Below are 72,089 nucleotides of genomic sequence, written 5' to 3' on the forward strand. Positions count from 1 at the left end.
GCATCACGAAAGCAGTCAAGTGCTTCTTCTAAGCACGGCAGTCCAACAATGGCTTCAGTGTCGAGGCGCATATGAGGGAAAATGCGCCCTTGATCATATAGAACGCAGGAGTAATAGCTTCTCTGCTGATAGCTCCAGAACCGATCAGATGATATTCTTGGCTTTGAGTAGGGGTTCTTGGCGCTGTCAAAGAAGGTATTGTGGCTTTTGAAACCATTGGCATTGAAGGACCCTGTAGAATTAGCAGTGCCTGGGAACCTTGGCAGTCTTGTCTTTGGCTTCTGGACCTGAGGCCTATGCTCAATATGATAATCAAATTGGGGACTAGAGGCAGTAGGCGGAGGTACCAGAATGGGCCATCGGACAGTGGTTAGCTGACCATGACTGTATGCTTGCTCAATTGTATGGGGCCTTGGTGGCGGAACAGGAGCAGTGGCAACAGCTGAGGCTTCAGGCTGCACAACAGGTGCTTTAGGAGCAGTGGCCTCATTAGCTTCAGGCACACTGGTTGGTGCAAGCTCCACATTAGCTTCAGCCACGACTATGTCATTGGCTTCATTGGCGTTGGTGGTGGCAGCTTCAACATTTTCAACCTCCACTTGATGAACAGGAGGGTCGGGCACTGGCACGTTCACATCAGGAACAGCTTCTTCATTAGCGGGGGGAGTAGGGATACGTACGTCTTCTTGTCTTTCATCGGCTGATGCAGCCGAAATGTCTTCAGCAGCTAGGGCTTCAGACACAGAGACATTCACAGTTGGAGTGGACTCAGAAAATACTTGACGTGCAACAGGTTGGTGTTGCACTACTCCTTCTGGAACGCTCGACAAAGGGACTTGAGGCCTTTGTCCTTTGCGAAGCCTGCGAAATGCAGGCATCGCCTTTGGAGATGGAGTTGGCTGGGCCTCAAAGTCTTCATCTTCTTCTTGCACGGGTGGTGTAGCTTGTTGTTTTTGTTGGGGAGTACTTGGGGAGTCTTGTTGCTGTGGGTGATCAGCCCACAATGCATCCTGAGCAGTTGACGTCAGAGGACGACCAATGCTGATGAGTTCACTATTCATAAGAACAGGCGATGATACCACATTATGTTCAATCTGAGGAAGAACTTCATCATCTTCAACATTGTCATCTTGACCAATGTCTTCAGCAGCGGTGGGTTCAGCTGCTGGAATATCTTCAGCTTCATGAGCCTCTGTGGAAGCAGGCTCATGAACTATCATCCTTCTTTCTTGATGTTCTGACGCAGGGCGAACCACTGAAATGGGTTCAACAACTAAGGACTCTGTGGGAGCAGCCCTAGTCTTCTTGGTCTTGCGCTTCTTCTTGGAGGGAGCAACATCAGAGGCTTCAGGATTCTTCCTTTTTCTGGCTTCAGCCTCGGCAGCCCTCGTCTTCTTCTGTTCTGAAGCGGTTGACAGGACCTTTGGCTTCGAGCCAGTCATGCTGCTTGGGAAGATAATGCGAGGGGCTTCTTGACTTGAAGGCGCAGGTGGAACGGTAGATGGCTTCTTCTTCTTTGCAGCCATCCTGGGGTCAATGCCAGGACGGCCAAGAGATTTGCGCTTCTCTGCTTCATTATAGGCAAGCACACACTTATCAGCCAAACTCTTCATGCGCTCACGGAGCCTTGAGCTTCTTCACGCTTCTTAAGAAAAGCTTCTTTAAGCTCATGCAGCATGACCTTGAAGTTTCTGACATCTTGCACACTGAGCTTCGCCACATGCTTCTTGAACTGAGCCTTTTCATAGTCAATCTTGTTCTTCAGCTCAACGATGCGCTGAGCGAGAGCTAGCTCGGAAGCAATGGCGCCATTGAAGGAGACGCTGAGGCCAATGGGAAGCTGCAGATCTTCAAAGCTGAGATTTGGTGTGTCAAACCACTCATCAATGAAGTTATGGATGATTGCCACATCAAAGAGAGGCAGGTTGTTGAAGATCTCTGCTTCTTCCTTGCTCTTTATCAGTTGCTCAAGGGCATCATCTGCAAGATCTTCATCACTGGACAGATCAATGGGTTCTTCACGCAGAATGGCGGCAGGAGTCAAGGTTTGATCAGTATGCCTAACAATTTGCTTTTTCTTCTCCGTCTTCTTGGAGATACGAGATTGATCTTCAGGAGGTGCAGTGGCCAGTGGCTTCGCACGAGAAGCTTTTGGAGGTGCAGCTGATCTTGAAGCCTTTGGCTTCTTTTGCTTCTGCGGCTTCGGAGGAGGAGCTGGGGCTTCATCAGTGTCAGCATCATTATCAGAATGATCTACTCTGGCACCCTGGACCAAGATGTAGGTGATGAGGCCATCAAGGTTGGAGAAGGGGACGATGACATTAGGTTCTGCATCACGGGAGCCATCAGCACGGGGAGCAGAGGGACCAGAGTTGAAGTCTAATCCCAATGACTTCTTGTTTGCCTTGGCCGAAGCCTTGGTATACTGAAAGTTGCGCTTGAAGAGAGCATCGTCACGACACCAGAGTAATGATGTGGGATTGGCGTTCTCAGGCTGAGGTCCATGGACCATGCAAGGATAGAAGCCTTGCGCAATAGCTTCAGCTCTATTCTTGGGTTGAAGGCCTCGATAGAGAATATCACCCCAAGGTCTCTTGATAGCATTCTTCTCTGCATATTCCTTGGTCACAAACTTGTACTTGAACCATTCTTCAGCCCAATAGCGTTGAATCCATTGGATTCGTGTCTTTCACTGATGATTAGTCTCTTCAGTATCTGTCTTGTAGAGCTCTGCTAGGTCATCAGGCAGATCTTTGGATGTTCCTTCTCGGCGCTGTCTGCCACCCTTCCTTGCTGATTTTTCTGCAGCCATGAACTTCAAACTGAATGGCTTCAATATGTTCAATGGCTTCAGAGACTTACGCTTGCTGGTCAGGCAGGAACTGGCTTCAGGAGAGTTAATATGATGCTATAAATATTCTGCAAACGAATGCAGACTATGAGAACCAAGGGATTCTCCCACGACATGTACCTGTGACAGCATTAGAGATGCGAGGGAAGGGGAAGAGGTCATATGCATTCTCAGAAGATTTTGAAGATAAATTAGTTTGAAGACATTGACCTCGTGATGCGAAGACATTCACTTATGTGATGTGAGTTGGTTCCAGATTTGTACGAATCCGTTAATAAGTACAAGTGAGGAATCAAACTAGACATGTAATTCAAGTGAATAGACTAGGCAGTATGAGATGCAGACAGAATAGATCTAACATTGTATAGGAAGAAACCACTTTTGGTAGCTAGGATGAATCTATGAAGATCAAAAAGGTGCTAAAATAGAGTTATAATTACCGCACGAAGAACTGCTAGATGAGATGAATAGGAGACCGAGCAGTTCAATCCACCGTGCCCTAACTTGGCGACGGAGGACACCTACGGCGACGGCGGAGAGGACAATGTCCGTGGCCGGCGTGAGGACGGCGTCGGAGAAGTCGCGGCAGCTAAGCGCTTCGTCGCCGGCGTCGTCGAGAGCTAGCGGTGATGCTAGGGTTTTGACGAGGTGGAGAGGTGGAAGAAGGATTTCTTTACCGCAGGGGACAAGTATTTATAAGTAGGTGTGCGGCACAGCGCAATTACGCTGGTGCCCCTGGCGGTTCACATCTGAGGGGCACGTGGCAAGCATGCAACATACTCAGAGTTGTCCCACGTTCCCACGCCCTCCAGGCATGTCGGATGGTTGTTTCGGCTTCTCCGGATTTCAACAATAAAGATGAGTTATTTAAAAAGACTTAATGTTTGTCTCTGTGCCTTCTGCTGACTAGGACGCAGAGAAGACATTCGACAGTTTCAATAGAATGCATATGATTTGGACAGATAGAGTTTGAGATTGAAAGCATAGAGAGGTTAGGGTCCGATCACATTCACTTAGTTTAAAAGATTCAAATTGAAGACATAGCTATAAGTGAATGTTGTAGAGGACAGAACACTAGTATATGTATATATCAGAAGGCAATCAAATCATCATAGTGCAGAAAATCATGAAGACAGATTGAAACTGAAGACAAACCAAATGCGAAGTCATTGCACAAATAACGCCATGAGTGAAACACTTCAAACAGAGAAATTTGGTGGTGGCGTTACCCACCGTATAGGAAGTATTAGACCCAGACACGGCGCACAATTATCGTGGCACTCCGAAGTCAAATTCCATGTTAATGTATTCACACTCAGAGTGTAAGTCTTCATTGATTGAAGATATCCATTACTTTGTGTGTTGCACATCTAAGTCATCAACATGCATAAGTGTTAGGATGTGTGCTTGATCACAGGACATTAGAGGATTCCAAGATATTTAGCTCACACCGTAACTTGCAAAACCTTTTCTCATCCAAGGGCTTTGTGAAGATATCTGCCAGTTGTTCTTCAGTGTTGACATGAATGATGTCGATATCTTTCTTCATGACATGATCTCTGAGAAAGTGATGACGAATTTCAATGTGCTTTGTCTTCGAGTGCTGGACTGGATTGTTGGCTATCTTGATGGCACTTTCGTTGTCGCAGAAGAGAGGTACTTGTTTCAGGTTGATGCCATAGTCCTTGAGAGTTTGCTTCATCCATACAAGCTGAGCACAACAGGATCCAGCAGCAATGTATTCAGATTCAGCAGTTGAGAGTGATACACAGTTCTGCTTCTTTGAAGACCAACAGACAAGTGATCGACCAAGAAAGTAGCATGTGTCTGATGTAGACTTGCGATCCACCTTGTCACCAGCATAATCAGCATCCGAGAATCCAACCAAATCAAATTTTGAGCCCTTTGGATACCATAATCCGAGTGTTGGGGTGTAAGCCAAATATCTAAGAATTCGCTTCACAGCTAAGTGATGTGATTCCTTTGGTGCCGCTTGGAATCGAGCACACATGCAAACACTAAGCATAATATCTGGCCTAGATGCACATAGATAAAGTAAAGAACCAATCATGGAGCGGTATACCTTTTGATCGAACTCTTTACCATTGTCGTCGGGACCAAGATGGTGTTTGGCTGGCATTGGCGTCGTGTAACCTTTGCAGTCTTCCATTCCAAACTTCTTCAGACAATCTTTGAGGTATTTCTCTTGAGATATGAAGATGCCATTTCTTTGCTGACGAATTTGAAGACCAAGGAAGAACTTCAGCTCTCCCATCATGGACATCTGATATTGCTCTTGCATCATGTATCCAAACTCATCACTATACTTCTGGTTGGTGCAGTCGAAGATAATGTCATCCACATATATTTGGCACACAAACAGTTCACCATCATATGTCTTCGTGAAGAGTGTGGGATCGAGGGATCCAGGTTTGAAGCATTTGCTCTTCAGGAAGTCTTTGATCGTATCATACCATGCACGAGGAGCTTGTTTGAGGCCATACAGTGCTTTGTTTAACTTGTACACCATATCAGGATGTTTTGGATCTTCAAAGCCAGGTGGTTGAGCGACATACACTTCTTCTTCAATCTTGCCATTGAGAAATGCACTCTTCACATCCATTTGATATAGCAAGATGTTGTGATGATTAGCGTAGGCTAGCAGTATGCGAATAGCTTCAAGCCTAGCAACAGGAGCAAATGTTTCATCTAAGTCAATTCCTTCAACTTGAGTATATCCTTGAGACACAAGACGTGCTTTGTTTCTGACAACTTGACCATGCTCATCTTGTTTGTTTCGATATATCCATTTTGTTCCAGTAATGTTATGCTTGCGAGGGTCAGGTCGCTTGACAAGTTCCCAAACATTGTTCAGCTTGAACTATTGAAGTTATTCTTGCATAGTTTGAATCCATTCAGGTTCCATAAAGGCTTCAGCAACTTTCTTGGGTTCTGATATTGACACAAATGAAAAATGCCCACAAAAGTTTGCTAGCTGTGTTGCTCTTGAGCGAGTGAGTGGACCAGGTGCATTGATGTTGTCAATTATCTTCTCTATTTGTACTTCATTTGCAACACGAGGATGAACTGGACGAAGACTTTGCTCTTGCTGATCATTGTCATCATTGGGAGGATTGTCTTCGGTCTGAGCATTATCTTCAGGTTGGTTAGGTGCAGAAATGATAAGTTCCTCTTCAGGCTGTGCTTCAGAGGGCATGATTTCACCAGTTCCCATCAGCTTGATAGATTCGCTGGGCGGAGCTTCGTCTAGTGTACTTGGCAGAATCTCTCTCTGTGAACCATTGGTTTCTTCAAATTTCACATCCACAGTTTCGACGATTTTGTAGAGATAAAGGTTGAAGACTCTGTAGGAGTGCGAGTCCTTTCCATAGCCAAGCATGAAGCCTTCGTGAGCTTTAGGTGCAAATTTTGACTTGTGATGGGGATCCTTGATCCATCACTTAGCTCCAAATACTCTGAAGTAACTGACATTTGGCTTCTTGCCAGTAAGGAGCTCATAGGATGTTTTGTTCAGAAGCTTATGGATGTACACACAGTTGATGATGTGACATGCTGTATCAATAGCTTCAGGCCAGAACTTTCTTGGTGTCTTGTATTCATCTAGCATTGTTCGAGCCATCTCAATGAGAGTTCTGTTCTTGCGCTCAATGATGCCATTTTGCTGAGGTGTGTATGGAGCAGAGAACTCATGAGTGATTCCCATTGTATCCAGATACAGATCAAGTCCGGTGTTCTTGAATTCAGTGCCATTGTCACTTCTGATATGCTTGATCTTCATGCCATAATTGTTCATTGCTCGATTGGCGAAGCGTCTGAAGACATCTTGCACTTCAGTCTTGTAGAGAATTATGTGCACCCATGTGTATCTTGAGTAGTCATCAACAATTACGAAGCCCTACAGACAAGCAATTGTTGTGAGGGTGGAGTAGTGAGTAGGTCTGAATAAGTCCATGTGTAACAGCTCGAAGGGTTGAGATGTTGTCATGATTGTCTTCGAGGGGTGCTTTGCCCTTGTCATCTTTCCAGCTTCGCAGGCACCACACAGATGATCCTTCTTGAACTTGACATCTTCGATGCCTATGACATGCTTCTTCTTGACGAGAGAGTGTAAGTTCCTCATGCCAGCATGTCCTAGCCTTCGATGCCAGAGCCAGCATTCTGAAGCTTTTGTAAGAAGACATACAGCAAGCTGTGGACCTACTGAGAAATCTACCATGTATAGATCATCTTTTCGATACCCTTCAAATACTAGAGACTTGTTAGATTCCATTAGTACAAGGCAGCGATATTTTCCGAATAGCACAATCATGTTTAAGTCACAAAGCATTGAGACAGACATTAAGTTGAAACCAAGGGATTCAACAAGCATAACTTTATCCATGTGTTGATCCTTTGAGATTGCAACTCTACCTAGACCCAATACCTTGCTTTTACCAGTGTCAGCAAATGTGATGTGACTCTTGTCGGATGGATGTAAGGTTGAGTCCATGAGAAGAATCCGATCACCAGTCATATGATTTGTGCATCCACTGTCCATAATCCATTCTGAAGCTTTTGGTGATGTACCCTACATTGAAGTTAGGAGGATAGGCTTCACACGAGTGTTGTGAAGCATAAGCATTTGGCGCATATAGGGATTGTCACAGCTTAGATCAAGATTAGGATACATAGTATGACAGGTAAGCGATTCATATATGAAGTATATAGAATGACATTTTATCATGCGTCCTTAATGTGTTTTAGGTCCCCAGCAATAGCATCGGATGCCTCTGATTGCAGGCTGGAGACCTTTCTCTGCAAAAGAAAGTTAATTCTTCTTCGCCACCCACATTTTCAGGGGTGGCTTAGAAGCAACGAGTCTAAGTGCAGCATCTGAGAATTTCGGCTTTGGAGCCCTAGCAAATAGCCTTGCAGGAGAAGAATGATACTCATATGAATAAGCAGAAAAGTTCTTAGTCCTATGAACATAGCGGTTCGAAGACACACGCTCATATTCATAAGTCTGAGTATGATTTCCCTGCAAAACATTGGCGTTAGGGTGACTCAAGTGAGTCCTGTATCTATATGAAGCCTTTGAGCCATATGAAGCTATAGGTCTGGGGTTTGTCTTCTTCCTTGGTGGTGTCATGGCGACATTCACAGGAAGATTCTCAATGTACTGCTTAGGTACCCAGATCTTCTTCATAGGTGGTCCATTCCTGCAGTTAGTACCAATGTACCTGGCAAACACTTCACCATTCTGATTCTTGAACAGCTCATAGTTTGCATCAAAGGATTCATCAATGATAATAGGGTTAGCACAGGTAAAGCCAGACAAAGTGGATGGGTCCACTGAAGGTTCTTTTGCAGCAACCCATGTGGTTTTGGGGTACTGCTCAGGCTTCCAGTACGAGCCATCAACATTCATTTTCCTCTCGAACCCAACACCCTCTTTCCTAGGGTTTCGGTTCAGAATCTGCTTTTTGAGGACATCGCAAAGTGTCTGATGCCCTTTCAGACTCTTATACATCCCTGTTTCAAGCAATGTCTTCAACATAGCATTTTCATCAGCAATAGCAGTGGTATCCTCCACAGAGGGGTTAGTAACCACATCAGTAGGTGAAGACAATGAAACAGTAGCAGCAGTGGAACATTCAGCAACAGATGTAGCGTTATCACGCTCAATGCATTTTAGACATGGTGGTTCAAATCCATCCTGAGCAGGACTGATCTGTTGAGCGCGAAGTGACTCATTCACTTTTTGAAGATCTTCATGAGCCGCTCTCAATTTCTCAAGCTCTTGCTTCCTTTGAAGATAATCATAGGAGAGCCTTTCATAAGTAGTTGAGAGCGTTTCATGACGACTTTCAAGTTCTTGGTACTTAGCATGAAGATTTTTTATATCTTCAACTAAGGACTGTGAACGGGTCATTTCCGCATCCAATAGGTCATCGCTTTTGTCTAACAGTTTTTGAGTATGTTCCATAGCCTTTTGTTGTTCAGTTGCAATTTTAGCAAGTGTTTTGTAGCTGGGTTTGGATTCACAATCAGAGTCATCTTCACTTGATGTTTGAAAGTAAGCATCACGTGATTTTACCTTGGCACCACGCGCCATGAAGCAGTAGGTGGGAGTAGGATCGTCTTCGTTATCAGCTTCAGCGTTGGTGTGGAAGTCATTGTCTTCAGTGTTGAAGATGGACTTGGCAACATAGGCTGTGGCTAGAGCCAGACTTGCAACGCTAGGGTCAGACTGCTCTCCAGACTCCACCTCCGCCTCCTCAGAAGCAGACTCCTCCTCTGAATCCATTTCCTTGCCAAATGAGCCTTGCCAGATGAGCTCTTCTTGTATGATGAAGACTTGGAAGAAGACTTAGAAGAAGACTTTGAGGATTTCTTCTTCTTCTTGTCATCAGAATCATATTCCTTGCTCTTCTTCTTCTTCTTCTTCTCATTGTCCCACTGTGGACACTCAGATATGTAGTGACCAGGTTTCTTGCACTTGTGGCAGGTTCTCTTCTTGTGGTCATGGGTGGAAGCTTCATCATTCCTTGAGCTAGATCGTGAAGACTTTCTGAAGCCTTTCTTCTTGGTGAATTTCTGGAACTTCTTCACTAGCATAGCAAGTTCCTTTCTAATGTCTTCAGGATCTTCAGAACTGCAGTCAGATTCTTCTTCAGATGAGGAAACAACTTTTGCCTTCAAAGCGCGAGTACGACCATAGTTGGGACCATAGATATCTCTTTTCTCAGAAAGCTGGAACTCGTGTGTATTGAGCCTCTCAAGTATATTAGACGGATCGAGTGTCTTGAAGTCAGGACGTTCTTGTATCATGAGTGCAAGGGTGTCAAAGGAGCTGTCAAGTGATCTCAGCAGTGTCTTGACGATTCCATGCTTGGTAATCTCAGTTGCGCCATGAGCTTGAAGCTCATTTGTGATGTCAGTGAGGCGATCGAATGTGAGCTGGACATTCTCATTGTCGTTTCTCTTGAAGCGGTTGAAGATGTTGCAAAGATCTCTGATCCTTTGATCTCTCTGGGTTGAGACGCCTTCGTTGACCTTGGATAGCCAGTCCCAGACTAGCTTCGACGTTTCCAGAGCACTCACACGGCCATACTGTCCTTTGGTCAGATGACCACAGATGATGTTCTTTGCAGTAGAGTCCAGTTGAATGAACTTCTTGACATCAGTAGGGGTGACACCTTCACCAGTTTTGGGAACGCCGTTCTTGACGACATACCAGAGGTCGACATCAATGGCTTCAAGATGCATACGCATCTTATTCTTCCAGTAGGGATATTCAGTTCCATCGAACACGGGGCAAGCAGCGGAGACTTTGATTATCCCTGCAGTCGACTTAGCTAAAACTCCAGGTGGTTAAACCGAATCACACAGAACAAGGGAGTACCTTGCTCTGATACCAATTGAAAGTGCTAGTATCGACTAGAGGGGGGTGAATAGGCGATTTTTATGAACGTATTCAAAACTTGGAAGTTTCGAAGACAAACAGTAGAAATGACCTAGTTGATATGCAGCGGAAGATAATAAACTACCATAAGCAAACCATAGTCAAGTATGCAATGATGTGAAAGTACAGGACTAATAGCAGCTAAGTAGTAAGGATCAGGATGGAAGATAGTATGAAGCCAATCAACAGTGGTAGTCAAGCAATGAAGTCAAACAGATACACAGATAGGCAATGACTTCATGAAGACAAACTTAAGTAAAGGAAGGAAAAGGATAGAACCAGTCACTTGTTGAAGACACAGGATTTGTTGGACCAGTTCCAGTTGCTGTGACAACTGTACGTCTGGTTAGGGAGGCTGAGATTCAACTCAGAAGACCGTGTCTTCACCTTATTTCCCTTGAGCTAAGGACACCTAGTCATCGCCCAATCACTCTGTTAAGTCTTCAAGGTAGACTTCCAAACCTTCACAGACTTCGTTCACCGGCAATCCACAATGACTCTTGGATGCTCAGAACGCGACGCCTAACCGGCTGGAGGATTCACAGTCCTCAAGTGTAATAAGTCTTCAGGTCACACAGACAGAAAGACTTCAGTGATGCCTAACACTCTTTGGCTCTGGGTGTTTGGGCTTTGTCCTCGCAAGGATTTCTCTCTCTCAAAGACTTCGAGGTGGGTTGCTCTCAAACGACAAAAGCCGTGCACAAACTCTGAGCAGCCACCAATTTATGGTGTAGGGGGTGGGCTATTTATAGCCACAAGGCAACCCGACCTGATTTGTCCGAAATGACCCTGGGTCACTAAGGAACTGACACGTGTTCCAACGGTTAGATTTTAAACACACACGGCAACTTTACTTGGGCTACAAGCAAAGCCGACTCATCCAGCTCTGGATAAGATTTGCTCTCGTTGTCTTCGCTCGAAGACATAGGATTTGGGTTGAGCATCACTTCAGTCACTCTGACTTAGTTCACTTGGACCCCACTTAACAGTACGGTGGTTCCTATGACTCAACAAAGAAGAAAAGGAAACAACGAAACCACACAGTCTTCGCGCTCCATAGTCTTCACGTAATGTCTTCTCCTGTCATAGTCTTCAATATGAATATCTTCTCATACCACCATTGTCTTCAATGCCTTCATTCATTTTTAGGGGTCATCTCCGGTAGGTAAACCGAATCAATGAGGGACACTACCTGCGTTATCCTGCAATTCTCACAAACGCATTAGTCCCTCAACCAACTTTGTCGTCAATACTCCAAAACCAACCAGGGGTGGCACTAGATGCACTTACAACTCTAAAATGTATCTGGATACATCTGTATGTGATCCATAGTGGAAATCTCTATCAAGACTTATATTTTGGGACGGAGGGAGTATGCTAGTAGTATAGTATGTTCCTTGTACTGAAGATGAGCAGGGACATTTGCAGTGTAGAGGTCTATACGGTCGGTTGTGATGGACACTTTGAGCCTCTTTGATTTGTAGGATCTTGTAAACATTGGAATAGGATTTGTAGTGGCCTGCCCACTTGAATCCTATAAGAATAGCAAGGAAGTGCGCGGAGCTGTGTCGCCTTTGAGAGTTACACTGATATTAACAGTACCGCACCTTCACTTGAAGACAGCTGGTATCTGAAGCCTTTCTAGCCGTACCGGCAATACTAGCACATATATTCCAGCAAGTTCCACTTAGCTGATTTTACTCTGATGCTTAAGGTTTTCCCGTGATATCTACACTATGATCTTTGTTGCTGCTTTGTGTCGCACTAGCAGTAGTCCACTCTTGAAGCTAAAGACTGCAATGACTTACAAAATTGGCACCAAGGCATTGAGTGCCATTCTGGATGCCATGAAACTCATACGCTCCCCACCTGTTGACTCATGTTCGGAATATGATCCTAATGACTATTCTAACCTCGAGGAGTCAAAGGCAGATGGCCTGTCCTGTTCACCCATCAAGGTGCATGTTCTAATTTGGCAATGTTTTATTGATTGCGGGTATCTTGCATATGTTGTCTTGCATTTCTTCTACTTTGTTGCACCGCCATCTCCTTAGTTTACTCATCATATATGTCGAGATGCCATGCCCATCCATTATCAATACATATTCCATCTGTCATCATACCATGTTTTTCCACTCAAATGCTGTTCGTGTGCATCAGACGTCAAAAAGGAAGAGGGTGATTGCCGAACCTGAAGGAGCACCAGCAAAGTCCTTGAAAAACGTGGTGGTGCCGGAGAAATCAGACAACACCCCACTTATATTGGATGTACAACCAGTGACACAAAACGTAGGACCGACTCCAGCAGACTGTACCCATACTTCACTGGCCACACCACTAGCCCCACCACACAGGACCTGCACTCCAGCAAAAGGTATACCGATTTCATTTGCCATAGCACCAACTGTACCACAGAAAAATCCCACTCTAGCAAAAAGTACAGCAAGTCCACCGGCCGAAGACCTATCCCAACTGCAGAGACGGCCAATTCCTGCACATTGGAACCCCATTCCATTTATTCCCAGTTAAAAGAAAATGCTTTCAATGTTGTTAGGAACTACGTGCATATATTCCCATCATGGGAAGATTATTGTGAAGACAAACACCATTTTCACATCTTCCTGTCCAACTTACGTGTAGGTGCTATTATTCATGGTTATTATTTTCCTGTTTTCTGCTGATTGAACACATTAATGATTTACATTACATTGTTGTAACTAGGCGAGCGTCAATCTAGATAGTCATGACGAGCAAAGCTTGCTTGTGCTTTTCAAGGAAGCATTGCAGCAGTATCGGTGTTACCTGAGGAAATCACACTTTGGTGGCAAGTCTATAAACGAATTTCCGGTGAAGTCTCCTGTGCTAAATTTAGAAGACATTGAATGGAAAAACCTTGTTATGCACTGGTCTCGTTCCCAGGATGAGGTACTGTCTATGAAATCACATGACAATTTGAACTTATACTTTTCCGCATGTGCCTTACAGACTTTTTTTGCAGGATCGCAAATATGTTGCCTGCTGCTTTGCTCTTGTTAGTACCTGTTGTCATGTATCACTGTACTTGCATACATTCCTGGTTCATTATGTGACAGCAGTATGCATGATAGCTTGCTTATCAATTGTTCGCTCCGAATTATCTGATTTGTATGAATGGTTACATTAGTGTAGAATATATCCAATGCCAATGTTTTTTTAGCTCTCATTGTTCTTGTAAGTACATGTTGTCCTTTATCAGTGTACTTATAATGACAGGTAGTTGTTCATGTACCATCACTCTGCAGCTTATTTTCCTTTGCCCTCCATTTTCTACACATCAGATCTATATTTACTCTTACCATAAGGTTGGTACTGAAGAAGTTTAGTTGTGCATTGCTCTTGGCTGTACCTTTTGCCTGTATCGCTGCACTTACATTTATAGCTACTTGGTTATGTAGCATCACTCTTCATCTTATCTTAAATATTCTCCATTTTTTCATATATTATCACATCTATATTTACTCTTAACAAAATGTAGAATAAAGGCAATGCTTATGAAGAAGATTCTGTGGTAAACTTCTTGAATTGCCCCCCCCCCCATCAGCATGGACAAGGCCTTTATAGAGCCTGTCTCCACCAATAATGTAAGTTTGTCCATCTCAAGCCTTCAAACTTTGTTGTATATATTTGGTTAGGCATGACCGCAACAGCTGTTTATTTTTGGTGTTTACATCAAATTGCATGTTTAAAGTTTACTATGTAGTTCATAAACAAAAGTTTGTCCTTTCTCAATTTAAGTTTTCAGTTGTACAACCAAGTTCCTTATTCATACCATGTAAATTAAACTATACAGAGCAAGTGATCTTCTTTTGCACTGCATGTATGCTTCTGTTCTTCATCCGTAATCCAGTGGTGTGGTGAACCTACCCACTACAGCACAATGTCATATTCTGCAATGTCTTAACTATGAACAATGTCACATCATTCTACTACTCCCTCCGTCCGAAAATTCTTGTCATTGAAATGGATGTATCTAGATGTATTTTAGTTCTAGACACATCCAATTTGATGACAAGTAATTCCGGACGGAGGGAGTATTATTTAAACCGTCTCTTTATTTGCCAATCTGAAATGGGATAAATTGACAACACACTAACCATTGATACTTATGAGTTCTTGATCTGTAATCCAGTTGTGTCGTGAAGCTTCCAACTCCTTCACAATGTCATTTCCTGCCATGTCTTGACCTGAACAATACCATATTGTGTTAATGCAATTTTAAACTGTGTCACTTTATTCGTCAGTAAGAAATGTGATGAATTGTTAGCACTGATACTTTTATGTGCAAAACCTGTCATCTGTCTGCTTGTTTATCTTTCAGAGTGAGGAAGATTTAAGTGTTGAACAAGAGCAGTCTCATCATCTTGCTCGGCTGCTTGCGCTGCAGCTCCCTAGCAGGGCTAACCTTTCTTAAACTCTATTGAAGTGCTGTCGGTTTTGTATATTATTTTGTCGGTGTGTTTATTTGCACTGGAGGCGATCTTTGATGCCCAGTGTATGTAATCTACTATCTGCTTGTGCTTTATTATCATAGTGGCGAACTTTGATGCCTAGTGGATGTAATATGCTATAATTTCTTTATTGTATAGTCTAGATTTTTTCTTATTCACGATGCTGCAGTTATTTTACTGTATATATATCATGTCTTCGCAGTAAACCGGCCAAACCATAAAATTACGGTACATAATCGGGCCATCATGCAATCACGATGTAGGTTGGGCCTGAAACATGCCGAACAGCTAACGGGCCGGCAGCAGCCCGAAATGAACCCCGGCCCATGATTGTGCGAATCAAATCACGGGCTTTCAACAAGCCAAAATTGTCTCGGTCCTTGTTTGGCCCAATCAGATATCGGCTGCGAGCAGGCCGGATGCAAAACGGGTCGTAGTTAGGCCCAACTATATGACGGGCATTTAACAGGCCGAAATTAATATAGGGCCAAAATGTTAAACGGGCCCTTAAGAGGCCAAAACTAATATCAGGCCGAATTACTTAGTGGGCCTTTAGCAAGTGGGCCCAAAAGCATAGTGTCCAGTTGACGGGCCGAATCTGATATGGGCCATAATTGAGCCCATAGCCTCTTAAAGGGCCGGACCTGATCTGGGCCGTAATTTGGCCCAGAACGTGGTAGGCTTTTAACGGGCCGGATCTCATACGGGCCACTATTAGGCCCGGAACGTGACAGGCCATTAATGGACCGGATCAAATATGGGCCGGCATTTGGCCCAAAACATGGCAGCCAGTTAATGGGCCGGCCTACTAGGGTCCTCAAATTCTTGTGGGCTACAGATGGGTCGGCCCATTAATGTCGGCAAAATCTCGTGGGCCTTTAGCCGGGCCGGCCCATTATGATCCGCAAGAATCTTGTGGGCCTTTACCTAGGCCGGCCCATTATGGCACACAAAAATCTTGTGGGCCTTTACCTGGGCCGGCCCATTATGGCCCGCAAAATCTTGTGGGCCTTTAGCTGGGCCAGCCCATTATGGTCCACAAAATCTCATGGGCCTTTAGCTGGGCCGGCCCATTATGGTCCGCAAAATCTTGTGGGCCTTTAGTTGGGCCGGCCCATTTAAACTTGATGGGCCGGTCCACGTGTCAACATATCATAGGCGCGTCTCGCCCATTGGATGAGTGACACATGTGCCAGCGCGGACCTGACATGTGTCTCCTCTAGCCAATGATGATTTTACACGTGGAAAATCCCCATTGGTCGGGGCTGTTAACGGGTTATCGGATCCAAAACCCGACCCAATAGCTTAACGGCGTTCCGTTATGGTGGATGCCACGTGTCGGTTACCCTTGACGAAAGCACTTCTGTGACGCGCGATTTATCGTCATGGAAGTGGACACTTCCGTGATGATAATTTTGGTAATGTCATGGAACACTTCTACGACAGCACGGGTATGACTATCTTGATTCTGTCATAATTTGTCATGGATGTACATGCATGACAAAAAACGCGACCTACTGTGACAAACACGTATCATCACGGAAGTGTATTTTTTTGTAGTGGTTCCCTATATTTGCACGGGTGGCGAGCTTTGATGCCGAGTGGATGTAATATGTGTAATAGCCGTGATAGCCTAGTGTAAGTTGCTTACTTATTTATTTCCTTGTTGTCTTGTTTATTTGTTTGCTTGTAGTCAGTGCGGTTCTTTTTCCGCGGTTTCCTAGTGGCCGCAATAACTTATTTTTTTAAACTAGGCTACAATAACCATGGGCTACATATTTACTGTAGTGACATTGGGCCTCCTACGGGCCGTAGGAACAATGGGCCTTCTACGGGCCGTAGACACAATGGGCCTCCTACGGGTCGTATCATCAATGGGCCTCCTACGGGCCGTATGATCGATTGGCCAAACATGGGCCAATAACAGACCGCATTATGGCCATAAACGGGCTAGAGTTGGAATCGTTCGTTCATGGGCCGACCATAACGGGCCGTCGTTAATCGACCGTATTTGATGATGCTATGAAAATGGCCCAATGTATTAATGGGCCACAAACGGGCCGACTGTAACCACAGGTTGAATTTGGCCCACAAGTAGAAAATTATAGTAACGGGTCGTAAGTAACCGAATGCTGGAAATGAGCCCAAGAATAAATGGGCCTGAGAAGGCCGAAAGATAACATGGGCTGGAAACGGCCCAATGGAATAATGGGCCGTTAATGGGTATAAAGTGATACATTGTTCATTACGGGCCAGTTTCACCACGGGCCGTTAATGGGCCAATAGTTACAAAGGGCCTCATATGGGCCAAAAGACTTCATGGGCCATACATGGGCCGGAAGTTAAAACAGGCTGGAATCATATTCGACGGCCCAGATGACGCTACTGGGCCTAATTCGGATAGGTTGTACCGGGCCCTGGGTTAGCGGGCTATAAATGGGCTATATGCGAACAGACCGTTAACAGGATTTTCGTGGGCCGGCCCGCCACCTTTTGACCAAGTCAAACGGGCCGGCCTTTTCACAAGAATGAGCCTCTGTTGGGCCCTGCCACATGTCGATGTATCATAGGCGCCTTCGGTCCAATGAGTGGATGACATCTGTCCCAACGGTGAGCCGACACGTGTTTCCTCCAGCCAATGATGATTTTACACGTGGAAAATCCCCATTGGTCGGGGCTGTTAACGGGTTATTGGATCCAAAATCGGACCCGATAGGTTAACGGCGAGCCGTTACGGTGGATGCCACGTGTCGGTCACCCTTGACGAAAGCACTTTTATGATGCGCAATTTATCGTCATGGAAGTGGACACTTCCCTGATGATAATTTTGGTAATGTCATGGAACACTTCTACGACAGCACAGGTATGACTATCTTGATTCTGTCATAAAATCGTCATGGATGTACATGCATGACAGAAAACGTGACCTACTGTGACAAACACGTATCATCATGGAAGTGTATGGGACCAGGATGGCCCCTTGCTGGTTCGGCAGGGGGGAGTCGCGTTGCACAAAGAGCAAACCAACCCAAGGCAGGACGACAGGGATCGCACAGGCAGTTTTACCTAGGTTCGGGCCGCCGTGAGGCGTAAAACCCTACTCCTGCTTTGGTGGATTGATGGGGAAAGGTGGTGGTGGTGCGTAGTACACTTGCCCGGCAAGGGTTGCTTTGGGGTAGCAACGGCTACACGCGTATGGGGGTGTGAGTGACCTAAACTTCCAACCTATAGAATCGTTGCCATGGGCCTCCTTTTATAGATCAAGGGGTTAGCATAGTGGCAAATTAGTCATTAGACACTGATATGATAGCAAATAGTGCTATCATACCTAACTTTGCAGGCTGACAGTGTGCATTTAATGTGCCGCTTAGTGTCACATCGTTGGTTGCCCGGCAAGGCCTGTCGGGCTAATTTGCCAACTCCACGCCTGCCCGCTTGACACGTCACTGGACGGGTGTCATATGTGGGTTTCCTTGGTAGGAGGTGGCCGCCATGTGGCGAATGGCTTCCACTCAACCATCTTGCGTCTTGACATCGCACTTATCGACAACGTGGGTCGTGGTGGCGTAGTCAGTGAGGTGATTTGGTCTCCGTGAGCCCCGACAGGCCCTGTCGAGGCGCCTGGGTCCTCTTCTTCCGGGGCTGGCCTTGCCCCTTGTCGGGTTCGCTTGCCCGGCAAGGGAGGCTTTTTCCCGATAATATCTGGCTTCTCTGTCTTAGTCTTGGTTCCTTCTGATCTGCTAGTTGGTTCTTGGAGTCTCTTGGTCTCTTGCTCTGGTGTTCCAATCTTTGATCTTGTGCCTGTGCATAGTCAGGTCAACAGGCCCTGGGTCTGTTGCACCGACAGTTTGCTGAGAAGAGTGCCAAGCAATCGGAACTTCAGAAGAGGAACACACACACCCACCATATGGGTGTGGCAGGATACTACAACATGAAACAGATATGGGACCAGGAGGTCAAAGAAGCAGTAGCGGCAGGTGGGAAACTGACCTTTAGTGAAATCAGGGCGAACGCGCTAGAGACTACTTGCGGGCACGTGCGAGGAGGCGTGATGATGGAACTTATTACTTTGAAAACTCACGTGACGAAGAACTGTATCGCATGATGTTAAAGCCTTCCAAGATCCCTGGAAGGTTCTATAGGAACACGGGGCCATGTGACATTCTGTCCAATGCTCTAGAAACAAGAGAGCCCCCTGGCTGTGCAAGGGGTATAGGTGTTAATGTCCCGCACAATAGGGCTTTCACACTCAGCAAAGAAGAGAGGCTCAGCATGAAAAAGTGAGGAGTGACATAAAGCAGAATGAATTGTATGAAATGTTGAGGAAGGACATGTATCCGGCTATTCGAAAGGATATTGAGGAGTCAATGATGATGAAGGAGACTCTAACACTGACAGATAGCCGGCAGATGGGAGGGGAGGCGGGCATGGAGGATGCTGCTTATTGCACGACAACACCGCATAAAAGTAGTTGTGCATCAGCTGACCCCAGTGAACTGAGACTGCAGCTACTCGTGATGATGCTATATCTGATCTATCTGGAATGAAAGACAGACTGAAGGGCGTGCTTACACATTATGGAGGTACATTAAAATGTGCAATGGCCTGGGTTTGCCCATCCTTCTTGGAAGAGGGCCTCTTGTTGGACAATGTGCCATTGAAGTAGGGCTGTGTGAAGTGCTATGTGACTGAAGTAAAGCCTGGATTCAATGAATTTGCCCTGAAGAATGTCCTAGGAGACTTGGATGAGCAAAGGGCCTTGGGAGAAACACTATTACATCACATCCACTAGCCACGAAAGGAAATAGAGTTCATCGATGAGATCCCTGAAACCGCGCTAAGAGCAACCAATGCCACCCCTCAACCGGTGATGCTCTCCTTGCCACAACAGCTCTCACGTGCTTCCCGCAAAGAACCTAATACTCGTAATCCGACGGCTAATACCTCAACCTGTGATCAGCCGGCCCGACTTTGTGCTGTACAGGCTATGTCATCGTCCACCCTAGAGCAGCCAGTGGGAAGGCATATAACTGCTGAAGATGCACCACCGGTTCAGATGTCGGCCGCTAAAGCAGTGGGGGGAGACCCAGATGCAGCACATGCTCAGCTGACCAACCTGGTGGAACAGACTGCTAGGCAGTCTGATGCTTCGAAACCGCTTGCTAAGCAGTTTGTAGGTCCAGAGCCGACTGCTCATCAGTCTGTCGGTCCACAGCCATGTGATCAACATACCAATGCGTCAGCACTTCCTGCTCAGCAAACCAACGCGTTGGCACGGCCTCCTCGGCACACTGACAAGTTGGCACCACCTGCGCAGAAACCCGACATAGCTTCAACGCATGGTCAGTAGTCCGATGCCTCTGCTCCTACAGACCAGCAGTCCGTCACAACAGCATCGCCAGCTCAGCGGTCCAGCATAGCTAAACCGTCTGCTAAGCAGTCCGTCGAAGCTTCATCGTCTGCTCGGCAGTCTACCTTTTAGCCAACCAGACGTTCTACCAGAAATGCTTCAAGTACCAAGAAGGAAGCAGCCAAAAAGGCTTCACCCCCGAGGAAGCGTGATGTGTCTCCACCGTATCTATAATTTTTTATTGTTTCATGCCAATATTATACAACTTTCACATACTTTTGGCAACTTTTTATATGATTTATTGGACTAACATATTGATCTAGTGCCCAGTGTCAATTCCTGTTTGTTGCATTTTTTTTGTTTCGCAGAAAATCCATATCAAACGAAGTCCAAACGCGATAAAAATTTATGGAGAATTATTTTGGAATATTTATGATTTTTGGGAGGTGGAATCAACGCAAACGGGCGCCCACAGTGAGCACAACCCACCAGGGAGCACCGGGCACCCCCTGGCATGCCTAGGTATCTTATGCCCTCCTCAAAGGTCAGTTGGGGCCCTTCTTCTTGCACAAGAAAGATAATTTATGAAAAAAAATCTTGTAAAAATTTCTGCGCAATCGGAGTTACGGATCTCCGGGAATTTAAGAAACCGTGAAAGGCTAGATCTGGGGAACGCGAAACAGAAGAGAACATAGAGGGAGATCCAATCTCGGAGGGGCTCCCGCCCCTCCGCTGCCATGGAGACTATGGACCAGAGGGGAAACTCTCCTCCCATCCAGGGGCGAGGGCAAGGAAGAAGAACAAGAAGGGGGGCTCTCTCCCCCTCTCTCCCGGTGGCGCCGGGGCTAGGATCATGACGACGATCTACATCAACAATCTTGCTACCGTCAACACCAACTTTCTCCCCCTCTATGCAGCAGTGTAACACCCCTTCTCCCTGCTGTAATCTCTACTTAAACATGGTGCTCAATTCCATACATTATTTCCCAATGATACTTGGCTATCCTATGATGTTTGAGTAGATCTGTTTTGTCCTATGGGTTAATCATGATCTTGGTTGGTATGATTTATATTTTATTTATGGTGCTGCCCTATGGTGCCCTCTGTCTCGCGCAAACGTGAGGGATCCCCACTATAGGGTGTTGCAATACGTTCATGATTCGCTTATGGTGGGTTGCGAGAGTGACATGAGCTTAAACCCGAGTAGGTAGGTTGTTGTGTATGGGATAAAGAGGACTTGATACTTAATGCTATGGTTGGGTTTCACAAACTTAATGATCTTTAGTAGTTGAGGATGCTTGCTAGGGGTCCAATCATAAGTGCATATGATACAAGTAGAGAAAGTATGTTAGCTCATGCCTCTCCCTCATATAAAATTGCAAGAATGATTACCGACACTTGTTATCGATTGCCTATGGACAAATGCCTTTCTTACTGAGAAAATCTATCCACTTTTATTACCTTCCAATTTATTCGTAGTTTTATTCTCGCAAAGTACTCATAGTTTTATTCTTAAAAAATAGTTTCATAATTGTTTTAGGTAAAGCAAACGTCAAGTGTGTGTAGAGTTGTATCGGTGGTCGATAGAACTTGAGGGAATATTTGTTCTGCCTTTAGCTCCTCATTGGGTTCGACACTCTTATTTATTGAAGAAGGCTACAAACGATCCCCTATACTTGTGGGTTATCAAGACCTTTTTCTAGCGCCGTTGTCAGGGGGCAATAGCGTGGGGTGAATATTCTCGTGTGTGCTTGTTTGCTTTATTACTAAGTAGTTTTTATTTCCTATTCTAAGTTGTTCTCTATCTTTAGTTATGGATATGGAACATGAAACACTCAAAAAATTTGTGGTACTTGCTACTCATGGAGATGGGGAACCTCCTAAAACCCTCGATGCTCGTTATGTGAAAGATATTATGCACTACTTTGATAATCCTGAGAAAACCCCATTCAACTATATAATGGGAGTAACGTTGGATCAACATGAATACTTTAGGGATTATCGCTTGACTCATAAAGGAAAATTGTTATGGGATCAAATTCATATGTTGCATTGGTATGCTCGGGAGCTATGCGTGAGATATGATTATACTTGTTGCTCTAGGATGAACGCTCCAGACCTTCCCTTTACATGCAAATTTAATGATAATGAAACCTTTGGCTTATTATGCTAATGGTATATATGATTACTATGATGTGGAATGAATAGAAGAATTTGTTGCTTTTAAGGGTGGTTATGAAATTGAATCTTTGTTTGAAAAGTTTGAAGATTTTGATGATTTAGTTTATAGATCTGAAAATTTTGCTATACTTAAATATTGCTATGAGAATTATAAATACAATTCCGAAATTGTTGCATTTATTGAGAAAGTCTCCGTTGTCCAAGAAGAGACTAATATTTTGCAGAAGTCTACGGAAGAAGGAATTAATGAAACTGTGAGCTCAATGGATGAAAAAGATGACGAGGAGAGCGAAGAACAAATGGAGGAAGAGCGGACTATCTACCCGTGCCCACCTTCTAATGAGAGTAACCCTTCAACTCATACATTGTTTAATTTCCCTTCGTTCTTACCGAAGGATGAATGCTATGATAATTGCTATGATCCCGTTGATTCTTTTGAAATATCTCTTTTTGATGAAATTGATGCTTGCTATGCTTGTGGCCAAGATGCCAATATGAATTATGCTTATGGAGAACTTGCTATTTTCCCTTATGTTAAGAATGAATTTTTTGCTACTGCACCCACACATGATAGTCCTATTATCTTTTTGAATTCTCCCAACTACACTATATCAGAGAAGTTTGCACTTGTTAAGGATTATATTGATGGGTTGCCTTTTACAGTTGCACATGATGATTTTGATGAATATAATATGCATGTGATTACCGCTCCTACTTGCAATTATTACGAGAGAGGAACTATATCCCCACCTCTCTATGTTTCCAACATGATAAAATTGCAAGAAACTACTTATGCTATGTATTGGCCTTTACTTGATGTGCATGAATTGTTCTTGTATGACATGCCGATGCATAGGAAGAGAGTTAGACTTCGTCATTGCTTGATATATGTTGCCTTGTGCTCACTAGTAAATGCCAAATCATTGCTAATTAAAATTGGCTTTTATATACCTTGGGATCCGGGTGGATCCATTACTTGAGCACTTTATGCCTAGCTTAATGGATTTAAAGAAAGCGCTAATAGGGAGACAACCCGGAAGTTTTAGAGAGTCATTTTATTCTGTTGAGTATTTTTATAGAGTTTCAAAACAAAAAAATATAGAGGGGAACTTAAAACTTCACAAAAAGAAAAGTGAAAGTGAGAGAGACGAGCATTGTTGAAGTGGGGGAGCTCCTTGAACTTTGTTCATGCCCATGGAAACTTTGTGAATCTCAATTACAGAAACTTTTCAACAAAAATAATTATCTCCTTGTACAAATCCTTTGTATTGTAAAATTATTGTGCCAAGGTTTGCCTTTAGGATGATTAGATTGCTTTTTGGTATGTGCGGCGCAGAAACAGATACTTCAGATGTAGCACGTGAATTTTCAGTTTTTTTACTGGAACCTCAAAAGGTTCTGAAACTTTTTGAAAACTATTTCTATACAAATTGTTTATTTCTTCCTAATTTTCAGAATTTTTGGAGTACCAGAAGTATGGTAGATGTTCAGATTGTTATAGACTGTCCTGCTTAAGACAGATTCTTATTTTGATGCATTGTTTTGCTTGTTTTGATGAAACTATCGATTCTATCGGTGGTATAAGCCATGGAAAAGTTATATTATAGTAGCTATAATGCAAAAACAAAATGTGAATTGGTTTTCAATAGTACTTAGAGTAGTGATTTGCCTTATTATACTAACGGATCTTACCGAGCTTTTTGTTGAGTTTTGTGTGGATGAAGTGATCAAAGATCGAGGAGGTCTCGATATGAGGAGAAGGAGGAGAGGGAAGAGCTCAAGCTTGGGGATGCCCAAGGCACCCCAAGTAAATATTCAAGGAGACTCAAGCGTCTAAGTTGGGCGATGCCCCGGAAGGCATCCCATCTTTCTTCAACAAGTATCGGTATGTTTTCGTCTTTGTTTCATTCACGTGATATGCGTAAATCTTGGAGCGTCTTTTGCATTTAGTTTTCACTTTTCTTTCTTGCGCCATGCTGGTATGAGATAGTTCATGGTCGATTTATAGAATGCTCATTACACTTCACTTATATCTTTTGAGTATGGATTTATAGAATGCTTCATGTGCTTCACTTATATCATTTAAAGTTTGGATTGCCTGTTCTCTTCACATGGAAAACCATTATCGATAGGATGCTCTTTTGCTTCACTTATATTTGTCAGAGCATGGTATTTTGTAGAAAGAATTAAACTCTCGTTCTTCACTTATATCTATTTAGAGAGTCAACAGGAATTGGTCAATTGCATGGTTAGTAACGAAATCCTACATAAAACTTATGGATCACTGAATATGATATGTTTGATTCCTTGCAATAGTTTTGTGATATAGAGATGATAATATGTGGGAGTTACTAGTAAACGTTTGTGGTTAGTAGGAATATTGGTGTTAAGGTTTGTGATTCCCGAAGCATTCACGTATAGTCTCCCATTATGTCGGGAAGTTGGAGCATGATTTATCCTTGATTGTCTATCTTTGTGTGAAGGTCGGGGGCGTGCGATGGTTAACTCTTACCAACCTCCCCCCTAGGGGCATGCGTACTAGTACTTGGTTCGAGGGCTAATAAACTATTGCAATAAGTATATGAGTTCTTTATGACTAATGTGAGTCCATGGATTTTGCGCACTCTTACCTTCTCGCAAATTGCTAGACTCTACGGTACCGTGCATTGCCCTTTCTCACCTCGAGCCGTGGTGCAAACTTCGCCGGTGCATCCAAACCCCGTGATATGATACGCTCTATCACACATAAGCCTTATTATATCTTCCTCAAAACAGCCACCATACCTACCTATTATGGCCTTTCCATAGCCATTCCGAGATATATTGCCATGCAACTTCCACCACTTCCGTTTTCATGACTTGAGCATTCATTGTCATATTGCTTTGCATGATCATATAGCTGACATAGCATTTGTGGCTCAGCCACGGTTCATCATTCTTTGTGCATGTCACACTAGATCATTGCACATCCTGGTATTGCCAGAGGCATTCATATAGAGTCATATTTTGTTATAGGTGTCGAGTTGTAATTTTTATTTTTATTCCTTTTGAGTTATAAGTAAATAAAAGTGTGATGATCATCAACTTTCATTATTAGAGCATTACCCCAATGACAAAAGGATGATGGAGACTATGATTCCCTCACAAGTCGGGATGAGACTCCGGACAACGAGAGAAAAAATATACAAAAAAGAAAAAAGGAAAAAAAGAAAGAAAAGAAAAAAAGAAAGAAAAGAAAGAAAAAGGAAAAAATAAAAAGAGAGAAGGGGCATGCTAGTTCCACACTTGTGCTTCAAAGTAGCACCATGTTTTTCATATGGAGAGTCTCCTATGTTGTCACTTTCATATACTAGTGGGAATTTTTCATTATAGGATTAGATGCACACCCACTTGGTTTTCATATGGAGCTTTCATACACTTATAGCTCTTAGTGCATTCGTTGCATGGCAATCCCTACTCCTCGCGTTGATATCAATTAATGGACATCTCCATAGCCCGTTGGTTAGCCGCGTTGATGTGAGACTTTCTTACTTTTTTGTATTTCCCTCCATAGTGCATATGATCCAAGTAGAGAAAGTATGTTAGCTCATGCCTCTCCCTTATATAAAATTGCAAGAATGATTACCAGTACTTGTTATCGATTGCCTAGGGACAAATGACTTTCTTATTGACAAAAGCTATCCACTTTTATTACCTTCCAATTTATTTGTAGTTTTATTCTCGCAAAGTACTCGTAGTTTTATTCTTACAAAATAGTTTCACACTTGTTTTAGGTAAAGCAAACGTCAATTGTGCGTATAGTGTATCGGTGGTCGATAGAACTTGAGGGAATATTTGTTCTGCCTTTAGCTCCTCGTTGGGTTTGACACTCTTATTTATCGAAGAAGGCTACAAACGGTCCCCTATACTTGTGGGTTATCAAAGCGCGCCGCGAGAGCGAAGAGGAAAGAGAACGATTGCCTCTTACTTAAAGCACTCATTGCCCAGTACCAAATTAACAGCAAGTTGTTCGAATCAGAGAGTAATATTATTTCTGACGGCATGAATGATGCAGAAATAGATTTGGTGCTTGCTAAAAATAAAGTAGACGTACTTGAAGCACGCAATTAGGACCATGGCCAGCCATTTCTTGTTGGCAAATACTTTGATGAGTGCAACTCTAGTTGCCGCAAGTTACATGAATATTGCATGGATCAAATGTTAGCATGTCATCATGGTTTGCTAGTGTACTACAACAGAGATCATTTCTGACAAGATGCTAGTTCCATCAATGTGAGTTTCAAGGACTTACATCTCTTCTTCAACTTCAACGAGCTCAATGCCACTCTTGTTAGATGCCCGATTTTGTAAGTACTTAACAAACTCTGATCAACTTCTCCATACAAGGCTGTAAATGATAAACAACTAACTGCATTTTATTCCTCTCAGGGGATTGAATGCGCAGAGAATTAAAAGGGAGAGTGTGTATTTCATAGATCCTACATTAGCAAATGTCACAACATTAGATGGTAAAGACATGCAAATGCAAGACTAGGCCATTAACACGGTCGTTCATATCTTCGAAAACACGTCCCATGTAGAATCATTTCTCTGGCCATATCATGAACGGTAAGTCAAGTAAACAACCATGCATACACTGATATTCTTTCAGATTTCGACATAATTCGTAAGTTCATGGCTTTCTTAATATGTAACAATCACTGGATATTGGTATTCATTGTTCCAAACAAGAACACATTTTACTACATGGATTCTCTTAGAGAGTCAGCAAACGCTCACGCATGTTCAACAATTCATGGATAGGTATTGAATTCTATGATGCTGAAATTAATTTGCATTCATATCTGGTTCAATAATTGATGTTGTCAAAATTCATTTTCATTGCAGTGTGCTCGCATTGTGGAAAATTAAACCAGGGAACCTATTCAAGAGGGAACTACCTCTGCAGCACGAGATCATCTCCCCGGTAACATAGTGAAATCCATTATTTTCAGAAAATTTATCCAATATTCTGCAAATACTTTTTCTAACACTGGTCAAATGTTCAAGCTTCTAAATAAACCTCTTTCTACTTCTGTCCAAAGAAAAAAATACATCTAACACCGGTTAGGTTGTTCCTAACAGGACAAATACATGACTAATTCTGTACAAAACATTTTAGTGTCCTCAGCAACAAGCATGGACTAACCTTTGTCGATACTATGTTTGCAGACACATGATCTCCATCTGAAAATCTACTGATAGTTGTGAAGATCCTCGCAAATTAGTACCAGTAAGTCTATCTTAATTAATATCTTCTATTCCACTCATATGATACATTCTAATCTTAAAAATATTGCACCTCATCTTAGAACCGATGACCCCTGAACCACTCCTCGTTGGTGAATTGCTGATGGTTCGGAGATTTTCAGCGACTTCTTCCTGAATCAGTACATCAATCCCACTGGTGATAAATGAAGATTTCAGCATGCGTTCTCCTGAAACATTGAGTAAGAGTTAGCCGCTAAACATATACGCATGGATCCATTGTTTTCCATCTGATGAGGTCTTCGTATTTCGTACACTATGATTAATTATGTAATGCATATATGTGTCGACAAATCATGGGAATTTAGCTAACATATGTTCAATTGCAATTGTTGCGAAATCTGATGAATGTTCTTCCTGTGGACACTATTTGTTCAATTGAATAGTGTGGTGAATTTGCTTTTTGCATGCCGCTTCAAAATGGGATATTTTTGTTTTATCCTGGCAATTGCTCCGCACACGGTTCAACTAAATGAGTGTGTGCGATCCACATAGGAAAGCATACGTCAATCGTAGCGGAAGGTCGGTGATACACAACAGATCGCAAATGATTTGCAGCGCTACTACATGTGCGTAGGGTCTCCGGAACCGTTTGTGATATCACGTTATCGCACACGAGAGCTCGGAGTAAACCGTGCCCAATGTAAAATACTATCCCAGTCGTAAATTTTTCAAGAAACGTGTGGGATCCCAAACAAAAGCACACGACACTCTTGCCACAACCGTCAGTGATACACAACAAATCACAAACGGTCTGCAGCACTTGTATGTTTCCAAAGGGGCTCCCGAACTATTTGTGATAGAACATTATCGCACACCGTAATTGTTGGGAAACATGTGGGATGGAGTCTTGCATGGTAGACCGGTTCCACAGAAAACTCGTGTGCGAAGGGGCACATATCGCACACAATTCATATATTGGCCTGTGTGCCTTACATACTGTTTCCCAAATGGTTCATTACGACACACCGTTCGGTTTCACTGTGTCATTAGAAACATTTAATCACCGATCCCACACGTGTGAAAGAATTTAGTGTGTGCTGCATCGCACACGATTACATTTTGCAAGGCCTCTGGATCATGGCTCCATATCCCCGATGGTTTCTGGGTCGTGTGGGAAGGACCCCCCATCACCCACACTCACTTGGCGACGGTTCCAAATGCCATCACGGAAAGGGGTTAAAAACCGTTCGTATAGAACCTCGTTGTACCAGTGACAAGGCAAGGGGGCGCGTCTAGGGGTAGGTCGTTCCCTGTTGCCTTGTGGAGCCCTCAGACACCGTCTTGCATTGGTTCTTTTTTCTCAAAAATCACATATATTCCAAAAGAATCTCCATAAAATTTTATCACATCTGGACTTCGTTTGATATGGATTTTCTGTGAAACAAAAAAAATGCAAAAATAGGAACTGGCACTAGGCACTGGATTAATAAGTTAGTCCATAAAAATCGTATAGAAGTGCACCCAAACTATATAAAAATCATGTAAATATAGCATGAATACTTCATAAATTATAGATACTTTGGGGGCATATCAATCCACAACAAGATCAAATGGATAATCCAAATGGTCTTGATCTCCAAACAAGATTGAGTAATATTACAATTGTTCTCCCAATTGGAATTCCTCTTACAATAATGAAAAGTGGTGAGGTTGATGATGGAGATGAAAGGACCAAAGACTACGAAGATCTCCCCTAGTTCTTTAGATCCTTCCTTCTTCTGCTCTGGTGTTGTGGCGGCGGCTAGGGTTTACTTCTCACCTCAACCCCTTTCTCACGAAAGTTGCTTGTATAGATGTGGGGGAGCCAATGGCAGTCCACACGACCACTCATGCGAGCGCTTGCGGTCGTATGGAACGCCGTCTTTTAGTCTGGTTCGTCAGATGACTTCAGTTTCTTCCGGAAAGTTACCCCTTTTGACTTGATTTGCAGTAATCTTCCTTGGTTTCCTACCATAGATGATATTTCCTGCCAAACATTGAGGAAGTAGATATTCTTCTCTTTTGAGGGATTAGCGTTAGAAATATCCAAAGAGTAATAGGAATTCCAGTGAAACCGCGCAAAAATCACTACTAAATAGTCACAAAATCTTGAGCCATCACCCACAACACCCAAAGAAAAGCAAATCCATGGTCCTAAACTCTATCCCCCCTTTGGCATTGAGACGCCAAAAATACAATGAGTAACTAAGCGGCCCGAGGCAGTAGCACTACTCCAAGTCCTCATCCATGGACTCCTTCTCATCATCTCCAGCACGCTCCTCCTCAACTATCTTCTCATCATCATCCACAGTAGCACAAAAAGCAGAGGTAGCACTAGGGGAGTCATTAGAATCTGTCCTTTTACTGTTCTTGGAGACCCAATCCTCCTCAAACGTGATCTGATTCTTAGACCCACTCTCCACGGAAATGTCCATCTTCCTCATCATCCGAATCTGACATTGGTGAGAAATATTCTCTGCCACATGTGCCTCATACAATCTATGCTACACATTAATCTAGAGGTAGAAGAGCTTCTTCACCTTCTTCTTGAACATGGTAGTCCAAGATGGATGCTGAGTAGGTAGCATATAGTCTGGCTTAGCATATCAGAGTCAGTGGGAGGAACCTCAATCTTAGGGACTTCCGGAGCGGCACCCTAGTGCTCCTTCTACCTCAGCTTAATTACCTCATGCGATACAAGATCTCTAGTCACAAGACGCCCCCCTGGGAACTGAGAGGCCCAAGTGTCCTCAATAAGCTTGAAGAGAAAGGGCCCGTAGATGGGCACCTTTCAGTCAAACACAGCAGAATGAAGCTTAGACAACATGACATGCGAGACATCTAGAACACATGTCTTGTTCTTCTCCTTCATGCACATGAGAAGCATATCCACAAGATAAGAATGTAACATATCCATGTTCCCAATGCAGGGGAAAAGTGTTCCTGAAGATACGATGCATGATATCCAGAAATGGAATCAACTCGGTGACTTCTCCCCTAGTAGTCTTCCTCTTCCTCTGGTATCGAATCAACTTCGACTTGTGGGTGGCAGTAGACTCCTTGTGAGGGCGAAGACCAAGAGAGTTCTCAAGCCCCTCATCACCATAGCCAAGACGGTTCATGAAGGTCTTCTAGGTAGCATACAGTTGTCTCCCATGAGTCATCCAGGTGAGAGTCCTATCGTCATCTGTACCAAAGTGTGTCATGGCATAGAACTGGGCCACAAGCTCTGGGTCAAAATCCTTGTTGAAGGTGATGATCTTAACAATACCAAACTGAGCACAGAGTGCAAGAGCCTCTCCAAAATATGCCGGATCCTAATCCATGTGATGAAGATCAACAGACTTGGTCTGCACAAAAAGATTCTTCTTGTCCTTGAGCACCTCAAGAAATATGGAGGCCTGCTTCCTGGTCTAGAAGGGATAGTTGATAAGAGAAGGGTCCTAAGGATGACGGTAGGGGTTGCACTAATGGTACTCCCAGAACTCCTTGCTGGTCATCTCAGATATTGACTTGGCCTTCTCTTTTGGCTTGATGACAACTGAATTTGTGCTCTGCCTCTGTCTGCCCTGAGCACCGGAACCCTCTATTGCATCCCTAGTACGACCATACTTGGAGGTCTGGCGCTCTGGATTCTTGCGGCGCGAATGATGCAGACTATAGCCACTACCACCTGATCAAAGCAAAAGAGCACAAGGGAAAGCAGTTGTAAAAGCATTTCATAAGCCAAAGGAATCAAAAGTGAAACAAAAAGCAATGTTGGAAGAAAGTTGAAGGTGGCAGTTCAAGCGGTAGTACCGTGACCTAGCGGTGGTAGTACCGCTCTGGATAGAGCAGCAGTAGCGCCTCAATAATAGACACACTACTACCGCTAGATCCGATAGTACCGAAAGTGCCAAATTAAATTTTCTCCAATAAAACTTCGAATCTCCTATCTAGCAGTCATTCCATACCCTAAACATGCCACGATTTAGCCAAAAAATTGATGAACACAACACTCATTGCCCTAGAACCTAGATTCAAAGGAGAGAACCATAGGATCAAGAAACGGGGGCAATACCGGCGTCCATGGCAAGAGGAGATGGTTGGGATCGATCCCGGTGGACGGAAATGCGGAATACAATTCGGAATCGGCGTGCCAAGAGCGACGACCATGGCAGTTCTTGTCTCCTGCAAGGGGAGAAGTCATGAGGAGAGGAAGTTAATGGGTATGGGGGGTTATAACTCCCCGTACTCATGCACTTAACCCTCCCACGGATGTTGAAGTGGTAGTAGCGCAGGTCATGGGTAGTACCGCCTAGGTACTGAGAATAGCAGGAGGTCGGTACTACCCCCCAGCGGTAGTACCACTGGTCCGAAGTGGTAGCACCATTTAAAATGATAGTACCGTCCCATGGCCAACGGTAGTACTGCTTGCACGCATAAGTGTTGCCTTTTTTTACAAAACTAGAATAGTAATGGCTTGATTCATGTGCTCCAACAAATAGTCCTAGATAGCTTCACATATATTCTTTCGCATATACACCATAATTATGAAGATTAATAGACATAAGAGGAATTTAAAAATCTAATTGTAATCCATAGTAAGCATCAACGTTCACACTATATGATTTAAATATAACCACTTAACAAATTACATGGGTGATAGTGAATATCTAAACATGCTTACACGCCTGATGGTGGCTCCCCTCATTTTCAACTGTCTAGCTCGACCATTTAGCTTTGGCTCGCCACCCCACCCTTAACCAATCGCCATCACTACCGGCATTTTTGTCGCTCCTACCATATCCATCTAGCCCTCCTACTCCCCCGACATCTTCTCGACCGCCTAAAACCTCCCCATCGTTGGCAATGCATGCATAGAAGATGGTGACAATTGAGTCTTTGGTTAGGTCGATGTGTGTATTAAGACCCCATTGCATTATTGTTGTGCTTCTTAGACTCCTACTTGTTGTTTCTTTCAGGATCCTTTATGCAGTGTTGTAATAATTTTGCAATAAAATTTCGGTTTCTAGGAAGTTAGGGTTCATATCCTTGTTAAAAAGAAGTATGTACTTATCTAGATAGCCAGCTTGATGTGATCCCTCTTTTCATGAAACAAGAATAGTAATGTATTTATTTATGCATTGCAGCAAACATACCTATCTAGCCTCACATATATTATTTTGCATATATGCCAAACATATGAAGATTAATAGATAACATAAAACTAAAACCCTAATTCTAATCCATGATATTCACCGACCATCACACTAAATGCTTTGGTTAGAATCACTCAATAAATTACATGGACATACTGAATATCTAAGCATCTTACATGTGTGATGGTAGCTCTCTCCTATTCAACTATATGACTCCCTACCAGTCTAAGCATTGTCTCTACCATCCACAATTGGCGTCATAGCCATCCCACCCTCAACCAATCCCCACTACCGTCAGTTTTATCGCTGATCCTGCCATCCATCTAGACCTTCTATGCCCCATCATCTTCTTGATCGCCTAAAACCTCCCATCCTTGGCAAGGCATGCGTCAGAGACGATGGCAATCGAGTCTCGAGTGAGTTTGTTGTGTGCATTAGGATTCAACTACGTTATTCTATGCTATTTGGGGTCCTAGTTGGAAAAGGAAAGGACCCTTGTTGTCATATATTTTTCTTTTAGGGTCCTTTATGCATAGTAGTAACAATTTTGCAAGAAATGCCAGCTTGTAGAAGCTTTGGGTTCCTATCCATGTTAAAATATGTAGATGTTGAGCTGGCTCAAAGGATTTCCCTATTAGAACTCCTTGGACCATGCTCAAGCTTATCAGATTAGGTAGTTGAAGAGATGATAGACTTTTCATCATTTTAGACCTTAGACGAGATGGACATGGGCCTCTCCCTCGTAAAGAAATGCACCACTTCCACTAATAAAAGAAGAACCATACCTAGCTAGCCAGCTTGATGTGTTGCCTCTTTTGAAGAAAAAAATAGTAATGGATAGATTTATGCATCGCAAAAAACATACCTAACATCCATAATAGGAAGATTATAATAGATAGAAGGAAATTGAAACCCTAATTCAAATCCATAATATTCACCAACCATCACACCAAACGCTATAATTAGAATCACTTAATAAATTACTTGGGTCATATTGACCATGTTAACATTCTTACACAGCTGATGTCGCCTCCATTAATCTTCAACTATCCGACTCCCTACGATGGAAGGAACATTGTCTCTCCCACTCATTATTGGTGTCACTATGGCTTCTCTTCGCGTCGCCAGCCCACCCTCAACCAGCCGCCACCACCACCAGTTTTGTCGGCACTCCATCCATCTAGCCCTTTTACGCTCCAATCTTCTTGATCGTCAAAAATCTCCCCATAGCCGACAAGGCATGTGTGAGAGACCTTGGCAACCGAGTCTTCAATGAGGTAATTGTGTGCATTAAGACTCAATTAGGTTATTACCGTGCTATTGAGGCTCGTAGTTGCAATAGGAATGAGCCTATTGTTATTTATGTACCTTCTAGGGTCCTTTATGCAGTGTTGTAACATTTTTGCAAGAAAATGATAGCTTCTAGGACTTTTGGGTTCCCATCCTTGTTACAAAGAAGTATGCACTTACCTAGCTAGCTAGCTTGATGTGTTTTCTCTTTTAATGAAACAATAATAATAATGGATTGATTTATGCACCACAACAAATATATCTAGCCAACTTCACATATATTCTTACACATATATGCTGTAATTATGAAGATTAATAGATACTCCCTCTATTCCATAGTATAAGACATTTTCATAAGCTATGTTAGCTTGTAAAACCGTCTTATATTATGGGACGAATGGGGGCAAAAGATGAAATCAAAAACCTAATTCTAATGCATAATATTCACCAACGGTGACACTAATTTTTATAGTTAAAACCACTTAATAAATTACATGGGCATACTCAATATCTAGACATTCTTAGGCCCTATGCAACACAGGTGCTAAAGTGAGTGCCTAAGTAAAAATCCTGATATTTTTTTCTTAAGATCATGTCGCACCAGGTCGGAAGGGCTGTAGAAGTAAAGTTTTGCTTCTCTCGAAATATACTCTCGTCCCGCTTTATATATAAAGCAAAAAACACCTAGGATACATGGCCGAATGATACAATGCAGTGAGGTAGTCCTCTGAGACAGCAGATCCCTATATAACAGGCCAACATAAACGCACGTGACTATACTGTCGACACAGTAGCACAAGATTACCTGATTACACCGCCATGACATGACCTAGGACACCTAGCCTCCCCGACAACGCCCTCAAGAGGGGAACGTGAGCACCGCCGATGCCGAGCCCGAGGTGGACAAATGTTTTCACCCGGAGACTCTGACACGGAGAGAAGAATCACGACGACGTCTTCAAGAAGATAACAACACCCGCATATGTCATCGTCGCCAGTGCCAAAGCACGGAGCTTTCGCTCGGCAACTCACCCATGCCACCACGGGGCACCCAGGCCAAACATGGCGAGAACCGGATCTGGGCAACAAGTGTGCCCGGACCACCCTCCGCTACACCCCTCGCCGCCCAGGCGACCGAGAAATGTAGCCACCGCTGCCGTCATGGAGCCTGCTGAAAAGCCATCATACGGACCACCATCCGGGGCCGCCGCCCCAGCATCCATGTCCCGAGTCACCGCCAGCCATCACCATCGCAACGCACAGACCACGGTGGGAACAGTGGAAGACAGTCCTTCTACTCCTAGCCCGACATCAGCCACCGGGCCTGGGTGATCGCCTCCACAGTAGGAGGCGTTCAAGCCTGCGTCCCCAGTGAGTCCCTGTGGACCGGGGGTGCCTGTAGAAAAAATTGCCCTACTCCACAAAGTACTTTGCATGTCAAGCCAACTTAATTATATGTATGAAACACTCTGCATTGTAAATTAGTTGTTTTCAAGAGAAATAACTCTACTTTCTCTCCCTAAGCACCGAGGCATAAGCACTCCTTACTGTACATGGCCTTACACGTGTTGTTGATGTTGACGGCTCCCGCCTTCTGCAACGATTCGACTTCCTACCAGTATAACCATTGTCTCCCCCACCCCTCCACACCTCGCCACCCCACCCTCGACCAACCGCGACCACCGCCGGTTGTATCGTCGCTCCTACCATCTATCTAGCCCTTTTGCGTCCCCATCATCTTCTCCGTCGCCTAGAACCTCCCACCCTTCAACCCTAACCCTTTGCACCGTGAAGTTTCATCCTCATCTTCATCGCCACCACCAGCCGCGTGGCTCCACTCTGCCTTGTTGCCCTCTTTGGGTCGAATCCCACGCGTCACGGGCGAATCGCACGGTCTAGAAACAACCGCCGTTTGGTGAACTGGTACTGGACTGCGCTTTTTGGCAAAGCAGATAAAAAAGTGAAGTCTGAGGTGCCTGACAAACATTCCGTCCGATTCCGACCACCGACCAAAACCTTCGCAAACCCCTCCGCTGCCGCCATGCCTCGATCTCACGCCGACCGCCCCTTCCGCCCGCCGGATCGGGGTTCGCTGCCGCCGTACCGCCCACAGCAGCACCGCCAGTCGCATCCCCAGTCCGCCGCGATCCTCCTCCTTCGCGCGGGCCCCGATTTCTCCTCCCCGCCCGCCACGGAGGTCGACGCGCTCGTCGCCGGCCTCCGCCCCGACAGCCTCTCCGTCTTCTCCTCCGGCCGCCACGCCGCTCGCCTCCTCTTCCGCTCCCTCCCTGCCGCCGCGGTTGCCGCGCGTGACCTCTGGTCGCTCCGCCTCGAGGGTCGCCACCTCCTCACCCCGTACCTCCCCGACGCCGCCCTCGCCGCGAAGGCATTCCCCCTAATCTCCTCGCTCTTCGCCTCCCACGCCTCCCGCCTCCTCGACTCCGACCTCGTTTCCCGTTTAGCCGCCCGCTCATCTCAACTCGCAGCCTCCGTCCAGTCTGTCAAGCACCGCCTGCGCGTCCGCCGCAGTAACCTCCGCGACTTCGATCAGCTCAATCTCCAGAGGAAAACGCTGGAGGCTGACAAGGATATGTTAGACGCTAAAATTGCCGAGTATAAAGCAGCAATGACGTCGATACGTCGTGCGATGCTAAGTGGGACGGATGAAGAGGAGGAGGTGGACGAGGAGGAGGAGGGGGTTGATCTGTTTGGGATTGTGGAAGGTGATGATGTGGATTTTGCGAGGGTGCACACCATGATGCTGCGCGAGTGCAGACGCTCAACGAGGGACTACCAATCTATGCATACCGTAGAAAAATTCTCAATCACATATTCGCTAACCAGGCGAGTTTTACGAGTTCTTTGCAGTTATATTTGTGATGTTTGCAAATCTACAATGCAGTGTGAGCCAGACTTTTATGCTTAGAAGTTAGAACCATAGTGGAAAAGCAGTGTATGGAGTTCTGTTGTGTACTCCCTCCGTTCCTAAATATAAGTCTTTTTAGAGATTCCAATATGGACAGCATACAGACCAAAATGAGTGAATCTACACTCTAAAATATGTCTATATATATCTGTATGTAGTCCATATAGAAATATCTAAAAAGACTTATATTTAGGAATGGAGGGAGTATATATAATAATTTTGCAATGTGCTGAGTTTTAACTTTGCTTATGTAGGTTAAGTTAGTCTGAGTTATCTCTTGTGATTTTAAATATCGGTATGTATTGGCAGAATATTCTTGCTCTAGCTTTTCCAATGGAACTGCACCTAATGATCTTCATTACAAGGTTATGAGGTGCATTTTTGCCATTGAGGTACCAACATTTTGATCATGTAGTCAGGTCTAATATTCAGTAGTCAGCGTTGCGCTTTACCCACAATTTCCCCCCCATCTGGTTTGACTTGTTTATTATTTTTCTAAATCATGAATAATGACATAAAATTTGTGTTTTAAGTTATGGATCTTTGTTTTCTACAGGTTATAATCTTAATTGGGGAAACTGGTTCTGGGAAAAGCACACAATTGGTTCAGTATCTTGCCGACTCAGGTCTTGCTGCCAACAGTTCAATTGTCTGTACCCAACCTCGAAAAATTGCTGCTATAACGTTGGCACGTAGAGTAGATGAAGAAAGCAATGGCTGCTATGCAGACAATTTTGTGTCGTCATGTCCAACCTTTTCCGGTTCTCGGGGCTTCAGTTCGAAGATCATATTTGGCACAGATAGTTATCTTTTACATCACTGCATGAATGATATGGGCCTGGATGGCGTTTCATACATTATTGTTGATGAAGCTCATGAAAGAAGCTTGAACACCGATCTTCTCTTAGCTTTGGTAAAGAAGAAGCTGCTTGATAGGGTGGATTTGCGACTCATTATAATGTCTGCCACTGCTGATGCTAATAGACTAGCTGAATACTTTTATGGCTGTCAAACATTCCATGTTAAAGGGCGAAATTTTCCTGTTGAAATTAAATATATCCCAGATGTATCAGTGGATGCTTCCTTCAATACTGTACCGAACTCTCTGAATGATGCTTTTGCTACTGCTGCTTATGTCAATGATGTTGTAAGGGTGGTAAGTGTGATTCACAAGAATGAAGAAGAGGGTGCCATACTTGCTTTTTTGACATCTCAACTGGAAGTTGAGTGGGCCTGTGAAAACTTCAGCGATGCAAGTGCTGTGGTACTTCCTATGCATGGAAAGCTTTCCCATGTAGAACAGAGTCGTGTTTTCAACAGCTATCCCGGTAAGAGAAAGGTTATCTTCTGCACGAATATGGCTGAAACATCACTGACCATCAAAGAAGTGAAGTATGTTGTTGATCCTGGACTGGCCAAGGAGAGCAGATTTGTGCCTAGCAGTGGTCTCAATGTGCTGAAAGTAAATTGGATTTCCCAAAGTTCCGCTAGTCAACGTACTGGCCGGGCTGGTCAAACAGGAGCAGGGAAGTGTTACAGGCTTTACTCTGAATCTCACTTCAGAATGATGGAAGTGCATCAAGAACCTGAAATCCGGAAAGTTCATCTTGGCACTGCTGTTCTGAGAATACTTGCTTTGGGTGTTAGGGATGCACAGAATTTTGAGTTTGTTGATGCCCCAAATCCAGACGCAATCAATATGGCTTTGAAGAACCTTGAACAATTGGGTGCTGTCAAATGTAAATGTAATTTGTTTGAGCTGACTGATACTGGACGCTACCTGGTCAAATTGGGAATTGAGCCAAGGCTTGGCAAAATTATGCTTGATTGCTTTGATTCTGGTTTGAGAAGGGAAGGTGTAATTCTAGCTGCTGTTATGGCAAATTCTAGCAGCATATTTTGTAGAGTGGGCACTAATGAGGAGAAACATAAAGCTGACCTTCAGAAGGTCCGATTGTGTCACCAAGATGGAGATCTCTTCACTTTACTCGCTGTTTATAAAAAGTGGGAGGATGGGCATGGAAACAGGAATATGTGGTGCTGGCAGAACAGCATCAACGCCAAGACCATGAGGAGGTGCCAGGAAACTATATCAGAGCTTGAAAATTGTCTAAAGCATGAACTCAACATTATTGTCCCAAGTTATTGGTGTTGGAATCCTGAGATTTCCTCTATGCATGATAAGCTGCTAAAGAGAATTATTCTATCATCTCTTACAGGCAATCTTGCTATGTTTTTAGGACATGAAAAGTTTGGTTACCAGGTGATTTCGACAGATCAGGCTGTGAACCTTCATCCCTCATGCTCATTGCTCAATTATGGCAGCAAGCCAGAGTGGGTGGTGTTTACAGAAATCTTATCAATCCCAAATCAGTATTTGGTATGTGTAACTGCTGTTGATCATGATGCGTTGTATGCAGTTCATTCCATGTCCTTCATTCATCAACTGGAGAAACATAAACTGCAGATAAAAGTGATTAGTGGGCTTGGTAATAATTTGCTGCGAAGATTTTGTGGCAAATATGGCCAAAATCAACACAGGATTATCTCACATCTCAAGGAAGAATGCAGGGATGACCGAATAACAGTCGAAATTAACTTCAAAAACAATGAAGTTGTGTTATTTGCTACAAGGCAGGACATAGAAAAGGTCTTTTGTATTGTTAACGGTGCTTTGGAGTGTGAAGCTAAGATGTTGAGGAATGAGTGCCTCGAGAGAAGATTATTTCCTGGGAGGCCTGGCAGTTCTCCTCTTGCATTGTTTGGCTCAGGTGCTGAAATCAAGCATTTGGAACTTGGGAAGAGGTATCTAACAGTAGAGGTTCTCCATCAAAATGCCCATGGTATCAATGACAAGGAGCTTATTTTTTTGGTGGGCAGTCTGACCTCTGGTGTCGCTAATTTTCATAAATCAGCTGGGAACTTTCGGATAGCCTCAGATGAAACTAAATGGGGGAAGTTTACATTCCTCAAACCTGAAGATGCTGAAGACGCTGTGTTAAAATTGAACGGAATAGAATTTCATGGTTCCTCATTAAAAGTGGTTCCAGTATGTTCTTCTGATAATCGAGGATTACCATTTCCTGCAGTAAGAGCTAGACTATCATGGCCATGTAACCCAAGCAGGGGGCATGCATTTGGGACCCGTTTGCTCAGGCTCAGGGAAGCACCCATAGTTGGCCCTTCTGTTTCTGCATGTGAAGAAGCGCTGATTAGAGAAATTTCTTCGTTCATGCCAAACAAGATTCCTGGACAAAATTTCCGCGTTGAAGTCTTCCCTCCAGAGGAAAACAATTCAATGATGAGAGCAACTATAACTTTTGATGGAAGTCTTCATCGAGAGGCTGCAAGAGCGCTGGACCATCTTGAAGGAAGCTTTCTTCCTTGTTGTCAACCTTGGCAGATGATACGGTGCAAGCATGTATTTCATAGTACTCTGTCCTGCCCACTACATGTTTACAATGTTATCAGCCAGGAAGTTAATTCTCTGCTTGAGAGCTTCCGAAGCCAGAAAGGTGTGCTTGCATTCCTCATTTCCTGCCTGCTTAAATTTCTTTGCTGTTCTACTGTTTGAATCATGTGTTTTCTTTGCTTTTTTTTTTTAAAATGGAACACATAGATTCCATTAAATTTGGCACACGGCTAAATTTCTGGCCACCACACCCCAAACATCACCATGAAAATGGTCCGTCCAAATTACACGATCATCTAGACCCTGATCACACCCCAAGGCTGTAAAAAGATGTGAAGTCGTTACTTTTATGATGAATAAATTCTGTACAGTACACATCAAACGAGAGCAGTAACATACTCGTTAAGGTCTTTTACTAGAGCACCAGATGTTGACAAATCATAATGAGTGTTAGACAAAGCTTGTTTAAGCTCTAGGCAGTCGGTCTCCAGGACAACTCAGCCCATGCCTAAGGAGGTGACATGATGAACATCATGCTGCATTGCTTGAGCTTCCAAGTCCACATGTGACAGTCTTCCTTCACCGGCAGCAATTAAAGCCCCTGGATGATCCCGGACAGCAAATCCCCTATCACCAGCATGAACAGTTTGACAGATAAGCATCAAAGTTTACCTTTAACCACTCCAGAACAGGTGGTTTTCCGGAGCTCACAAATCTGGGTATATTCACTTTCACATTCTGGTGGTGTTCTAAGGATTCAGTAATGCATGTTGCAAATCTCAATTGGAAGTCAGAGACTGGTTCGACAGTATCTTCTGTGTTACCTTATTGTGGTCAGACCACTAAATACGTGAAAGTGGCAAGCTTCATAACCGCACTGCCTCTTTTCCAAAATAAATTTAACAGTTTCTTTAGCTGAGATGCACTTCAAGAGATTCAGCTTTTCTTCTTCGAGGAGCACCACATGCCAACACATTTTCACAGTTTTTTTTTTCCAATTTAAGAGGTAGTCACCATCTTCATTTTGTCATCTCCATAAGGGATTGCGCATATCGCCTCTCCTTCGAATATTCATTTGCGTTGCTAGTCTCCAAATAAAATGGTTAACTTTACTTGGGCACAGCAAACTCAAATTTCTCTTCCAGACATGATTATAAGACTTATCTGCACTATTTGAGCTTCCACAACTGCTGGCACCTTGCAAATCATGTTGCTTCATGTAAAATTAGTATGCTGATTCCGCCTCCTTTAAATGAACTCCCTCTACTATGTTTCCATGGACCAATGTTAAACGTGAGAATTGACAGAAATAATTAAAAGTAAAGCCGAAAATAATCCTAGTCTTTTTTTGCTTTACCAAATCTGACCCTTCCACTCAGCGCCAGTCTCCTTGGTGTTGAACTTGGCTATGTCAAGGCCATACACTTTGGTATTTGAAAAAACTTAGCACTTTTGTGGAACAAACACGTTCAACGCCATACACCCCGGGGTTGAGCTGTTTGTGTTCAACGCCAGAGTGCATGGCGCTGAACTGCGCTACCTTCGTCGTTGTCATTTTTGCCTGCCTCAAGCCATCCACCACATGTGATTTTCCCGGTAGCACAAGGTGAAATAGCAAAGTAGGCATCAGTGATTGCCATCTTGGAGCAGAAGCTTGCAAATAAGTTAAACCTGTACGTGCATGAATAAAAAAAGAGAAAAAAAGAGAGTAAAGGATGAACGCTGCTACTGGGTATGGAAGAATCTTTCTAGGCCAAGCACTGCAGCTCGTTATATAACAAGCCAACACTCACTTTTTTAATTCACCCGTGGGTCAAAGAAAGGAGGCCACGGTTCAACACCATATATGTTGGCGTTGAGCTCTAACAACTCAACGCCAGCTGTTGAGCCTATCATGTGTGTTTGCTCCATAAAAATAAGAAATGATAATGCATCACTAATATGTCATGTTTACAACTCCTCAATTAAATGACCATCTCCCCTTTAGAGGTGAAAACTGGCAGAACTGACCCTTGTTTGTTTTCAGGGGCTAAAAATGGCAAGTAATCTTGATTGGGGGTAGTATGCGTACATACAATATTTTTGGTTTTCCTGTTGGTATGCAACTTTTTTTTTGGTTGTTGTTAAATTCAGGAGTATGTGTTATTTATGCTCAGATGTGATTTATTTTCAAGAATCACCACAAGAGTTTGTTGGTAGATACACTAGTTTACACATGTATGTGTGTGATCACTTGCAAGACTGCAGCCAAGGTACACATCCAAGAATCTGTAACATTGGTAAATAGGGATATCCCCTTCCTCTCCTTGAAAAGTCTAAATCACAAGTGTTATGCTGCTAATCTTATGTAGCTTCGTTTCCGAATTTATATTGTTTGTGTGATTGTTTGAGACTGCAAAAAGCTTAAGCTTATATCTATGGTGAGATTGAAGATGTAACCAGTTTTCCATTTCATGCAGGTGTGGTTTACAATTTCGAAAAGATTGATAATGGTATTTTCCGGTTAAAGCTCACTGCAAATGCCACAAAAACAATAGCTGATTTGAGAAGGCCTCTTGAGATTTTGATGAAAGGCAACACTATAAACCACCCTGACCTGACAATAAGTGCAGTTCAGCTACTTTTGTCCCATGATGGTGTAGCACATTTGAAATCTATTGAACAAGAAACTGGTACTTACATTCTGTACGACAGACAAAGTCTGAATATTAAAGTCTTTGGGCACCAAGATCAGATAGCTACAGCAGAGACAAAATTGGTGCACGCACTTACAGAGCTCCTTGAGAAGATGCCCCTGGAAATTAGTCTTCGTGGCCATAACCTCCCTCCAGACTTGATGAAGAAAACAGTAGAGAACTTTGGAGTTGATCTGGAAGGATTTAAGAAAGAAATGCCTGCAGTAAATGTTGAGTTAAATAAACAGCGACATCTACTTAAAGTTTGGGGCAGTAAAGAGGATAAGCGAAGGGTTGAAGGGATGATCTCTGAGCTGATAACCTCTGTTAAACAGAATGCCCTGGTTCAACTTCCGTCTGGGAGTGTTGGAGGAAGTAAGGATAAGGAAAGGGTGGATGACAATGAGCTGGCGCAGGATGCATGCCCTATTTGCTTGTGTGAGACTGAAGACCCTTTTGAGCTTGAATCATGTGGGCACATATTTTGTCGGGCTTGCTTAGTGGATCAGTGTGAATCTGCCATGAAATCTCATGATGGCTTCCCTGTTTGCTGCCTGAAAACTGGGTGCAAGAAGCCCTTCCTCATAGTTGATTTGAAGCACCTGGTGTCTAATGAGAAGCTGGAGGACCTATTCAGAGCTTCGTTGAGGGCATTTGTTACATCTAGAGCAGGAATGTATCGCTTCTGCTCGACACCTGATTGCCAATCCATCTACCAAGTGGCAGCTCCAGATGCAGAGACCAAGCCTTTTGTCTGCGGGGCTTGCTATGTCGAGATCTGCACCAAGTGCCATGTAGAGTATCATCCTTTCATGTCCTGCGAGGCTTACAAGCAATACAAGGAAGACCCAGACGCGACGCTGCTTGAATGGCGCAGAGGGAAGGTGAATGTGAAGAACTGCCCTTCGTGTGGGTACACGATCGAGAAATCTGAGGGTTGCAACCATGTCGAGTGCAGGTGCGGCAGCCACATTTGCTGGGCATGCTTGGCGAACTTCAGGAGCAGCGAGGAGTGTTATGGCCATCTCAGGTCTGCGCACCAATCCTTTGTGGACATTGTGTAGAACCTGGATGTAGTTTTTTACACATGCTGGCTGAATGATTATATTTGTGTATACAATGTAGGGAGATGATGTTGTTCGTCTGTCTGTATATTAACCTTGTCATAATTGCCTGATGATAACTAGTGCACATCTGTGTTGAAAATATCTTAAACATTTTATCCATGTTTACTTAAATCGTTTGGGGACTTCTGGTTATGGATGACTGAGAGCATTGCTGGCATCTTTGTGGGTGAATCTTTGTTCCCCTAAAATCACTTTATTGGTTCCATGGTTCCCTTTTTGAGTTCATGCTTGTTCAGTTCTTGGCTGATTCGACGAAGTGTGTGCATGAGAGAGATGAAGGTTTGGATAAGGGCACGGTTCCTTCTCCAAACCAGTGAAGCCCTGCGCTCATGGGATCTGGTCAGGTCATCTCGTCAAGCCATGTGTAAATTCAACTTCTGGCAGATTGCTGTCTTTCGTAGAGAAATGAAGAAATGCATATTTATGCAAACCAAGCTTAGTTTCGTTCTGCATTTACAAATACAGAGTGTTGGGATTATGTATTGTAGGAGTACTATTTATACTCTACCTATAGCAACATTACAACAGCCGCTTCATGTGTGAATTAGCAAATGAGAAAAGGAAGCTACATTATTTTATGGGTCGCGCTAACTGTCACACGTGTGGCAGGAAGGGAGACGCACCACATGTCTCTAATGTAAACAGATTGCCACGTCATCGCATGCATGCATGCAGGAATCTTTTTGGATTTTCAGTTTTTAAAATGTTTTATCTCTTAAACGAAAAATCCGATTGAAAATCCGTTTTCACTATTAAATCCCTCGCGATGAGATATTGAAACTAGATCCCATGTTGATATGTTTTGATGAAATTTTTTTGGATTAAAAGTTGCCATGTCTATTGCATATGAATTGCCATGATGTTTACACTGAAGTTGCCATGATATGTTTCAGCTATTTTCTTCTACATTTAAAAGTAAATTTTGATATTTATAAAACGGGGAATTAAGAAACTAGACTTGCCATGAACCATAAACTAAAATTGTCATGATACATGCACGTAAAATTGCCATGGTTCATACAAAAAATAATTTTCATGGTCAAATTACTGGAGTTGCCATCATTAAAATACTAAAATTGCCATGATCTACAAACTAAAATTCCCACATGGCAACTTTAGTTTAAGCCCTATGGCAACTGCAGTGTAAACATTGTGGCAACTTCTGGCAAAAAAAAATTTCGTCGAAACATATCAACATGGGGTCTAGTTTTGAAGATCTCGTCGAGACGGATTTAATGGTGAAAATAGATTTTTAGTTCGCTTTTTTATTTAGGAGATACAACATTTTTAAGCCGAAAACCAAAAAAATTTCTGCTGATGTCATCTATTCATACGTGGCAAAATGAATGGTGATGGAGGCGTGTGGGCGATGTGCAAACGCCCACACGTGTGGGCGTTAACATTTCCGTATTTTATTTCAGTTGAGTGATATATGTCGTATCTGAACCAACACTGCATCTTTTGGTCACGGAGCATGTAGTGAACATGCTCACTCACTCTACTCCTGTATCTTGTCAGCTTGCATGTTGTCTCCAATGGCTTCCTCTGATGTTTTGTCCTTCCCTTCCTCTTTCTCCTTGGCTTTCTTCACTTCAGCCTCCTCTTTCTCCTTGGCTTTCTTCGCTTCAGCCTCCTTGGCCACCTCTTCCTCCTTCGCCTTGGCGACCGTCGCGTCTTCTTTGGCCTGCTTGAGCACCTCGATGAGGCCTGCCAAGCACACGTCAGGGTCCCTCTTTTTCTTCTTGGACATGGGCATCAGGTTCTCTCCCACGTCAGCGGGCGACATGTCGGTCTCCTCAAGCAGCTGCTGAATCTCCCCAAACAGCTCGTGCTCCACCACATCCAGGTAGTTCTTGGCGAGTACCTTGAAGCTCTCAAAGCGGCAGTAAGACATCTCAATGTGCTTGTCCATCCTGCCCCGCCAGATCAGTGCGGGGTCCAGCTTCTCCTTGTAGTTGGTGGTGAAGATGATGATCCGCTCACCGCCGCACGCAGACCACAGCCCGTCGATGAAGTTGAGCAGGCCAGAGAGCGTCACCTTGGTCGCGTCATCCTTCTCTGGCTCGATTGGTAGCTTGGGTTTGTCGTTTCCATCGGAGTCCTTGTCGCCAGAGGCCTTCTTGTCCTTGCGGCGTTTTCCGGTGAGGTCGGCGGAGCAGTCAATGTCCTCTATGACGATGATGGACTTGCCCGTCGTCTCGATGAAGAGCTTTCGCAACTCGGTGTTGTTGTTGATGGCCGTGAGCTCGAGGTCGTAGACGTCGTAGTCGAGGAAGTTGGCCATGGCGGCTATCATAGTGGACTTGCCGGTGCCGGGCGGGCCGTAAAGGAGGTACCCGCGCTTCCACGCCTTGCCGACCTTAGCGTAGTACTCCTTGCTCTCTTGGAATGCCATGAGGTCGTCGATGACGTCCTCCTTCTGTTTGGGGTCCATGGCAAGGGTGTCGAAGGTCGCCGGGTGCTCGAACGGTACATGGCTCCAGGCGGTCCTGGCCCCGTAAGGGCTCGAGCTGCCGCCGGCTTTGTTGGTGAACAGGAGGCGCTGGCGGTTCTTGATGATGACGGTGCGGCCCTCGCCGAGGACGAAAGGCAGGTAAGAATCGACGACGAGGTCGTGGTGTCGCTTATGGAAGGTGACCCGGTAGAAGCGCTTCTCGTCCTCGCCAGGGTACAAACTGATGACATTGGCATTGGGTCGCTGCTTGGAGGCGTGCCACCAGAGCGTGGCGCCGGAGAAGTCATCGGTGACTCCCTCGTGGTCGACGATGGAGACCTGGATGTTCTTGCTGTCCTCGCCGAGCTCGGCTTTGAGCCTGCGCGCGCGACGGGCACATGCGTCGCTCAGGTAGGCCTCGACGGTGAGGAAGAGTTCGCTTCGCTTCCAGCGCTGGGCGCCGTTCTCCGAGATGGTGATCTGGAGGTAAGGGTTGAAGTAGGCGGTGAGCTTGGCGGCCAAAGCGGCGAGGTTGAGGCGGAGGGCGTCCGGGATGTGGTTCTGCACCATGGACCATAGGAAAATGGTGCTCGCCACAGCCGATCCGAACCATGGCCACCACTCCACCATCGCCACCTCCATGGCTGGACCTCACACTACATGAAATTTCTGTTTTCCCGTGTGTTAGGCTATAAGCCGAGAGCTATATTTCGGGTACTCGGCTTATATGCATCTAAGCCATGTCAAGGCAAAAAAGCACCCGGCAAATGCAAAGGACTCGGCTTATAGCCATCTATAAGCTGAGTGTAGAAAAAAAAACCTCGGCTTATAGTGAGCACGCGATATCTACAGGAAAAAGCACTCGGCTTCCAGCTGGCACTCAGCAAAGACATCTGCCACGTGTCTATAACGGAGGTAGCTGACGGTGCCGTCAGAGAGCATCCTATAAGCCGTGTGCCACGGGATAGCACTCGGCTTATACAGTATGTAAGCCGTGCCCCTAAGATAACACTCGGCTTATACAGTACATAATCCGTGTGCCGTTTGATAGCACTCGGCTTATATGTTGGCAACCCATGAAATTTATGGAAAATTGGTTTAAAATGATTTTCATTGCATTTATCTTAACTATTTATTGTTATTTATTTCTCACCCAATTTCTCCCGACTAGTTTTATGGGTCTTATTTTTGAAACTCCCAATTTAACGCCGCTTTATGATCACATGCAAAAGTAACTAGTGTACTCTTCTGACCCCCTAGGTTACCCATATTATGATCACATGCAAAAGTCACTACTGAAAATTCACTCTACACCCAGTGCTTGGCTCTTTGCTGGGAGCCAAAACACGGTCGGGCACTCGGCAACCAGAAGTAGGTGGCTGGGCCTGCCTCACCCTCGTCCGCACAAGGCCTACGCATGTCGCAAAGAGATCACATAGGATTTCTCATGCCGCTTCTGGGCATGATTTCATCTATCACCTTGCAGATCTGCAATTTCTGAAGCAGAAACCATAGCAGTGCAATAAATGTCTCAAATATTATAGGCGGGTCCGAAAAATGCAGGGGCCTGGCACGTGTCATTCGAAGGCCTCCTTTGAGAGCATAAGAAGTTCTAGGCCAACAGAGCAACATGACCCGCACTGCCTTCACAAACCCGACACGTTCCCTCTCGGTACACAGAGACTACCTCGGAGCTGGTGGTAGTTCACAAGTGGCCTCAGATGAGGCGTATTCAAGACGTGTCGAAACTTCTACCACACCCTAAAGGGCCCATGTGATGACACCATGCCAGCTCCCAAGGATTTCCGGCATCGTATGATTTTTCGACGCTTTAAACGGTTGGATCAGGCATGTCGCGGACATAATACCACCCCGGGTGTAAGGGTGTACCCCTCCCTCGTCCGCATAAGGCATACACATGTCGCAAAGACATCACATAGTATTTTCCATGCCGCTCCTGGGCAAGCTTTCATATGGCGCCTTGCAGATCTGCAATTTCCAGAAAATATTACATGCGGGTCCAGAAAATCCGGGGGCCTGGCACGTGTCATTCGAAGGCCTCGTTTGAAAGCACGAGAAGTTTTGAGGCCAACAAAGCAACAGGACCGACACTTACTTCACAAACCCGACACATTCCTTCTTGGTACCAAGAGACTACCTCGGAGGTGGTGTAGTTTACAAGTGGCCTCAGATGTGGCATAATCAAAACGTGCCCAAAGTTCTACCACACCCTGTAGGGGCCATGTGATGACACCGTGCCAGCTTCCAAGGATTTCCGGCATTGTATGGTTTTCCAAGGATTTAAACAGTTGGATCAGGCAAGCCGCCGAGGTAATTTCACCCCCCGATGTTCGGGCATTCCCTTCTCTCGTCCGCATAAGGCCTACGCTTGTCGCAAAGACATCACATATGATTTCCCATGACACTTTCGGGCATGGTTTCATGTGGCGCCTTACAGATTATGCCACAGGAGTTGTATAAGCCGAGTACTCCAGGTTCCAGGCACACGGCTTATAGGCATATTTGTAACAGCGGCTGGACATAAGCTGAGTACAGCAGGAGTCGGCACTTGGTTTACATGTTTATATAGAAACCGTGCGGCTCATTTTGGCACTTGGTTTATAGATAAAATGTGTAGCGCTTGTAGGCACTCGGTTTATATATAAACCGTGTGGCTCCAGTAGACACTCGGTTTATACGGACGGTGGCATGTGGCCGTTATCTTTCGGCTGCCGTCATGTTACTTTAGTAAGCTGAGAGCCTTGTATAAACGCATGATTTATACATAAACCGAGAGTTTTTGCACTGGCACTCGGCTTATACCTTATAAGCCGATGGAGTGTAAACCGTGTCATGTAAGCCGGGTGTTTTACTCGGCTTATATATAAACTGTTTTTATATCAATATAAGCCGAGTCTATTGGGTACACGGCTTTAAAGTTTTTTCCTGTAGTGTCACCTCTTGATTTTGTGTCTTGGGGTTTTCTTGCTGGAAGGCTGCAGCTCTATCTGCCTCTGCACCGGACGGCACCTGAGTGAGTGAGTGAGTGGTTGTGCGTGTATATAATGCTGGCTAGAGACGTGTGGTGATTCACTTAGGTTAGCCCAGGTCGTCGTTTTTGTCATCATTGGAGCAGATCATCGGGGTAGGTGGAGAGGAGCTGTCGGAGCCGAGAAAAATCGGCGAGTCCATACACACGGAACAAACTCATGAATTCCCTTTTCCCAGTACAGATTGAGACAAGGTGAGTGAATGGTTGGGTCTAGCCAACAGGCCATGTTGGGGTATTTCGTATTGTAGTACTCCATCCATAGTCGCCAGGGATACATATTTTGTTTGAAGAGGAAGCACTGCATCTTTTTATGCAAGCTAGGGATTACAGCTCACTCTGCTCCTGTCACTTCATCACTTGTCAGCTTGCTTGCTTGATGTCTCCATTGGCTTCCTGTGATGACTTGTCCTTCTTTGCTTTCTTCACTAGCAAGCAACCAGCAATCCTGCCACTTTCTTGATGCCGGGCAAGGAGTGAGAATGACTAGGCCATGGTTTATTTTGGGTTGAAGTACTACTACCTTTGTGCAGGTTTTCAGCCCTAACAAAACCCTGCCACTGCCTTCTTCATTTTTCAAATTTCATACAAGACTGATGTTCAGAATACTGCCATTTAGATACCAGACTGATATTTGTAGAATCGAAATTCAGTAAATCCAAGCCCACCTTGATCTCTAAGCCAGGTGGTTGAAAAGGTCAAGAAGGTCAGATCAAATCAAATCCCAAAACTCGTAAAAGAAGGAAAGGGCCTATGGTGCTCCACGGAAGTAAAAAGGAACTGCGAATTTAGTCTCCTCAAGATCTTAACGGTCTAGTCATAGGCTAGGTTGATCTAATCTGAGAGATCTATGTGGTGTGGTGATTTACTTGACTTGAGCGCTACCGGTAGCCATTGTTGTCGTAGTCGGAGCAGGAGAAGATGCACTTGTAGAAAACGGGCCTTTAGTCTCGGTTTCAGAGGACCTTTAGTCCCGGTTCTGGAACCGGGACTAAAGGGTCGGGACTAAATCCCAAAACCTTTAGTCCCGGTTAGCTTATGAATCGGGACTAAATGAGCTTCACGTGGCCGCTGTCTGGAGTTCACCTTTAGTGCCAGTTGATAACATCAACCGGGACTGAAGGAATTTTCATCACTGTGCAAGTATGGACCATTCATTCCAAATCGTCTAACTTCCCGGCTGGTCACCCATTCTCTCACTATCTCATCCTAAGCATGCTTAACTTCCGAGTTCTATTCCCCCTAGTTTCCAAGTCTGCACTTGTTGTTTTCCTAACAATAGTAAGCTGTCAATCCTTTTAACCCTTAAGAGTTGAATTTGAGCACAAAGCACCGTTTGAGTTTGAAACTATTATTCTAAAAAACAATAATTATTTAGTAGCACTAATATTTCTTGAATAATTAGTTTGACCAAAAATTCGAAAATAAATAAATTTGAGGATAACTTTTTTTCCTTTCAGAATTTGAGGATTCTAAAAATTTGCAAAACGGCCTACGACAGTCGAAATCGGAACCGGGTTTTTGAGCTAACATTTTGATATATTATATGTTTTTACATCGTATGCAAAAGTTATAGCCGTTTTACTTTTTCATAACACTTTTTTGCAAAATATGTCAAAATTTATGTTTTTTAATTTTCCTAACTAGTAGATGTAGTAACATAACTACATCTCAAAGAATTTTAATTTTTGAAGTTTTTATCAATTTCTTTTGTTTTTTTTTAAAAACTAAAATGGCGATACGAGAGTGGCAAAAAGAATTACTTTTTAATATAGTAAAAATAATTCTAGCAACTATTATTAAAGGCTAAACAAATATTAATACAAAACAGTAGCAAAATTAATATTAATTAATTATAAAAATTTATCTACTGTTGTCTAATAGAAGCATACTACAACATGTTAAAACCTATAAAAAGAACTAACTAAAAATCTATATCTATACCAATATAAAAAGACCCAAAGGGGCAGATCCAATTAATCTCGACCATCAAATCATGTTAATCCAATGACCTAGACTACTTCAATGTCGAGCGTTCAACACGTTTAGCATGCAGTTAATTTCATGCCAAATATAGTGCTAATCACATAATAACACGCAAATAATATCCTACTTAATATCCTAATGCATTGAATATACATACAAATTAATGTGCATTGCACATACACATTGACTAGTAATTGAAAACATCAGTTAAATGAGTAAAACAACTATATAAGCAAAACATTACTGTTTTAATTAAAATCCTAATTTAAATTAATCTAAAAAATAACCAAATAAATCTTACCGTGACAACAATCTAACATGTGACTAGGAGCAAAAAGAATTAAATTTAAAAATATTTATAAACTCAAATTATTCATAATCTAGGGTTTGAAGCAAATTTGAACAAATTCATATTTAAATCATTCAAATTTGAAAACTAATGGCACAAACAGAAACTAGACAAAATTTTGAATCTAATGCAAAAAGAATCACTCAAAAACATCAAATATCCTAGATATAAGCAATTCAAAACAAAAACAAAAAACAAATTTCAGAACCCCTTTAGTCCCTGTTGGTGGCTCCAACCGGGACTAAAGATGTACTAAAGCCTCAGCCCCTTTAGTCCCGGTTGATGGCTCGAACCAGGACTAAAGGTGTACTAAAGCCTCAACCCCTTTAGTCCCTGTTGGTGGCTCGAACCGGGACTAAAGGCGATGTATACACGAAAAGTGGTGGAGAAGCAAGATGATGGTGGCCACCGCCGACCCGACCTGGAGCTGGCCCTCTTCATGTCGTGTGTGTAGAAGTTCATGCTCTAGCCAATGCAACCAAAAGACCGACCTGATGGAAGAGACTAGGCAACACATTATACGTTAACACCCCCCTCATGTGTGGCTCCCTCAGGCCTAAACGTGAACCGGAAGTGGGCTGCAATTTTAATTGTGCCAGCTGGGTCTTGAACTCAAGACCTCTTGGCTCCGATACCATGTAGAAGTGCATGCTCTAGCCAATGCAACCAAAAGACTGATATGATGGAAGAGACTAGACAATACATTATACGTCAACAGTGTGCCCTAGGGTGGTCTTACTCTTGTCTCCATGGAAAGTTGTAGCTCGACCTGCATTGGACGCCCGTGTGCTTGCATATATAATATGCCAATGATTTGTGTGATGATCTGCTTAGGTTGAGCCTAAGCACGCGCCGCTGTGCTCGCCCTCGAAGCAGGTGAGGAGGAGTTATCGGAGCTAAGAAGAAGCGGGCGAGCATCGACATCGATCAACCAGTCCACGGAAGTGGAATTACTTAATGCTGAAGGCAACCTCAACTGCAGAGTTGGCTGCCTCCGCTCACTTTGCAGCCAACCAAATTAAGATTCCAGTTGCTAATTTGGTCATTGCATCGCTGTCGCTTTTGTAGATGATGGATTGCGTCTCTATCCTATCACCGGCAGCTGAGTATACAATATCCTCATCTATTTTTGATACTAGATGGAAAGTGCGGCTTGCCGCACCCCCGCACCCCTGCCGGGTGCGGACATACCCAACCCGGCGACCATCCAACATAATAGGTCACACTTCAAATTCGATAGATTGACATGATGAAAGGGAAAAGTGCGCAGGTTTACAACATTGTATCAAAAACAAAGAAAAATTGCAGCTCACAATAACTTAGTTACAATGCAGTGACATTATATCCAACTTGGTAGAACATGATTCATATTCGATTCACGCTGTTACACGAATAGCAAAGCACGATGGCAGCACCTACCCAGTCCACTACTGGATACACAATATATATTCCAGAGACTGAAGAAAATATAGACCATTTATTCCATTATTTGAATTTCTCAAAGAAAGATATAGGAGGAACTAAGCACTAATAACAGTAATGGTTTGGTTGATTACATCACTTTGAGCATGTCGTTGAAAATGTCACATGGTATACCAAAATCAAGTCCTAACAATAGCCTAAGGGAACAAAAAGAGCAGGTCAATCCTTATTCTGCTAACACCCTATATATAGGGTGTGTCTATTCTGCTAACACCCTTAAGACTCTTATTATGCACACCCAATCCTTATTCTGCACACCCACGAAACAAAAGAGCAGGTCAACCCCGGCCGAAGCCCACCCGCCCACCCCCACTCCCCATCTCCTCATGCCCACCCACCCACCCCGCCTTCTTCGTCTCTCCCCCTCCCGACCACCCCACCACCTGCGCCGCCGGGCCACCACCTCCAAGCGCGCCGCCCACAACCACCCCTGCCCACCAGAACCACCTACCGACGGTAGATCCGGGCCGACAACCGCCCCTAGCACACCTCCCGCTGCGGATCCGGGCCGGCAAACCGACCGCTATCCTCCCTTGCCTCTTGCCAAAGCACTCCGACGCCCCGCTACCACTGCCTCGGTGCCCATCTGGGCAGCACCAGGCCATTCACCACTGGATCCAGGCCCTCCACCACCCTCCTTCGTCGTTCCCGGGTCGCTCACCCCACCCGCAGGTGCGAGGCGTCGTCGGCGGGCTGTGCAGCTCCTCCGTCGTCAGGCGGGCAGATCCTCCAACCCCCGCCGATCTGCTAGGAACCGGCGACCCCATCCTGCCAAGTTCCGTCGCCGCCTCCTTCTTCTGGCTGGCGACGAGGTTAGCCCTCTCCTCTGTCCCCTTCTTCCACCTCACCTCCTCCTCCGGCGGCTGCAGCTGCCTTCCCCTCCTCTTCCACCTCCCCTCCTATGTCCCAAGAAGCACCGCCGACAGCGTCGCGCCGGGCCCCGTACTTTAGCCTGCTGGACTACTCCACTGGGAGGATGCCGCAGTTCGCTAGCGCCAGGCCCGTGGTGCGGTTGCGCAGGCGTTGCAGTGCTCGGCTCCTCCTGTGACGAGCTATAGGGCATCTGCTCCCGATAGCGCGTCCACCCTCTGCCCTGACCCCCTCTCTAGTTCTTCTTCTTCCCTGCATTGCACGAGAAGAGCCCCCGACGGTCCCAGATGAGTCCCTCTCTCTGTTTGACTTCATCCGCCATGGAGCAGTGCCCGCAATAGCCTGATTGCAGTTCATTTTGAATTTTTTTGAAGCTCGCTAAGTTTTGTTTAGCAGGTCGCCGTGAGATCCATGGCGCTAGCCACGTTGTGCCTTCTCCGGCTACTCCATCTGAGGCCAGGAAGGTCTCTGCCGCCCTGGGAAGCAGGGTGTGGCGTGACCCCGGTGATTATACGTGTGGTGGTTCTCTATTTCCCCTACAGAAGAAACTGCGGTGCGAGTTTAGGCATAATCTTGTTGCTTTTTCAGATTTGGCTTGGTCGTAACAGTGCAGTACCCCTGGGTCTGCAGTCCACCGGCAAGACTTGTTGCTGTCGATGCCATCCCCACTGCAGTACAGTGTGCTCATGATGGTTTTGTGTGTATGTGTGTGTTTTTCATGGTAGCCGGTCTGGGAGGGCTATGTTCCTGTACAATGCAAAATAGCATGAAAATGAAGTGCACTGCTGTTGTATCCAAGTTTCAATTCCCCCTCAAAATACATTGGACATGCAAAAAAAAACGGTGTCGAGAGGTTCACTTTTGTCCAGAGAGAGGCTCAGTTTTATTGTGTGGAGAGGTTCGCTCCACTATACTATGCACTTTGTTAGAGGTTCGCTCCACTGGACTATGCATTTCTTTTGGTCTTAGACAATAACAAAAAGAATCGCGTGCAATCCTATGTGATGACATTGCAGTGCACTTTCCCGTATGATGCAACACACTAACATTGCAGTGCACTTTCACTACCTACCGTTGTGAAGTGCAAAAAAATGACATGTAAACGACAAAAAAATAATGAGGTTCACTTCTCGATACTGTTGCGGTTCACTTATGTTTGAGTGAAGCGCGATTCATTGCTCGTCTTAAAAAAAATTTATGTCCGACAAGAGAAATCATGAAGTGCGCTTGCTTGTCGGATGAAGTGCGGTTTTTCGTCTAAAGCAGTGCGGTCGGCCGTATGATGTTGTTCATCCCATAAGTGCAAATTTTTTGTTACGGAAGCGAAAAAAAGTAATGCGGTTCACTTTTTGATAGTGCTGTGGTTCATTTACCCCCGATCTGAAGTGCACTCTACTTTCTCGTCCTTGAAAAAATTACGTTTGAATAAAAGAAACCATGTAGTTCTCCTACCCGTCTGATGCAGTGCGTTTTTTCGTCCGATGCAGTGCGCTTTTCAGTCGGATGAAGTACCCATGTCGATTTCGGTGTCGCGAAAAACAGAGTGTCCGTATTTCGGTAAATTCGAAATTCCTCTTAAACCGTAAAGAATTAGAGAGAGTGTTCTACATGAAAAAGTTGCGCCTTGTCGATATCTTTCCAACGGTGTATCGTTTGAATCATTCTGACCAGCGATTTGTAAAAATTTCATGAAAAACGGCCGCTGCCTCCCGTCGTCAGCCGCACGATTTTCAAAATTAACTAAAAACCGTAACGAATCTCAAAATTATTCCAACATATGAAAGTTGCGCCTTGTCCATAGCTTTCCAACGGCGTATCATACGCGTCGTTTCGACAAACGGTTCAAAAACTGGAGCGAAAATAGTACCGAAATTTTTTAAAAATTTGAAAAACAGAATTCCGCGATTTAGTAAATTTGAAACTGCTCTTAAACCGTAACGAATTAGAGAAAGATTTATATATGAAAAAGATGCGCCTCGACGATATCTATCCAACGGTGTATCATTTGCTTCATTCCGACAAGCGGTTTAAAAAAACGCGAAAGAACACTCGCTGCCACTCGTCATCCGCCGTACCATTTTCAAAACTGCTCTTAACCCGTGTGGAATCTCGAAGAGTGTTCAACATGTCGAAGTTGCGCCTAATCCATAGCTTTTCAACGGTATATTACACGCCTCATTCCGGTAAGCGGTTATAAAATTAGATCGAAAACAGTACCGAAAAAATAACGCGTGCAGTTTTTTCCGACGAGAAGTTCACTCGTGTGAGTACTGCAGCATACTTGGTTCAAAGAATGACGTGCACTTGTGTTCAGCGTGCAGTGCGGAAGTGGTATGCAAAATAGTTATTCTGCTAATATTAGCAGAATAGACCGTCTGTATATACAGGGCTGGACTATTTTGTTACTAGTAACATAATATTATTCTGTTACCCTCCGGCCCTATAAGGGCGCGACGCGTCGCCGGCCGACCCAGCCCCAAGCCGACCTGCTTCCTATCGTCGAAGGCAGCCGTTGTGGGCGAGCGAGGGAGCCCGCGGCGCCGTGACCCGCCCGACGGTGAGTTTGCACGAGCCACCCCAACCCCCACCCCTGATCCCCACCCACCACTTCCCCGACGCGCCGCCATCAAGCCATCCCGCCGGCCCGACCGCCGCAACCATCGCTCGCCTCGTTCGGCGTCGGAGCCTCCCCGCCAACCTCCCTGCCGTCGGGTGCCCAAGCCTCCCCGCCCACCTCCCCGCCGTTAGGCGCCGGAGCCTCCCCGCGCACCTCCTTGCCGCCGGGCGCCGGATCCTCCCCGCGCACCTTCCTCCATTTGGTGCTGGAGCTTCCCCGCGCGCCTCCCCGCCGCCTGGTGCCAGAGATTCGCCTGGGCCGTGATCCACGCCTCCTGCCTCCACCCCTTGCCGGACCTCGTCGACGGAGCTCCACCACAAGCACCGTCCTCTCCCCCACAACAATGGCTCCGCCTTCCAAGTTTTTGCCAATACGCCGCCAACGAGACGAAGAAGAAGTCAGATGCAACAAGGTGCAGGTGATGTCTGCTTCCCACACAAATTACTAGCCACACCAAGTTTTTCAGATCTGGGTTTGAATGAAGATAGTTACCACGTTTGTGTCAATTCATTAGTTCATCAGTTCATCTATGCTGCTATGCTCTGCCTACATGTTACACTATTAGGTTCATCAGTACAAATTGTGTGCTGCATCTGTGCTGCATCAGTACATTGCAAATGCTCGCATCAGTTCATTTACACCCCTACCACTTGATGCACAATTAGGATGTCGAGATTACTGTCAGTACCTCTAATATGGTAGCTTCAGTTCAAGTCAAAAAAACTTAAACTTATGCATCAGTCCAAGTAGCTAGTACTAAGGTTCAACTACCACTGAAAGTTGTATGTTGTTATTTCTAAGAGTACATGTCATGTAGTTGCGTCAGTTCGAATGAGTAAAAAAACTGTTGCTGAAAAAAACATACAATTGTTACACAGTAAGTTCAATGATACATAAACTAGCAGTACTTGTAATGTAGATGGATAAGTTCTAGATGAAAAAATAAGATAAGGCTACATGACATGATAAGTTCAATTGTTACACATTCATGTTTATATAAATCCACATTGTTTGAAAGTTCAATTTCAATTTCCAAGCAGTGCACCATATGTTCATGCATCAGTTATAGAGAAGAAAAACAAAAAAACTTTACATCAGTACATCAGTTCTTAACATGTCCATACATCAGTTCGACTGAAACTATGTCAGATTACAAAAGGGGGCAAGTTCAACTTGTACATTACCTTCAGTACATGACATGTTACCCATATCATGTACACGAGAAAATGCAGAAAAGATTAATCCCAAAACTGTTGAATGTCATTGCAGAAAGAAGCAAGGCGGCACACGCAGGGAGGGTTTGATGAGCCAGGCAGATATAAGGCACCACCTAGTTGGGTAACACCAGAAATAGCACATCGACACTTCAACAATACAGACAGATTTCAAGCTACACCAGAATCATCAGAAGCACAGTCTAGTTCTTCTCTGCAGCAAACATCGATTGCTGGGTATTCAAGCTTTGCCACTGCTGAAGTGCAACAACGTCTGCAATGTCCCCAGAAACAAATATTTTCCTTCCCTAGCACATGCAGAAAGGCAAGGACACCTAGGCTTCCACCAGTTGCTCCATCAACAACAATCATCTGTGCTGCAAAAGCGCTTACGACGGGAAGACCAGGAAAAAGAGACAAGAATGTTCACCACTCTAGCAGGGTGCAGAGTACAAGATATGAGCCATATAGACAGGAGCAACCTCACAACAAATCTGAGGCAAGACGGCGTACAATGAGAGGCGGAGAGCTTCATCAACATTGCTCCTTATATGTCCATTTTGCATCATGCTTTTATATCAATATTTATTGCATTATGAGTTGTTATTACACATTATGTCACAATACTTATGGCAACTCTCTCGTATTTTACAAGGTTTATCATGAAGAGGGAGGATGCCAGCAGCTGGAATTCTGGCTGGAAAAGGAGCAAATATTGGAAACCTATTCTGCACAGCTCCAAAAATCCTAAAACTCCACGGAAGTCACTTTTGGAATTAATAAAAATTATTGAGCGAAGAAAACACCAGAGGGGGCCCACACCCTGGCCAGGACGGTGGGGGCGCGCCCACCCCTACTGGGCGCGCCCCTATCTCCTGGGCCCCCTGGTGGCCCTCCGGTGCCCATCTTCTGCTATATGAAGGCTTTTACCCTGGAAAAAATCATAAGCAAGCTTACGGGACAAAACTCCGCCGCCACGAGGCGGAACCTTGGCGGAACCAATCTAGGGCTCTGGCGGAGCTGTTCTGCCGGGGAAACTTCCCTCCGGGAGGGGAAAATCATCACCATCGTCATCGCCAATGATCCTCTCAGCGGGAGGGGGTCAATCTCCATCAACATCTTCACCAGCATCATCTCCTCTCAAAACCCTAGTTCATCTCTTGTATACATTCTTGTATCAAAACCACAAATTGGTACCTGTGGGTTGCTAGTAGTGTTGATTACTCCTTGTAGTTGATGCTAATTGGTTTACTTGGTGAAAGATCATATGTTCAGATCCTTAATGCATATTAATACTCCTTTGATCATGAACATGAATATGCTTTATGAGTAGTTACGTTTGTTCCCGAGGACATGGGTGAAGTCTTGCTATTAGTAGTCATGTGAATTTGGTATTCGTTTGATATTTTGATGAGATGTATGTTGTCTCTCCTCTAGTGGTGTTATGTGATAAGGCATTGGGAAGTAATAAGTAGATGATGGGTTGCTAGAGTGACAGAAGCTTAAACCCTAGTTTATACGTTGCTTCGTAAGGGGCTGATTTGGATCCAGTAGTTTCATGCTATGGTTAGGTTTACCTTAATACTTCTTTTGTAGTTGCGGATGCTTGCAATAGGGGTTAATCATAAGTGGTATGCTTGTCCAAGTAAGGTTAGTACCCAAGCACCGGTCCACCCACATATCAAATTATCAAAGTATCGAACGCGAATCATATGAGCGTGATGAAAACTAGCTTGACGATAATTCCCATGTGTCCTCGGGAGCGCTTTTCTCATTATAAGAAATTGTCCAGGCTTGTCCTTTGCTACAAAAAGGATTGGGCCACCTTGCTGCACTTTATTTACTTTCATTGCTTGTTACTCGTTACAAATTATCTTATCACAAAACTATCTGTTACCTACAATTTCAGTGTTTGCAGAGAATACCTTACTGAAAACCGCTTGTCATTTCCTTCTGCTCCTCGTTGGGTTCGACACTCTTACTTATCAAAAGGGCTACGATAGATCCCCTATACTTGTGGGTCATCAGGTCCCTCCAAGAGATGCATTGTTGCATGTGCCTAGGGTGACACCTCCCGCGCCCATACACGAGGGTGAACAACAAACACTGGATGCGGCACAAAGCTATACACATGTAAGTATCCATTAAAAAACATACAAGCACAGTCCACCCCTAGTACTGTGATAACACCATCTAACATTTTCATCACTGTGTTTCTGTTTGCTCAGTATTGCGTGCAGCCACCTAACATTGAAGCTTACATTCTGCCAAGGCTAGAAATGCGCTTTGAAACTTTTGAAGAAACAAAGAACTTCTACAACGTCTATTCAAAGCACGCGGGTTTTGCTACCAGGGAAGGTGTCAGGACCCCGACTTAATGCCACACCGATCTAGCATGTAACACCTCATATCACTTTGCGGCCTCACGCGCGGTATTCCCACGGGTGTCGCCTTACCAGGCCTGGGACCATTTGCGCCTTTTGGCACACGTATATGATAGTGTCGCTAGCATCCATATGACAAGGAGCCCGGGCTGACATGGCTAGTCGTGAACCCAAAGTGGCACTAACTTACAGGGACAAGCATACATGACCCAGCAACGAACGTGTCGGTCATTAGCGAGTGAATCCGGGCTGTAGCAGCTGGGCTAACAGGACTCCGGTAAACCGGACTGTAGCAGGCTAACTGGACTCCGGTAGACACCGCGTGACATTTCCCCGAAGGGACAGACACAGGAACAAAGAAAGACACATGCCGGCCAGCCTAAGTGTTCCGGAGCAGTAGCAAGCTACCATGGCTCAGTGGAAACACTAGGAGACATTTCCCGGTAAGAGAGGCTACCAAGGATAAACAACTAGATAGTCAGATCCCACACATACCAAGCATTTTAATAACATTCACACAATATGCTCGATATGTGTGAATACAACATGGCATCACAACATGACTCTACAACTCAAGTATTTTATTCAATAGGCTCCGAGGAGCGAGATATTACAATCATGGGTCTCATGATCCAACATTCAGAGCATACAAGTCAAAGCACAAGCGGAAGCTTAACATGTCTGAGTACAGACATCTACAAATGAAAAGGGCTGAGAAGCCTGACTATCTACCCGATCCTGCCAAGGGCACAAGATCGTAGCTGAGGTAACAAGCTAAACGTCGAAGTCCACGCGAAATTACTAGTGAGACAGAAGTCTCTCTGCAAAAACATAAAATAGGCAAATGTGAGTACAAATGTACCCAACAAGACTTACATCAGAACTAACTACATATGCATCATTATCAACAAAGGGGTGGTGGGGTTTAACTGCAGCAAGCCAGCTTTGACTCGGTGGCTATCCTAAGCTACGACTGCAAGTAACTCTTTTGAGGTGGCTGTCGGATTTCGGGTTCCAGCAAACCCTTGAGGTTCGAACACTGGGGTGCACGCGGAGATTTCGCCCTCTACCTACCTGCACCCCGCCGACTCGCTAGGATCTAAACTACGGAAGGAACAACACAAGAGACACAGAGTTTATACTGGTTCAGGCCACCATTGCGGTGTAATACCCTACTCCAGTGTGTGGTGTGGTGGATTGCCTCTTGGGCTGATGATGAACAATACAAGGAAGAACAGCCTCGCGAGGGCCTGTTCTTGGCTGGGACGATGAACTGCTAGGGGGAGTTCAGTCGCTCTCTCTACTCGTTTCTTGGCGAGGATCCTGTTCGTCTCTACCTTGTGGTGGCTAGTCCTATTTATAGGCAAAGGCCCTGGGCCTCTCCCCAAATATTGAGCGGGAAGGGCGCCAACAATTGACCATTTTGAAGGGGAACATCTGGTACACTTATCCTGACTAAAGTTGGTCCTCGCCTGTCAAAGGCTCTGGTGGTGACACCTGCTTGGGCTCCACAATGACTTCCTTCCTGCCGTTGGGCTGGTCTTGGTCTTGTTGCACCGAAATGGATGCCTTTGCTTGATGCTCTCGCCTGCGCTTGCTCCCTTTGCACCAAAGAGGAAAGGAGGACACTGCGCGGGCTGGCACCCGACTGGCGCCCTTGGTCATTATGGCTTGCGTCATGGGCACCTCGCGAGGTACCCCGCCTTGATCTCTCCGCCTCCTCGTGAGCCAGCCTGATGAGGCCGTGCCTGAGGAAGCTTCTTGTCGTCCGCCCCGCGAGGCTTGGCCCCTCGCGAGGGTCTTGAGCTTGTGTTGATGAAGATGGGCCATGCTGGGCCCCCTTTGAGCCACGCCGTAGGCCGCAGGCAGGCAAGTCTGGGGACCCCCGTTCCCAGAACGCCGACAGTAGCCTCCGGGCCCAAGTCGCGCCCGGACTTGGCCGAGCAGAGGGGCGAAAGGGCAAGTGCGAAGCACCGCGGGACCTAACAGCCTACGGCCTTGGCTGCCGCGTGGCGGTTGATGGGACGCGGGCGTATGCACTCCCCCACGACGCCTCGACAACTGCACGAATTGACAAATCCCTGCATGCAAAGCGGGTCATGATTACCTGCGATCGTGGAGGTCGACGGTTGGCCTCCTTTAGCTTTAAGTACGGCACGGCGCGTGCCCTTCCAGTCTATCTCTTCTTGCTTCTCCTTCTTCCCGGTCCTTGCCTCGTCTTGCTGCAATGGCTCCGATCCGCCGGTTCTCTGTGGCGGAGAAAGGAAAGGCTCCCCGAGAGGGTCCTCACCCGCTTCCGCCGAAGAAACGGCTAGCCCTCTGCCATCGGGGTGAGGGCGCCCATCAGGAAATGTTGAGGCCCTGGTGCGAGCGGCCACCACCAGGGTTCCCTCTTCCCTTGTACGCCCACATCGAGGGCTCTGAAGGAGTCGATGCCGAACGCCACGGGCGGCGCCGCCGTCGACGCCGGCGGGTCACAAAGGTGTGCGTCTTTCCCCCTAGAGTCCACGTCGAGGGCTCCTCCCGAGAGTTCGTGCTTCACGCCGCCATGCCTCCTCAACCTTGGATTCGCCTTCCTCCTTTCTTCGCCTCCGTCATCCCGCAGGGGGAACTCCTGGGGCTCTGGCTGCAGCACGCCGGCTGCAGCACCCTCGCGACCGGGGCAGAGGTCGCGGTCGTTCCCCGGGCGAGGTCTTTATGACTCGAGGCTGGGGCGAGATCGCCCGGGTCTGCAGGTCAAGGGGCGCACTCGCGATCCACCTGGAGTACGACGGTGCTTCGATGATATTCTTCAAGGTCTTCGATGCGGAGGGTCGCCGGCTGGAATGCTGCCCCGGGAGAGGTGGTCGGGACCCCACTACGGCAAGGCCGAGGCCAGCTAACCGCTCCCTTGGCAGCTCCTCAGGCGGTGGAGGCGCTGGAGGATCCAGCGACTCCACCGAGCTCTGCACGATTCCGGAGACGAGCGACGACAGCTACGAGCCCCCGAGCCTGCGCCGCTCCCGGAGCAGGGCGGGCTCGTCAGGCCGTCGCCGCCTCTGATCTGGATGGGGTTGGCGCCAGTGCCGGACGACCCACTGTTGATGACAGCGTCTTTTGCAGGGGCGCGTGTAGTTAGTGTTCTTTAGGATCTGTTCCTTGCGAGGAATCAAAAACGCGCCCCATGGGGGCTTGTAAGGTTCCTGTGGGCCTATCTGTTAATATAATCCTTGCCATGGAGTAGCGCGAGTTGCTCATTCCGTCTTAGCTCAGTTCTTCCTTTCGAACCTCGTGAGGGCTTGATGCTCTGCACCGACAGATCCCAGTCCCAAGGCGGCTTCAGCCATCACTGGTATGCCAGGTCGCGATGCCGTGGTCAAGGCCAGGAGGTGAGCGGCCCGACGTCCAGTAAGAGCCCCTGAGTCGCGATGCTCAGGAGGTCCCCCTTAGCGCTCAAGCAGCCATCATTCGGTGAGAAAGGAGAGCGACGTTGCTAACACAGGATTGCATTAGGTGCGGGGACGGTGCCATGGTAGCTGGGGCTTCTGGGTGGTGACTTATCTCAAGAATCAGGGACGCCCCCTGGGTGTGTCGCCGGGTCCATGCATCGGCAGGTGAGGGGTTGCTTGGCAAGGTCCTCGCATGCCTCTCCCTTCTCGCCTTCGCTCCCCTTTCTGCTCTACGTCCTCGGGTCTCGGCCCTCGAGCGAGTCTCAGTCGTCGCTGGTATGCCAGGTCGTGATGCCGTGGTCAAGGCCAGAGGGTGAGGGCTGGAGAGCCAGTAGGAGCCCTGAGTCGCGATGCTCAGGTACCCCCCTTTAACGTGCAAGCGGTTTGCACGGACGAGAGTGAAGAAGACACCGTGAGGGCCTCACCTGATGCTGCTCCTTGAAGAGATCCTGCAGGCTCATCACAGAAAGGAAGAGAGTTTGCCATGACAATGGACAGTCAGCCGTTGGTTGCTCTGGAGAGGTGGTGAGGCACTGAGGGCTCGACGAGGCGGCGCTATGCGGGGCTGCCGCGGCCAGAGATTAGCCATTCAGGTTTGTCGGCGTTGCAGGGACGGACCCATGCGCAAGCGTCGTGCCGTTTGGGAGCAGCTCCATCAGTTGGTGTCAGTTGAGCGGGCAACTAGGTCAAGCATGTTAATCGCGGAGGAGTGAATTCATTCAAATAGATGCTGGAAAAGCGGGCATCGCTAGGTCTGGCCCGAGCGACTTGGGGATGATGCAGCTCGAGGGGCGCCCCCAACAAAGTAGGCTAAGAACATGAAATAAAAGGGATACACACCGCAGGGACGGACCCACACGGCCTGGGAATAATGCAACCCTGGGGGGCGCTCCCAGCTGGAAACGAAACTCGAAAGATGTCACCTGATAATGTTGACGACGAAGGGGTGTTGAAGTAGTAGGCGTAGCGGGCTGCGGGAGCCGATCCTCACGAGCCCCCAGGCCCAGGAGCCTCGGGAGGCTCCGGGGGCGCTGGTGGCTCCTCGTGAACCATCTCCATCTCCGCCAGGACTGCAGAATGCCTCGCCTCCTAAGCCTCCAGGATGCCCCTCATGAGGCGCTGGTACGTGGTGGCCGCATTCGGCAAGCCATAAGGCATGCGGACGTAGCTGTGGGGTGGACCTTCGCAGCGCCCCACTTGCGAGGGTCAGAGGCGCTCCTGAGAGGCGGCTCGGTTGAGCCCTGATATGTCGATGCAGACGCGCAGCCCACCATCCTCGCCTGGATGGGGGGCCACAGCGGGTAAGCGGCGGCTGCCTCTCATGACTCTTAACTCCTGTAGCTCCTGAATGGCCTTGCTGACGAACTCCTGAGGGTTTGGCCCTCCTTGCCTTGCTCCTTCTTGAGGGAAACGTGCTTTGAAACACGCCTCCAAGTGGTGCCCAAGCGCCTCCCTCGTGACCTTGGCGAGGTCGGCGGCCCTCCAGGGGAGAGCCCCCGAGCCCTGCCTGAGGAGGGCATCGGGCACGCTTCCCTATGCTATGGAAGGAGGTTCCCCCTGGGGAGGTGAGGGAGTCCTGGACTAGGGGGTGTCCGGATAGCCGGACTATCATCATCGGCCGGACTCCAAGACTATGAAGATACAAGATTGAAGACTTCGTCCCGTGTCCGGATGGGACTTTCCTTGGCGTGGAAGGCAAGCTTGGCAATACAGATATGTAGATCTCCTACCATTGTAACCGACTTTGTGTAACCCTAGGCCTCTCCAGTGTCTATATAAACCGGAGGGTTTTAGTCCGTAGGACGAACAACCATTACAACAATCATACCATAGGCTAGCTTCTAGGGTTTAGCCTCCTTGATCTCGTGGTAGATCCACTCTTGTACTACCCATATCATCAATATCAATCAAGTAGGAGTAGGGTTTTACCTCCATCGAGAGGGCCTGAACCTGGGTAAAAACATCGTGTCCCTTGTCTCTTGTTACCATCCACCTAGACACACAGTTCGGGACCCCCTACCCGAGATCCGCCGGTTTTGACACCGACATTGGTGCTTTCATTGAGAGTTCCTCTGTGCCGTCATGATCAGGAAGGATGCCTCTTCCCGTCTTTAGAGACGGTACCATCGCCAAAGGAGCCTTGGCCGCTGGCCAAACCATCCGGCTAGGCGGTTTTCTCATGACCGCCTGTTCGGCCACCGCTTCGACAATGACCTCTCGGGTCATCAAAAGCAATCTTCACGTCAACTCGGAATTCGCCGAGCAGCTGGATCCAATAGAGCTCTCATCCGTAAACGAGCTCTTGGATCGCATCGCCGCCCTGGGAGTCGCTACAGACTACAATCATATTGGGCTTAAAACCGATCTGAGAGAGATTAACTCTCCCCACATTACCCACCACGTTGCGGTGGTAGAGGAACAAAGCGGCGACTCTTCTTCTGTATTAAAAACTAGTTATGTCCGGACTCCCGAACCCTCCATGCCGGATTCCCGCGGAGGGACGGACATCGACCAAGCACTGAACCTAAAGTCAGGCATAGGACCAGACTCACTGGACAACGTCCAGCAATCCAAGATTCCAAATTCGGAAATTCTTCGGCCTTTGAGCCTCAAGATGGGCAGGGTTCCGGACTCAATTCCACCCACCCACCCAAACATATGCGATCTATCTCAAATCCGGCAAGAGCCCGCCGAAACAGTACATCATTACTGGGCCAGATTCCTCCTGGTTATGGACAGGATAAAGGACTGCCGTGAGGAAAACGCAATTTCAATTTTCTGCAATAATTGCACGGACAAGGGAATCTTGAACGCCGTAAGTCGTCGTGAAATTACACGCTTCGTCGACCTGGCGTCCATAGTACGAAAGTACTGTGCGATGGAGAGTTTCTGGAAAACCGAAACTAAGTTTTGGGACAATCCGGCTCCGAATACAACCCTAGTCCGAAACAAAAGGGTGCATCATGCTCAGGCACCAGGTACAAAAACCAAAAAGCAAAAACCCCATAAAGGGCACGGAACCGTACTGGAGGGATGGGTCAGCGGACCCTGTAAAATTCACAGTACACGGATACTGCGGCAGGTGGCCAAAAGTGGCGAAGAGCTTCTAGCCCCGAAGAACCACTCCAACAGTACCAGTACGGTGTCAACAGTCTTCGAGACCTTCGCATCAAATAATATGCGGAAACGAACAATCCGCAGCCTCGCCGAAGTCTACCAAGTAGCGACAACAAATCCATGGAGCGACACCGCCATCACCTTCAACGCCAGCGACGAACCTAAATTCCGAACAGCCCGAGCACCAGCCGCATTTGTCCTCAGTCCAATAGTGGATGGCTTTCGTCTTACCAAGATACTCATGGATGGCGGCAGCGGATTAAACCTCATCTACGAGGAAACCCTTCAAAAAATGGAAATAGACTGGAGCCGCATTGAGCGAAGCAGCACAACCTTTAAAGGAATAATCCCTAGCCGGGAAGCACGCTGCACAGGAAAAATCACACTTGATGTGGTGTTTGGCTCACCGGACAATTACAGGTCCGAGGAAGTCACGTTCCAAGTGGCCCCGTTTAGCAGCGGATATCACGTTATATTAGGACGAGAGGCATTCACAATTTTTCAAGCCATACCCCATTACGGGTACATGAAGCTTAAGATGCCCGGGCCCAGTGGAATAATCACTCTTGTCAGTGATCCGGACACAGCACTCCGCGCCGAAAACAAGACAGCCGCACTAGCCCTAGAGGCACTATCCGAAGCCTTAGCGGTAGAGGAGCTCACGGCGCTGCGCTCCATGGTGAACAGGGATGATGTGATACTCGATAAGAGGTCCAAGTCCACCTCTTTTAAACTAGCTGATGAAATAGTCAAATTCCAGGTCCATCCAACGGACCCAACAAAGACGGCCTCCATTGGGGCATAGTTAAACCCTGATGTAGACGCCGCACTACAAGAATTCCTTCGGGAGAATTGGGACATCTTCGCCTGGCACCCCTCAGATATGCCAGGAATCCCATGCAGATTGGCGGAACACAGCCTAAACATCCTAAAAGGATTCAAGCCAGTCAAACAGCCTCTTCGGCGATTTTCCGAACCCAAAAGACATGCAATGGGAGAGGATCTAGCCAAACTATTGGAAGCCGGATTCATTAGAGACATCAAACATCCGGACTGGCTAGCAAACCTGGTAATGGTACCAAAGAAGGACAAATCCTGGCGCCTATGTGTCGATTTTAAAGACGTCAACAAGGCTTGTCCAAAGGATCCTTTCCCCCTTCCCCGTATCGATCAAATAATCGATGCTACTGCAGGGCACGATTCATTGTGCTTCCTCAACGCATACTCCGGCTACCATCAAATCAAGATGGCGGAGGCGGACCAAGCCGGAACGACATTCATTACTCCATATGGACCATTCTGCTTCAACACGATGCCCTACGGACTCAAAAACGCCGGCGCAACATATCAGCGCATGATTCAGACATGTCTGGCTACCCAGATCGGCAAAACAGTAGAGGCATACGTAGACGATGTGGTCGTCAAGACCAAACACGTCGAAACTCTAGTAGACGATTTGAGGCTCACATTCGATAACCTCTGAGCATATGACATAAAGCTGAACCCGGAAAAATGCATTTTCGGCGTACCAGCCAGAAAGCTCCTGGGCTTCATTATATCCGGTAGAGGAATTGAAGCAAACCCAGCGAAGATCCGAGCTCTGTCACAGCTGGATATTCCAAAAGACCCCAAACAAATACAAAAATTGACTGGATGCGTGGCGGCTCTAAGACGCTTCATCTCCCGTCTGGGAGAAAAGGCATTGCCCCTCTATCGCCTCCTCAGGCGCACCGAACACTTCGAGTGGACGAATGCTGCCACGGCCGGACTCGAAGAAATAAAGGCCATACTGGCAACAAATCCGGTCCTAACCGCACCTAACCTGGGCGAAACAATGTTATTATATATCACGGCAACACATCAAGTTGTCAGCGCAGTACTCGTCGTCGAACGAGAAACAGAAGGACACAAATTCCCTCTTCAAAAACCAGTGTACTACGTATCCACTGTCTTAACTCCATGCAAGTCCCGATACCCGCATTATCAAAAGATAGCATACGCGGTGTTCATGGCATCCCGGAAGCTGCGACACTACTTTCAAGAGTGTTCGATAACAGTGGCCTCCGAAGTACCCCTCAACAACATTATAAACAACCGCGACGCGACGGGCAGGATTGCGAAATGGGCCATCGAGCTCTTACCATTCAACATAACCTATAAACCACGGCGAGCTATAAAGTCGCAAGTTTTAGCGGACTTCATCGCTGAATGGACCGAAGCCGAACTCCCTAAAGAGTACGACGCATACTCCAATTGGATTATGCATTTCGACGGCTCAAAAATGTTGTCTGGCTTGGGGGCTGGCGTCGTATTGACGTCCCCAACCGGAGACACAGTCCAATACGTACTTCAGATAATGTACACGGACTCCAACAATGCAGCCAAATACGAGGCCCTCTTACATGGTCTCCGGATGGCAATCTCCATGGGTATTCAACGCCTAGAGGTGCGCGGGGATTCAAACCTTGCAATATCCCAAGTAAATGGAGACTTTGACGCCAAGGATCCGAAAATGGCAGCCTATCGTAACACTATCCTAAAAATGTCAGCTCGGTTCGAAGGACTCGAATTCCACCACGTAGCCCGGGATAATAACCAAGCAGCCGACGTGTTGGCACGCATCGGCGCAAAACGCGACGTTGTCCCTCCAAACATCTTCCTGGAGCGGCTCTTTAAGCCATCCGTACTATGGGAAGAGGAGTCCGGAAATAACAACCCGGAAGCAACCGCACCATCCAACACAGAACAATCTGACATAATCGGCGGCTCAGCCGATGAAATAACACCTTCAACCCACGAAATAATGGCGGTAATTGCCCCGTGGACGGAACCATTCCTAGCCTACTTAATTAGGCAGGAACCGAAGACCAAAATGAGGCCCGCTGCATAGTTCGGCGATCTAAAGCCTACAGGGTCCATGAGGGAGAACTTTATAAGAAAAGCACAACCGGAGTCCTTCAAAGGTGCATCTCCGAAGAGGAAGGGCGAAACCTTCTAGCTGAAATTCACGCCGGACTAGGCGGACACCACACTGCAGCCCGGGCCCTTGTAGGCAAGGCCTTCCGTACAGGATTTTATTGGCCGATGGCCCGGGCAGATGCTCAGGACTTAGTCCAACGATGCGTCGGTTGTCAGCTCTTTGCTAATCAGAGCCACATGCCACCCACCGCCCTCAAAACTATACCCATCACCTGGCCGTTTGTGGTCTGGGGGCTTGACATGGTTGGACCCCTTAAAGGGGGAACCCACAAGCAAAAATACCTATTGGTCATGGTGGACAAATTCACCAAATGGATAGAGGCCAAGCCAGTTAAAACGGCCGAATCCGGACCAGTGATAGACTTCATATTCGGGGTAGTACACCGATACGGCGTCCCCCACAGCATCATCACCGATAACGACACGAACTTCACGGCCGACGAAGTTAAACTCTGGTGCAAAAATATGGGCATTAAGCTCGACTACGCTTCAGTCTATCATCCTCAAACCAATGGTCAAGTTGAACGAGCAAATGGTCTAATAATGAGCGGCATCAAACCCAGACTAGTGCGGTCCCTTATGGAATCTAACACGCACTGGGTAGAGGAGCTCGACTCCGTACTCTGGGGGCTGTGGACCACGCCAAACCGTACTACCGGATTCACACCATTCTTTATGGTATACAGCGCAGAGGCAGTTTTACCCTGCGACATAATTCATGACTCACCTCGAGTGCGCATGTACGAAGAAAGAGAAGCCGAGTTGGATCGGTAGGACATCTTGGACGCATTAGAGGAGGAGCGCGACGTGGCAAAGGCTTGTTCTGCATTCTATCAGCATCAGGCTCGAAGATATCAAAGCAGAGAAGTACGGGCTAAAACTTACAATGTTGGCGAACTAGTTCTACACCTGCCGGACAAGAAAAAGGACAAACTCAAGCCCAAATGGGAAGGTCCCTTCATCATCGACCAAGTCCTGACCGGCGGAGCATACCGTCTGTGAAACGCATCGGACAACCGACTCGAGCCAAACCCATGGAACGCAGCCCGCCTCTGAAGATTCTACGCCTAGCGCCGGACTCAGAGTTCGTCTCCTTCCCCCGTCCACATTTTATACTTCATTGCCTTTTGTCTCTCTCTTTTATCTCACTTTTTTCATAAAGCCCTTGAGGGCCGATTTGCACATTGTTCGCACACACTTGATGTGGTACCCGCACTCATCATACCTGGGGGCTTCTTTAACAGAAGCTTACTCATACGGGCCTCATGCCCAACACATGTGTCAAACTTCCGCATGTACCTTTTATTCACCATTATATGCATCGATATGACTTAAGTTTTGGCCAAGCTGGGTTGCCTGGCTCCTGTGCTTACCCCTACGTTCCCGATTGTTCGGCTAGGAGGTAAAGGGAGCACCTCTGCTATTGTTACTGCCGGATCAGCCAGATGTGTACCTTAGACTGGGTGAAGCCGAAAGCTAGCATTCTTAAGGGAATATTCGGTCGGTGACTTGAAAGATGATTTTTTACCTATTTATTTATCTGCCCCCAGATGTTTTCCTGCTCTTTTCGCAGTCCGGACATGCACTTTAGGGCATGCATCCCAGGGAAAGGAACCCTTAACGGAACTATTCTCCCTGGAAGATGTTTCTTACTAACCATGTAATATAACATAACTAGTTGGGCACTTGTCTGATAAAGCACTAATGACCCCTACGCCTGGTCTCCATGCATGCCCCATTTTTTTCATAACCGAGAAGGTATTCGGACACACTCCAGACTCTAGGGTCCCGAGGTTGAAGCGAAAAGGTTGGCAAAGACAAACGATCTACAATCCGGCTAGAAGGCATTTTACATGTCATTTTAAATACATCATAAAATCGACTGACTGTACTCCTCCTCAATCCCATCTAACAGGCTGTCTAATTTACAGTCCCATTGGGAATACTTAGCGGCCAACTCTACCTGGCCGTACACTAAGCTCACAG

The 72,089-nt window shown here is 45.9% G+C and overlaps 1 protein-coding gene and 1 pseudogene across 1 annotated transcript; one reads left to right on the forward strand and one right to left on the reverse strand.

Annotated features, from left to right (window-relative positions):
- The first annotated feature begins 36,040 nt into the window (after positions 1 to 36,040).
- Positions 36,041 to 44,275, forward strand: LOC119307666 (annotated as a pseudogene).
- Positions 44,276 to 45,692: 1,417 nt separating this feature from the next.
- Positions 45,693 to 47,270, reverse strand: LOC119305257 (AAA-ATPase ASD, mitochondrial-like). Its single transcript, XM_037581828.1, has one exon. The coding sequence runs from the start codon at positions 47,268 to 47,270 to the stop codon at positions 45,693 to 45,695; it is 1,578 nt and encodes a 525-aa protein (XP_037437725.1).
- Between the last annotated feature and the right edge of the window lie 24,819 nt (positions 47,271 to 72,089).

Source organism: Triticum dicoccoides, chromosome 5B, assembly GCF_002162155.2.
Source record: "Triticum dicoccoides isolate Atlit2015 ecotype Zavitan chromosome 5B, WEW_v2.0, whole genome shotgun sequence".
In the NCBI taxonomy this organism is placed as follows: domain Eukaryota; kingdom Viridiplantae; phylum Streptophyta; class Magnoliopsida; order Poales; family Poaceae; genus Triticum; species Triticum dicoccoides.

What these genes read in the sequence shown, in the direction of transcription:
- LOC119305257 (XM_037581828.1), bottom strand. Translation starts at nt 47,270, where the DNA reads ATGGAGGTGGCGATGGTGGAGTGGTGGCCATGGTTCGGATCGGCTGTG.